At 35.4% G+C, this 60,948-nt stretch overlaps 1 protein-coding gene across 2 annotated transcripts; it reads left to right on the top strand.

Moving 5' to 3' along the window:
• The first annotated feature begins 397 nt into the window (after nucleotides 1–397).
• LOC149845746 (ubiquitin-like protein 5) lies at nucleotides 398–20,394 on the top strand. Of its 2 annotated transcripts, XM_089995965.1 has the most exons (3): nucleotides 398–497; nucleotides 575–893; nucleotides 20,285–20,394. In XM_089995965.1, the coding sequence occupies exons 1-2, from the start codon at nucleotides 421–423 to the stop codon at nucleotides 885–887; spliced, it is 390 nt and encodes a 129-aa protein (XP_089852091.1). In that variant the 5' UTR covers nucleotides 398–420; the 3' UTR covers nucleotides 888–893; nucleotides 20,285–20,394. The 2 variants fall into 2 exon arrangements, with proteins under 2 accessions (XP_089852091.1, XP_089852090.1); XM_089995964.1 differs by lacking the exons at nucleotides 398–497; nucleotides 20,285–20,394 and adding an exon at nucleotides 13,890–14,132.
• Nucleotides 20,395–60,948: the final 40,554 nt, after the last annotated feature.

Genomic DNA, 60,948 nt, shown 5'->3' with positions numbered 1-60,948 from the left:
TTGGAGAAGCTCATGTCTTAAGGATCTTAATCTCCCTAGCAACTGCTAAGCAATTTGATAATACAAATTCATTAAAGGATTTGGAACAACACAAGCAATTTATTTTATTTAATAGGTTTTTTCTTAAAAAAGGAATTCTTCAGTAGGTTTGATCATTGATGTGGTAACTGGTAAGGATGATCTTCATCTATATATCTTGTTTGTACGTAGATTATCTTAATTTTTGTATTGTTTTTTAAAAATATTTAATTGATGTTTTGCTGCTGATAGAAATGATTTAATTACTTAAATTTATTGATTTACGGTTATATTTTAATAGTAGTAGGTTTCAGATAAATGAACGATATAAAAGCTATAAATAGCCAAATACATACAGTAAAAGTAGCAAACGATAAGTTGTCGATATATTAACTTGTGACCATGACTATAAATAAGCAGCCGCCTCCCTTGGTCAGGGATGTTGTACGGCACCACCAACTCGAGTCGGCTTGTGTGAGGTGCGTCTCTCTCTCTCCTGTGGGATTAGGGATTACGTTTCAAAGAAAAATTTCTTAGGATTTTTTTTCCTTCTTAGGGTTTCGGAATCGGTTGGGCATCTGTTTCAGGTCTCCTCTGCTTTCTCCTTCCCGAGTGGTGCTTGGAGGTTTCGGTTGTGGGGGGCGAAGATGATCGAGGTGGTGCTGAACGATCGGTTGGGAAAGAAGATCAGGGTGAAGTGCAACGTGGACGACACCATCGGCGACCTGAAGAAGCTCGTCGCCGCGCAGACCGGCACCCGCGCCGAGAAGATCCGCATCCAGAAGTGGTACACCATCTACAAGGACCACATCACCCTCGGCGACTACGAGATCCACGATGGCATGGGCCTCGAGCTCTACTACAATTGAACCACGGTACGCGATTTCCGGTTGAAATTCTGATATCAATGATAATGATCTATCCGTTTCTCTCGACTCTTTGTTCACGGTTTTTGTTTGAATCGTTTTTGGAGTTTGGGGACTATTGGTTTTATGGTTTTGTGTGGTTGATCAAGTTTGATTGGCCAATTCTTGATGGATTGTGGGGTTTTCTTAGTGCTTAATTTGTTCTTTTTGAAAGTTCTGGCATTTGGCTATTATTGATGTCATTGATTTTGTTTGCTTTATGATTGTACATAATCTCTCTTTAAAAAAATTTTTTGCGGCAATTCATTTTAGCAAAAAAGAAAAAAATGTTTTGGGTTTCATTTGTTATGTTGAGATCTTTGGTCTGAGTGAATACCATCATGGCATCATCTTTGTGGGTGATTAAGACGTGTGTTGGAGTTCTGTGGCTGAGTTTGTAAAGCAAGCGTAATGGTGAGACAGCTTATGTGCTAAGCACTAAACTGTTGCATGGTTGAAATTCTTACAAGCAACATCAAAACCCAAGAAAATATTTTTATGATTGGATAGTGCATAATTGGGTGGTTCTTTGTTGAATTTGGGTAAACATTAGTGGTAAAGAGGCCCAAATAAGCTTTGCCATCTTTATTTTCGTTTTTTTGGTTAATCTTGAAAGCTGGCAGTAGTGCCATCGTAGCTATGGTCTTTTGGTTCTGTCTTCAACTAGTGTAGAAGCTTTTGAGAAGAAACAATTGATATGAGGAATCTTTGAATGGAACTCAACATTAAAGAGCCAGTTCAGAATGATGATCAAAGAGATCCAACTTTTGATGCTTGGGAGCCTTTAGTAATTGTGGTTCTTGTTTGAGCATCAACTCTTGACTCTTATGGGTTGTGAGTTATAATAATTGCTAAGTATGAAAAAAATAGTGGCTTGCAGGTAGGGCTGCACACGAGCCGGGTTCAAGCTGAGCCTGGCATGTCCTAACTCAGCTCACCCAGAAAACTTGTGCTCAGACTCAGCTCCAGCTTGACTTGAGCCTGAACAGCCTTGCTCAAACCCGACACGTGTCGGGCACCAAGCTTGGCCCGGACCGGCTTATTAGCTCGACACGCGCTGAGTTTGAGCGTAGCTCATCTCATCCGAGAGAGAGAGAGAGAGAGAGAGAGCTTACCAAGTGGGGTTGCATAAGCACAACCAAAGTCGATGGCTGCCAAGTTAAACTCTGATTGGGCCAAGTGACTCGCCGGATGGCTGGAGACGATGGTCGATTTCCGAAAACGATGGTTGAGTACCTTTAAGGTTGAAATGATGGTGATCTTAGTTAGGTAAGGCTGCACAACTACTGAACCAAGGTGGCAAGATCAATTGCTGCCAAGTGACACCAGCCGGTGTGATCGATTCGCTAGAAGCCTGAAGACGATGGTTGATTGCTAGAAACAATGGCTGAGTATCGCAAAGGCAAACACAATGGTTTGTGGGCTATGTCACATGGGTGCGGGTGCGGGAGCGGGTGCGGGTGCGGGTGCGGGTGCGGGGATTCGGCACTTCCAAAAAACCCGGGTGCGGGGGTGCGGCAGGGGCAAAAATGTAAAAAAAAAAAATATATATATATATATATATATATATATATATATATATAATTTTGAAGTTTTAACAGTTTTAACATTTAACAGTAAACATTGTCATAAACTCATAATATGATTTATCATGCATGTAGTATATCAACCTAAATATCAAATTACCTAAATATCAAATTATCAATCAAATAAGTAAAGCAATTACATAAATCGACCTAAATATCAATCAAATAAGTATGCATAAAAGAACTAAATTACATACCAAAGTATATCCTGATGAAGTAATGGATGCTAATAATTTTCTTCTTCATCATCAAATGCATCATTAGAAGGAATACTGGGCTCAGCTAAATCCATGTTTGTTACGTTGAATTCATGTTCTCCCTCGAAGTCACACTCTTCTGGGTTTACATCCCAAAATTTGGATGTTTCTTGTCTGCATTATAAACCCAATTTGAAAATGATAAATACAATACAAGTATATTTAAATGAAAACTAAGAAATAATCAAATAACCAAGAGAGCAAATTAGTACCTGTATTCATCATTGCTTCGCGAAAGTAATCGAAGATTTGAATGAACATATACTAAATCCTCTGCACGCTTGCTGGTGAGTTTATTTCTCTTCATGTTGTGGATTTGAGAATATGTGCTCCAATTTCTTTCACAACAAGATGAACTAGCAGGCTGCGATAGCAATCTTAATGCAAGACGTTGCAGAAGAGGTGTTTCCGATCCAAATGTTGACCACCATGTGATAGGATCTATATTATCTTCTTCTCTCGCGAATAATGCCGGTGCATATAATCTCGAAGATGAAAATTTTCCAAACTCTTGTGTGACTTGATGTAGAAGATGTGCTTCTGGAAAAAGTCTTGTCATACACATATTTCTATGTCTTGATAGCTCTGGGTCTAAATTTGGAGGGACACGACCAATACCACCAGCCCGCCACTTATTTGCATAATATTTTGGATTAAGAGAATGTGCCATGCAATGCAAAGGAGTGTTGCTCTTATCCCATCTTCTGACTAAAATTGAATGAATATGATTAAAAAAATCTGAATCATTCAATGCAGGATTTTTTTCTTCATGCATGAAAACTATAGCTTGTATTTTTTCAATCATATTATCCCACATTTCATAAACTCTGTGAAGCATGGGCTCATCCTTATCAACTTCTCTTAACATTTCCCAAATAGGTTGCGTAAATTGAAGGAAGTATACCACTCTGTCCCAAAACTCATCATCAAGAATGAATTTCTTAATTTCTTGAGCCTTCATATCATCATCAACACGATAGAATGTCCAATTTTCATCAGTCACCATGTTAATCAAAGCATTCTTCACTCTTTTAATCCTCTTCATCATCACAATGATGGACGCAAAACGTGTTTCAGCGACCTTCAACAATTTCAAATCAGAATGCCTATTAAATATAGCATTAGCACGATGGTGGTTAACAACAAAATTCCTAATGCTTTTGACATTTCTTTCTAAATCTTCAATCCATGAACATAAAGCATATGCTTGTGAATTTTCTTCTTCTTTGGGGTTGCATATGCTCTTTAGGGCTAGATTTAAGCTGTGTGCTACACAGGGAGTCCAAAAAATATGAGGGTACTCACTCTCCAAACTCAACGCTGCACTTTTACAAACCGGAGCGTTGTCTGTAATGATTTGTACCACTTTCTGATCACCCACTTCTTTTATCACTTCTATAAACAATCCCTTCAAATACTCTGCATTTTTATATTCCCCAGATGCATCAACTGCTTTCAAGAATATTGGGCCACTAAGCGAACAAGCAATGAAATTGATTAATGGACGCCTTTGAATATCTGTCCATCCATCAGACACAATGGAAACTCCATTTTGCTCCCATGAATATTTTTTAATTTCTAGCAATCTCTCCACGTTTGCCCTCTCTTCTGCAAGAAGTGTGGTTCGTATTTTTTCTGAACTTGGAGGCACATAACCACTCAAATTACAATTTGCCAAGGATGTTACTAAATCCTTCCAATAAGGATTTCTAGCCGCATTAAATGGGAGTGAACCAGAATAAAAATACCTCCCAACTTTTCTATCCAATTCTTCTCTTCCATATGTATTGAATGTTGCTTGTATCGTTCCTCTACCTCCTAGATTGACTTTTCTTTTTTTTTCAGCATCTTCTTGATGGCTTGCAAATGGCACACTGACTGCAGAAGAATCGGCCATTGCCTTTCTCTTCTCATATTCTTCTTGTATTTTCTTGTATTGCCTTCGCATTGACTCATCAACTTTTCTGCAAGCTGAAATGCCATGTCCTGGTATCTTCAACAAATGAGCCTTCACTCTTGTGTAAGACCCAACAAAATCTTTTTCGCAGAGCTTGCATCAAAATCTTTTGTTCCCACCACCTCCTTCTCCAGTTTTTGCAAGTTTATCTACATGTATCCATAGTGGCCCCACATCATCAATCCCACTGCAACTATCAGCAAAACTAGCAGCAGAACTCACATGTTGGGATGAGGATGACGCAAGTCCTTTCCCTTTATCCGTCATTTTTATCCTGAAAACAAAAAAAAAAAATACATTACAATTTTCAATTCAATTCAAAAAAAAAAACAGATGGGGGAGGGGCTCAGCCCCTCCCCTATCGACCCAAAAAAAAAAAAAGATGGGGGAGGGGCTCGGCCCCTCCCCTGTCGACCCAAAAAAAAAAACAGATGGGGGAGGGGCTCGGCCCCTCCCCTGTCAACCCAAAAAAAAAAAGCTGATGGGGGAGGGGCTCGGCCCCTCCCCTGTCAACCCAAAAAAAAAAAGCTGATGGGGGAGGGGCTCGGCCCCTCCCCTGTCGACCCAAAAAAAAAAGATGGGGGAGGGGCTCGGCCCCTCCCCTGTCGACCCAAAAAAAAAAGATGGGGGAGGGGCTCGGCCCCTCCCCAGTCGACCCAAAAAAAAAAACTGATGGGGGAGGGGCTCGGCCCCTCCCCAGTCGACCCAAAAAAAAAAAAGATGGGGGAGGGGCTCGGCCCTTCCCCTGTCGACCCAAAAAAAAAAAAAACTGATGGGGGAGGGGCTCGGCCCCTCCCCTGTCGACCCCAAAAAAAAAAGATGGGGGAGGGGCTCGGCCCCTCCCCTGTCGACCCAAAAAAAAAAACTGATGGGGGAGGGGCTCGGCCCCTCCCCTGTCGACCCAAAAAAAAAACTGATGGGGGAGGGGCTCGACCCCTCCCCTGTCGACCCAAAAAAAAAAAAAATGGGGGAGGGGCTCGGCCCCTCCCCTGTCGACCCAAAAAAAAAAATGATGGGGGAGGGGCTCGGCCCCTCCCCTGTCGACCCAAAAAAAAAAAAGATGGGGGAGGGGCTCGGCCCCTCCCCTGTCGACCCAAAAAAAAAGAAAGATGGGGGAGGGGCTCGGCCCCTCCCCTGTCGACCCAAAAAAAAAAAGGATGGGGGAGGGGCTCGGCCCCTCCTGTGCCGAAAAATGAGGGAGCAGGGGAGGCTCAGCCCCTCCCCTGCCGACCCAACAAGAGACCGAGAGAGGGGGGGGGGGGGGGGGTGCTCGGCCCCTCCCCAGCCGACCCAAGAAGACGAGAGACATACCTGCGAGCCGAGAGGAGGAGTCTGGGAGGCGGAGCTGGGGCGGCGATGGGAGAGCTCGAGCTTAGGGGGAGAGAGAGGAGAGATTAGGGCAAAAAATTTTTTTTGCCCTAATCCTCCTCCTTTTCATCGGGGGGGGGGGGGAATTTCGCCCAAAAATTTGGACAAAAATGACCCTGGGTGCGTTGACCGCACCCAGGGTCATGTTGACCGCACCCGGTGCCGCACCCGCACGCGATCCCGCGTCGCGTCGCGTCGACGCGGGTGCGGCACCTGTTTTGCCGAGTCCCTGTGACATAGTTTGTGGGCTAGATGGGGCTGCACATCCAAGATCAATGGTTCGATGGCAGCTAGGTGATGCCAACCGGTGTCAACAACTCATTGAAAAGTTGGAAACGATGGCCAAATAGACAATAGTTGATGGCCGAGCAGTGAGGGCTGCACAAACTTGTCTAGTCATCACCTCCACAGAGAAAGTCAATAGGAGAAAGGAGAAAGTTGAGACTAAAAAAAACTTGTTTAACCCTATTCCCCCTTTTTAATATATAACTTTTATTTGAACCGTTGATCTATTTTTTATCAACAGTTTAGGTTAAAAACAATATATAATATATTATATATAAACTTTATTACTTATTTTACGTACTGAGCCTAATCGAGCATACTCAAGCTAACCGAGCTCACTAGGTGGACTGAGCCTAGGCTCATTTGCTCGATCAAGCTTGAAAACGTCGCCGAACCTGGCTCATTTAAATTCTCGGATGATTTTTCTAGCCAGGTTTAGACCAGAGTTACCGGAAGCGCCTAGCCTAGTGGGGAAGCATGCTTTCCCGAAGCATGTTTCGGAAGCACGAAACATCGTTCTTCCAAAATGCGTTGGGAAGCGTTGGATTTTTTTGGGAAGCGTGCTTCCCATTTATGGGAAGCACATTTTCCTTTTATGAGAAACACATTTCCCATTTATAGGAAACACACTTCCCATTTATGGGAAGCTCGCTTCCCCCTCGCTTTCCCCGTGCTTCCCCCCTTTTTCATTTTTTTGTATTTTTATTTTTATTTTTTCGCTTTTCCCTCGCTTCCTAGGTCGCGTCCGGTTCGCTTCCTAGATCGCTTCTGGTTCGCTTCCGAGACGATTCTTGATTCGCTTTTAAATCATCCCACGCTTCCTGCTTCCTAAAATTTTGAAAGTGCCACGCTTCTCGCTTCCGCTTCCGCTTCCCGTATCGCTTCCCGCTCCCGCTTCTTCGACTGGTAACCATGGTTTAGACAAGCCAAAAACAAGCTAGCTGGGTTCGTTGTGCAGCCCCTACTTTCAGGTGAAGATAGCCTTGGAAGTTGTGTTGGATTTCTTAATTTCCCAATGCTTCATGGCGATAATATAGTTTTTCAGTACAAGCACAGCAGAAAAATCTTGGGGAGTTTCTGACTGACATATCTTTCTCAAGCATATCTATGACAATGAAACATGTGTTGGATTTCTTAATTTCCCAATGCTTCATGGCGATAATCTAGTTTTTCAGTACAAGCACAGCAGAAAAATCTTGGGGAGTTTCTGACTGACATATCTTTCTCAAGCATATCTATGACAATGAAACATAAATGGGAATCTTGAAAAATGTCCATCCATATCTTTATCAAATGCAGTTTGATAAATATAGACAAAACATATTAGCATGTGGATGTATTTCATATTGATGATTTCCATCAACTTTATAGTTTATGTGAGGGTTAAAGTGGTTAGATATGTGAACTTTTGTTTTTGGAATATTTTGTTTGTTTGTGTGCAATGGAAGATGGATGAACTTTTCTGTCTTCAAGGTGGCTGGAAAGTGTACAATTTAATTTAGTTCTTTTGTTACGTTAATGTCATATAATTATTTTAATTTTTATTGTCTGTAAACACTTTAGGTCTTTTGTATATAACAAGAATGAAATGGATTTAATGCTATAAGTAGGAAATGCTTATTCTTGCAAAGGGCTCATGTATGGACTGCATTGTGGTGGATCTGGATGGCCTTGCTTCGGTGGTGGATATGTTTCTGAACCTTCTTTTGATTGTCTATGACTACTATTTGAAAACTGAAGACACCTGATCCTCGGTTCTGTATTTGATGCTGATGTTTGACATTCCTGACTATAGAATACATGTGCCAAGAAGCTGAAGTCTGAGAAAGATTATTAGCTATGATCTTTGAACATAATATTTTTTGTTATATTTTGATTTTTGTTTTAAATAATTAATACTGGTAAAGTCACCTAAACTGAAATGATCTCCATCATGCTTGCTACAGAAGGCCCTAAAACTTGATGCTCAATGCACCAGAATTAACTTCAGTTATGCTTGCTATAGAAAGTCCTAAACTTGGGGCTTACTGGTCATAAAAATGATATCCTACGTGTGTATTCATGGGAAGAACCTTTTTCACGATCATGTGGTTGTTGAAAAAGTGGTGTAAACATAGTTAAAAATCTTTATTATTATCTTTTTGATATTGTGATTGAGAGTGATTATATTAGATGACATATAATGGCATGGCTCACTTCATCTGCTTTGCTGATAAACTTGCAAAATTTCAGACTTCTATCCTTGTTTAAGGATAAAAAATTTGATAGTTTATTTGAAGCATTTCCAGATTTTCTTTATCTTTTAGTTTCTTCTTGAGGAAGGCCAATTTTGGACAAGTTTTAGAAAGTAGAAAAAGTGAATTCACAAAAAGACCTGAAAGGACGACAAGAATATTTACTGTAAGTTAAGTATACAGTTCAGAAGTTCCCAACCCACATCTCGAGAACATTGCTTCGGGACTATGTACAGTAGTACCAACATCAAAATTGATCCGTCATGAGAAGGCAAAAATGTGACCATGGAAAACCAAATTAGAAACAATAAGATAAGGAAGTTACTTGGCATTTGGATCGTTTCTAACCATTTGTGAAAGGGTAAAGGTCTACATAATATCACTAAAAGAACTAGGTTAGGAGTAACCTATTCCATTGAATTCATATCCCTTTTAATGAATGTTAGGAAGAGAAAAATCCCAGAAGGACTAACCAACTCAATGGTGGGTTATCAACACCTCTACCTAGATCTAGGGTTGCACAATGAACCGGGCTAGCTGGGGCTCGACTTGTCTAAGCCTGACTCACAAGTCGTTCGAGAATTTAAATGAGCCAGGTTCAAACACGTTTTCAAGCTCCATCGGGTAATCGGGTAAACGAGCTTGGGCTCTATCCACTTAGTGAGCTCGGTTAGATCGAGTAGGCTCGATTAGGCTCAATAAGTAAAATAAGTAATAAAGTTTATATATAATATATTATATATTGTTTTAACCAGAATTGTTGATAAAAAATAGATCAGTAGTTCAGATGAAGGTTATATATTAAAAGGGGGCATTAGGGTTAAATGAGTTTCTTTTCGAGTCTCGACTTTTCCCTTTCTCTTTTCAACTTTCATTGTGGCGATCAATGTTGTCTGTATCATACCATATCGTATCGTATCGATGCATGAGATCGATACGATACACACCCGTACCTCGATACGAGTGTGTATCGTAGGTGTATCACATGTATAGTACGATACAATGCCATATCGTACCATAGACTTAAAATTGGGCAAAACCATGCTTTTATGTTTTGGGGTTTTAAAGAGCTTTTGAGAGCCAAAACTGTCACTCGTATAAAACATACTGAAGAGCTTCCCATGCACCTTAGGAGTCGTGAGACCGTTTTGGGGGCCGATCTTTGCGTCGGGGAGAGGGATTTCGTCAAGAGTGCATTTTCATCTTTATTTCACCCAAAGAAGTGAGTTAAGGTAAAAACAAGTGTATTTCCATCATTTTTTCACTCAAGAAAATGGGTTAAGGTAAAAAAATTATTATGAGTAAAATTACAAAGTTACTCTCTCAAAATTTTTTGCCTCGAGGGGCGCTGCTCCCTACAAAAATTAAAGATTTATATCAAGGTAGAAATTAGGCTTCACACTCCTCTAACAAAAATGTCATCAGATGATCCGACATGGCATGGGGCACTCAAGTAATGAGTGAAAACCGATTGAAAATTGAGTGCAGCTATTGCCATAATATTTTTGTTTATATCATATGAAAGTACGAGTCTTGTGGCATGTTCTTAATTGCAAAATATTTAATATTTTGCATTGTTCTTGTGAAATAGTTGATGTTTGATGATGTTTTATGCAACTCCTAGAGACATAAATGCTTCATATGTGATTTTATGGTTGCATTTTGTGCATTTCATCATTGTTTCTAGTGTTATGATTTTTTAGAATTTTTGCTATTTTTTTATTTTTTTAGAATTTTTTTTTTCAAAATTTACATTTTTTACAATACGATACAATACATATCTTATTTTGGGCCCGACCGATACGGGTTACAATACGATACTTACAACCTTGGTGGAGATGGATGACTCGACAAGTTTGTACCGCCCTCGCCCCTTGGCCATCAACCATCGTCTCTCCGTCCATTGTTTCTGACCTTCCGCGAGTTGTCAACACTGGCCAACATCACTTGACAGCCATTAAATCGTTGATCTTGGTTGAACAACCCCACCTAGCATGCAAACCATTGTTTTCGCCTTTCTGGTACTCGACCATCATTTTTGGTAATCGACCTTCGTCTCCAGCCTTTCGGCAAGTTGCCGACACCGACCGATGTTGGTTGGCACCTATACCTTGCCACATTGGTTCAATAGTTATGAATCCCTATTTAGTCACAATAACCATTGGTTCAGCCTTTTCGATACTCGACCATCATTTTTGGCAATCAACCATTATCTCCGGCCATCCGGCAAGTTGGCCTAATCAGAGTTTCACTTGGCTGCCATCGACTTTGGTTGCATTTGTGCAACTCTACTTGGTAATCTCTCTCTCTCAAACTTGCTGAGCTTCTCGTGCTCGGTCGAGACGAGCCACCTCAAACTGGGCTCGTGTCGAGCTAATGGGTCAAACAAGCTTGCTGCCCGACATGAGTCAGAGAAGGCTGTCCAGGCTCGAGTTGAGAGCACAAGTTTTTTTGGGCGAGCTGAGTTTGGACATGTCAGGCTCGGCTCAAACCCGGCTTGTGTGCAGCCCTACCTAGATCCTTAAACTTTGAAAAAAGAAACCCCTCTACCAAGATGTACTCAATAGAAGAGAGATTGAAATGGAAGAATTACAAACTACAAAAGAGGAATAAAAAGAATATGAAATGGAGCAGATTCGAAGAAGGAACAATCATCATTATAGAAGTCCACTCTCCTACTCTAGCAAAATGATAGATGAAATGATGGCAGAAAGAGGAATTATGAATTCTTTCGAAAAAAGAAGCATCACAAAGCAAATTAGAAAATTTGCAAGACATGGTGTGGGGATTAAAGTCATAAGGTTGATGAATATCAGCAATGGGGTAAATAAAAAAAATTACATTATAGATGGTTTTTTGCCTGATGAATATGATGATGAGAAGGTTGATGAAATAACCCATAGTTCATTAAGATCAATGCGATTGGGTTCCATGAGTACTCAAGATATAAGAGAAATGATGGGATCTGACATGGTTTCCAAGGAGATTGAAGGGAAAATCTTTGACTTGGTTCTTTATTCTGACAAGAGGAAAATACTAGCTAAATGACATTATACACGTTACAACTTGGAGTTCACATTGTTGCACGACTTGTTATTTATGTTGTTTTCTGATGTATTTTATAGTTTCGTGTATGCACGTTATGGAACACCACTTTGGAGTGGCATACTTGTGGTAATATTTTGTTACATGGAGTTCTTTGTTCTTGTCCCTTTTTAAGGCTTCTTTATCCTTAATCTTATGAAAGTAAAAGCAAGGATAGTGGAGGTAAACAATTTAATTCCTTATTTTTTTAAATGACATCTTTGTCATGTGATTTTTTGAAATAGAATTATAGATTTGTTTGGACCATATTTACCGGAATAGATCCTACTATCTAGGAGTCTTGATTCCTTGGAAGCAGGAACCAGAATCAGTGTTGATTTTTTATTCCCGTACATAGGAGTAGTGGTTGTACTAGTGGACATAGAGATGGTGGGGTTGATTAATGGTTTTGGTGTTGAAGAAATAGGTGGTAATGGTAGTGGTTTTGGGTTGAAGAAAGGGGTGAGGTTAGGGTTGCAAACAGTTCGGATTCAGGTTGAGGGTTTTGCAAATTTTGGTTGTTCTGGATGTGACTCCCCAATGTATTTTCTGATCCAAAATCCAAAACGTTTGCATGCCTAGGTGAGGTGGCCATGGTGTTGAAGAAGTGGTGGTAGTGGTAGCGGTGATGATAGTAGTGGCACCAGAAATTTTTCTGTTGAATAGGGTAGCTGGGTGACCAGGGAGAGATATATAAATTGAAAAAAATAGTTCTCCTTTATTTTTAGAAAAATGGGATCATTTCTATTTTCTATTTGTAAAAACTTATTTTAAAAAATACAAAAAATTGCCAAAGATCAAAGTAACTATCTACAATAAATATAAATAGAATCTGTTTATAAATACATCCAAACGAGGGTTTGTATGTATTAGTCTTCTTATATTAATAGTGGCATGTAGCTCTACGCATGAGGGACAATTTGGGGGCCATGTGGGATCTCTCACCATGGTTACTTCACTTCTTCCTTATAAATTATGAGAAAAAGGAACATTTGGTGTTTCAAATATGTAAAATGAACTCGATGAAGATGTGGTTTTTGTTGAGTAAAAGAGTATGCCCGAATGCGATAACTGACCATTGCAAACCAACTTCAAGACATGAGTATGGTTTGTGCCCTTTAACCATGAGGGTCTCCAAAATCTTGGATATAGTAATAGACGTCATATTATATGCGGAGTTGCTGCATGTTGGCCGTGCGGCGACCTGCCTGACAGCCATCCATCTTGATGTTTTTGGAGATGTGTTGGGTGTCCATCTCGAAAAATGTTGAGAAGGGTCAGCAAATGTGAAGCCTCATGCTGGGCATGCCAGGCACTGCTTAAAAGATGGCCTCTAGGCTCTAGTTATATTGCAATGTGGTACGTTTATTTCTCTATTGACTTTTGTTGCAGGTTTAATGTTTCACTGATTGATTCCTGTAATGTAGCTAATCTTCTATCATATTAAACCAAAAATCGTAGCGAACAAAAGATAGAATGTATTGTTATATACAGGAAAATGCTAGTATTTGTGCGAGCATAAAAATCTTTGTTTACATAGAGGAACTTGTGTTATGTCGGTTTTTGACTACTTTGTTTAACTTATATATGTAACATCGTTGTATCATGGTTAAAGCCATCATAGCCTTTATTTTACATTAGTTTGGTATATTTTCTTTTGAATGTGACTAATACAGGTTTTTAAATGCCAATTAGGTGTATATCTAAACGTGGTCTTCGGAAGAATGATGATTCTAGTGTGTGTGGTGTTGTGCTGGGAAATGAGATGAGCTTGCTCATTGCTCAGCTCGTTCTTGGCTTGTTAAATAGTAATCAATATATTTTAATAAAATTTACATCACAGGGTTACTGTGGAAAAAATGGTTAAGTCATTGGTTTGCAAGCAATAGATTGGGAGTTCAAATTCTATTGTTTCTAGTTCTGTAGCAATGTAATATTTTGTAAATGAGTCAACTCAAGCTTGGCTTAAACGGTCTAGATTTGAAATCCTGTTACTTCCAGCTTTGAACCAATTTGTTTTTTCTTAAGTGAGCAACCTTGTGCTTGGTGCGTTTAGCTCAGGCTTGTCATGAGCTCTTACTCCTTGACTTGCCACAAATACGAGCCCTGCATATTGGGCTGGTTTACGGGGCTTGTATGTAATATATAAATTCTTGTTTGTCTCGGACTTTGACTGTCATGTCCTTTTTTTACAGGTCAAACTATGGGCTTCCATTCTGTTGGGCTGCTGTAGATTAAGTTGATAATGGTTCGAAGTATTGTAATATGTAAATCACTTTACTCATAATACTGCCGAATATGCTTAAGGCTTGTAGACAATCGTAGAGGTGTAATAATCATGCGAATGTCATTCTGGCTGCTTTGCGAAGACTGAAACTACAAAAACAATATGTTTGTTGGGCGGCTTGCTCTTTAAGTTGTGGATGTTTCTGGCATTATTATTTTTTGCTTTGTGATCTTTAACCATCTAGATGCCAAAAGCGGGTCTGGTTTTCTCTGAACACTTGGACATGTCCAACTTGACATGCGATATTCAAGGCTAGGGAAGTCCATGTTCTTAGAAATTGGAGAAATTTTGAATGTCTATAAGGAATACCTTAGTGGGACAAAGATTTTCTCAATCTGGAATAGAACAAAAGTTTCTGATATCCATGTCTATTACCTCAGGAAATCTGAAGTGACTAGATGGACTGAATGAATGTGATCTTATATGCTTGTGCATTTAACACTATTGGTTTGGAGACTGATGAGGGACTAGAGCTGCTTGTCAGCTAGGTGATCAGTTTGTTGTTTCATTTCAGTGATGATGAAAGGTAAGGGGGATGGGCAAAGGCTTTATGGGTGCTGTCATTTATTTTCCTCTTTCAGAGGAAAACGACTCATTCATTTACAATTTAACTTTGGATTATTAAGTTGCTTATAGTTTTCCTATTCAACCACAATTTTCATGAGTTTCAACAAAACGTATTGAGGTTAGATTTGCTGCCACGAAATTTAGCGGATGAGGATGTAAGACATACATAGGGTACTGCAGATTTTACTATAGCTTCACCATAGTTTATCTGTTGCATTTAGTTCAACTTTTTTGTTTCATAGGCAATCTGGAGTTAGTCTGACGTGCACGAACTGCTCCTACCAGACAAGTGGACTTCTCAACAAGAAATTCAAGTCACAAACCATTTTATAATTCAACCTCCAAGGACATGTTTATCGAACGTTCTCGAACCGTGAGCTTTTATTGCATCCTTGTGTAAAGAAAATATAAACAAAAGGGAGCAACAGAAAAAAATTATTAAGGAAAAAAGGAAAATCATGACACAGGCTACTTTTTGTCATATTAAACTTCAAGTGGTCCACCAACCGAGTAATTTATAAAAAAAGCTGCCAAACTTATCTATTTACAAAAAATCTGCCTCAAACTTTGGTTTATTACATTTAACTACCAACTCTATACAACTGCATTTCAGATAGATACTTTATATAAAATGACATCTTCGTCCATTTTTTTGTAGAAAAACTCATCTTATGTCACTTACCAAATTTTTTATTAAACAAAACAACGGTGAGGGTGTTTACAATTTTTTTTTTTTAACCAATGGGGGCTTTGTCTGATTGGTAGCAGGGGTGGTGGGCTTCAGGCTGGCCCACTAATGGACCGGGTTTTGGCCTCGTTCTTACCCGGCCGGGTTTGAAGAGAAGTCCATGGCCCGGCCCATTGGCCCAACAGGCCATTGTGAAGCGGGCCGGGTCCGGCCTCGCCCAAACCCATTTATTTTCTTTTATTTTTATGATATGACACAAAAACCTAATTCTTAATTAGTGTAACTAATTAGGTAAATAGTAATAATTAACAAATAGCAAGTTCTCATGCAACTAATTAGGTAAATAATAAAAATTATTCAATTTACTAAGTAATAGTTATTTTTTTAAAAAAATTGTATTATTAAAAAAGTTAATAAATAACTCAGGCCTATCAGGCCAGCCTGATAGCCCGCTGGTTGGCTCGGTACATGACAGGCTTGGGACTAAAATCATGGCCCAAACCTTGCCCATGGCGGGCCGGGTCGGCTTGGCTCGTTGCCCACCTTTAAGTGGTAGGAGTAGTTTTTGCAAGTCATCATGTGATGGGAGGTTGCAAGTTTGAACCCCACTGGAATGGGTGGTTGAATAGCTGCCTAGTTGTATTGCCACCGGTAGGGCTTGTCTACGGGAAAGGTGGGGGAAGCTTGATCATAAAAAAAAAATGAGTGATGTTAAGAATAAGCATGGTTTAGGCAACAATTTTCTAAATTACTCTTCACAAACTGCAACTAACATAAAATAAACAAAAAATTATCATAATCTGATTGATGACCAAAACTGCAAATGTTGAGCATTAAAATGACTATTTGAACTTTTACATGTGCCGACTTTATGAAGATATACAACTTTTCTCTGTGACATATTTTACTATTGATTTTTTATAATATCGCGTATTTTTACACTTAGCTATTTTGAGATGTTTTTCGAAAATTTAGCTAGGTTTGAGAGAAAAATTGTTTGAGGCTTAATTTTTAGACTGATGCCTTTGATTCTGGGCTTGACCCAGGTCTCATTGACAAGGTCGAGGTGAGCCAATCGAACCAGGTCTCATCGACAAGGTTGAGGCAAGCCAATCGAAACATGAGAAAAAACTTTATTTTTTATCTTTAAATTCAAGCAAAATTCAAGCGAAATGCAGGTTATTTTTAGGCAAAATTTAGAATTTGATATTAGTATTGTATGTCGTTGGATGCATCTCGGAATTTTGAGCGCAACAGTATTTTACTTTCCTCAATTTGGGTTCCGGTTGGCCCGAAAATCTATTTTTCTAAAAATTTAGTAGTTTATCGAAATGGATCCGAAGTTGGATCAGGTTGAATCCAAGGCCTACGATGCGAACTAATATAGATTTTGGTATTATTTAAGTCCTACTTAAATCTGGATTTAATCCATATCTTGATCCATTTTCGTTTTAGGTATGAGTTTAGATCCTGGACCTGGATCCAGATCCAAATTCAAATCCAAGCCCAACGTGTTTCCATCTTTAAATTCAATATAAAGCTTTAATTTGGAGTTTAATGAGGTTGATAAGTCTTTTGGGTTAATTTGGTAAATTTTGAAAGTTTTTAGATAATTTTAATTAATTAATTCATACTAATTCTGAATTTTATTTTTAGAGCTGAATATGACTCTTTAAAAGAGTCCTTATTCCAGCTTAAGAGAGGTTAAGAAAGAGTTTTAAAAAGGATTGAAAGTTTTTTAGAAAAGTCAACATTTGGAAGAGTTTCAAAAAAATAGTAAACAAAGGGAGAGAGAGAGAGAGTTCCATCTTTTGGAAACTCTCTTAGAGAGGGCGGGAGAAAAAGGGAGGGGCGACCTCCCTTATGAGGCCTATAAAACGACCACAAAAAAGCAAGAAAAAAGAGAAAGAGAAGGAAAAAAAAGAGGAGGAGAGATAAAGTGAGGAAAAAGATGAGGAGTTTGGTTCATCTCCAACCATTTACCCACATTTTTCAATATCTATCATCATTTTCTTCATCTTGGATTCATGGTATGGGTCTTTCTCTTGTCTCGAATGAGAAAAAAGCCTAAATAAGCTTTAGGCATTATTTTTATGAGAAACCATGGATTCTATCTTGATTTTCCATAGTTTAATCCATAGGAATCAATGTAGGAAGGCTTAAAATATGTGATATTCATTTTTCTATGATTTTCTGCATGTTTTTACATTTTCTCCTATTCATATATATATAAATATACATGTATAAGCATGTATGTTTATATATATATATATATATATATATATATATTCTTGTCTTGTATGGACACTTTGGACAGATCTGGATAGTTTTGTCCCATGCCTTTAACGGGTAGATCTGGACAAATCTGGCAACCATGATGATGGGCAGATCTGGCCAGATTTGAGCCCCTGTTAATGTTGTCTGTTCTCTCCATTCTGGATAGATTTGTCCCCTGGACATGTGTATATTTACGAATAGGTGGACATGGCATTGTGGTTCTTAAAATGGAACCAGATCTATGAAAATAAAAATATGTGTATATTCAGTTAATGTAAAATTTTTGAATTTATGGAGGTTTTTGGTTTGAGATAGGACTGACAGTTGTTGAGTCCCAGCCTGGACAGTTGGTTGGGACAGGACAGTCTGTTCTCCAGTCCCAAACATCTATCCAGATTGGTGTTGGACCGATGTTGATGTAGAAAATATTATAGCACACACACACACACACACACACACACACACACACACACACACACACACACACACACATATATATATATATATATATATATATATATTTGGCTCTAGCCGATTCAATCAACTGGATTGAATCTGAAATAGTCCAGTCCCAGCCCACTGCTCGATTGGGGCTTTCACGCTCTCATAATGAAAAAAAAAATGTATATACATGTATAAGATTTTTTTTGTATAAAATCTTGATCTACTAAACCCCCAGCCAACCTACTGTTGGCTGGGCAACTGGCCCTAACAAGGCCTAGTCAATTGAGTTGGCTGGGCAAGGAGACTGACCTAGCCAACTAAGTCGGCTAAGTAGATTCAACAGGCCCAGACCCAACCGACTGGGTTGGTTGGGCCAGTTAGCTGAAAAAGAAATAGGGGGGAACAATATAAACATGTATTGTTAAATTAAAATTTTTATTATATTGGGTCTTTTGTTCTAGAAAAAAAAGGAAATTATATATATATGTTAGTCCAGTTTCATATGGATATCCTAATTTTTTTTTGGTGTATATATATACTTGTGTTTAATCACCCACTCGATTCATTTTTAGCAGCATATTTGATTAATGGCATGCATCCTGTCATACCTGTACCAGGTAATAAAATACATATGATCATGCAAAGCTTATTAGGTATACATCTATGTAATTAGTGGAACAAAAATGTGTATGGGTGCTGCCATGACTCAGTTAGCTATGTAACTATTTTTTGTTGTCATCATATAAGTTGTTTTCAATACTTTAACCGAATGTTTTATGCTAAGTTAAAGTTTTAATATAAGCTTGGCTTCTTATGCATGAGTCTGGATGGAATTGATATGCGTTTATATGTAAATCACTGCATGAGTGTGCAAATAATCGATTAAAGTGTGTATTGCATGAAAGTATGCCTAGGACATGAACTTGTGAGTTAAAACATGCATTTGACATGAGTCCACGCATTAAATGAAATCATGCATTTGATATGAATACATGTATTGAGTAAAAGCATGAAATGAATATAAAGTCGTGAACTCATGCACACACACATGTATATTGTGGGTTTGTGCGTGTCTCTAAAATGGCATAAATGCATATGTTTATGAAATTTATTGTTTCGTGTACATCTAAAAAATTGTCTGTATGAGTGTGCGTTGGAAAGCATTTGGAAGGAATGCATATTGACATGTTATTCATGATTTTTGCATATAAATGCATTGATGGTCGAATGGATCATCCTGGGCTATGTAAGCTATGATCATGTGTTGCTTTTTGTTTTAGTAGTTAAATGCATTGCAAAAATCAAATATAATATTATTGTTCTTGTTGCACTATTCTATGTTGCCACGGGCTATGGTCCCTCAAAGAGCTTGGCATGTTGATTTGCAAGCTTGTGTTATTAATTCTGCATGCTGATTTACAAATGTAAAAGAGATGAATTAATAACAAGATAAAAGAAAGTAAAGAATAATGTAATTTATATTTCCTTGATGACCCTTCTTTAGTGTGAGAATCTTGGATATTGCGATTTTTAGAAAACTGTGAGGATACTAAAACTTCGTGTTCTTTGTTGTTGCCCTTGAACTCGATAATAAGGTTCTTCTCCTGGTCACGGTTTTAGGGAGAGTCCGCCGCTTTCCTTGGGGGTGATGTGTAGATACAACTCTTGTTTTGGTATACCAAGAAAGTGGCGCTAGTGGATGCTGATTTCTATGGTGTCTCCACCATTAGATGTTGATTTCTAATATTTTCATTGATGGTGTTGTTTTCTGGTATCGATCGAGGGCTAAGTTTGGAACCCAGTAATAAAATACAACTTGTGTACTAAGTTACCTTGAGAACCTAACTTGACCTTGAGGATTTTACCCGTTTTGAGTATCTGCGGGCAATGATAATTAAAAAGAGGAATTTAAATGTGTGTGCATCCTAATAGGGACATGCATATCAAAGAGAACTTGATTAAAGCCAATAATTTATGCATGCATTGCATTGAAATCATGCATATTTCCTTTATGCATTAGATCATGCATATTTACTTGTTCCTTTAATTATGATATATTGATGAATCCATGATGTTGTTCTTTAATGCATGCTAAATATCTTTAATCCTTATATTGTGATTTATGTTGTTATTAAATATTTTCTCATGCTTAATAAATGTTCTCTATTGCATGAACGATTATTTGAATTATGAATGTGTTATATTTTTTACGCTCTAAAATATTGCATGAATCTTATTTATGTTTTTTTTACTTATTTGATTCATTAGAGAGACCTGTCTGCATGATTCTTTGAATTCTGACATCCTACTTTTTGTGTTTTCTGCAGCTTCAGATGCCTAGTAGGAAGGACTTGCTTTTGAGAAGAGTCACGAGGGAACCACACGACTACATGGCAGATTCTTTGGACAACGTGGCTCTTTTCTTTTATCTTTCTTTTTGCTTTCTTTACTTTTATTTACTTATGCCTCAAACTCTTTACATTTAAATAAATAAAGTTTGGTTTGATCATGGTTTGGTATGAAAGATGAGTATAAGATCTCGTGTGGTGGTGGTTGTTCTCAACTGTAAGGCCTCGGGTCTCTGGGATTGTTTTCGCACTTGTTTTTTAAAAAAAAAAATTGCACTTTTAAGAAGTATAAGTTGGGGTTGTTACAGGTTTGGTATCAGAGCCCACCACAAAATCTTATATTCTATTATCTTTTTGAACCAACATTTTTCTTTTGGTAAGTGAACCATGTCCAAGAATGCCAACAAGTTATGTCTCATGCTCCAGAGCAGTCTCCCTTTCTCGTAAGATTGTTTAATACTTTTATTTAAGCATGTGAATTTTGTGTGCTTAATTGTATTCATAGTTTAATTCTCTTTTGGTGTGAATTAAAAAACTTATTTGATAATATGAATGAAATTGTTCAGGATCAATCCCAAGGGGTAGGATCGATAAGGGTCTAAATTTTTGTGAAAAACTTGCCTATATAGATGTACGAACGCAGGGGTGCTTCGTCTTCCTTTGGTGCTCCCGCAAACTAGCAGGAGTAGAGGGATTTCATGATGGACGTCATCCATAACCTGACTGAAACCATGACAACACAAGCGACACAGACAACACAGGCAGTGCAAGCCATGCAGGCGACACAGGCTGCACAAGCAACTGTGTGTGACCCTTCTGTTGAGGTTGTTTTGAACACAGGTGGCATTTCCTTCAAGAGGTTTCTGAAGTTGGATCCGCCAACTTTTTCAAAAAAGGCCGACCCAGAGGTAGCCGAGAGCTAGGTCAAGAAGACTGAGTTGGTGTTTGACGTCCTACCAGTCCCCAAGGATAGGAAGACTGCATTTGGTACGTATCGTCTGAAGGATGATGCCAAGAAGTGGTGGGATACCCTACGAAGGGTGAAGTTTACTGACATAGACGTGATTACCTGGGAGATGTTCAGGGAGGAGTTTTTGGATGCATATTTTCCCTCTTATGTCGAGGAGCAGATACAGCAGAGGTTCCTCAACTTTACCCAGGGGAACATGAGTCTGGTGGACTACACCACTAGATTTTGGAGTCTCAAGAAGTACTGTCTGAACCTCTTCAAGAATGAGAAGGCGAGGGCGATGGAGTATGTATACGGGCTGAAGGATGAACTTCGAGTACGGGTGTTGGGAGGCCGACACACTACATTGGCTGAGGCGATTGAGACTACAACGATCCTGAACGAGGAATGAGAAAGGTTCAGGGGAGACTCACAGAAGAAGGGCAACAATGGAGCTAGTTCGTTTGGTAGTGCGAGGAAGAACCCACCCATAGGTGGGAAGGAGTAGGGAGGCAAGAGCCAGCGGACCCAGGGAGAAGGTCTGCAGGGCGCGCAATAAGGATGACCTCAGCAGAGGCAACAACAAGGGAAGGCCCAATCGATATGTCGCAGGGGTAACAAAAGTCATCCTCAGGGTTTTTGTCCGATGTTCAAGGGGTTTGCTACCGGTGCCAACAGCCTGACCACATCGCCCTCTACTGTCCAAACTAGCCAATGGCTCAAGGAGGACAACAACAACAACCATAGAGGCCTCAACCGCAGTAAGGTCTGTGAAGGACCAATGAGAGAGTTTATATCGTTACGGCTACCAAGCAGGGTGATCAGACTGACCTGATCGAAGGTGTCGTCTTAGTTGTCGATTATTTGGCTTGTATGATATTTGATTCTGGTGCTACCTACACCTGTTTAGTACATTCTAATTTCAAGGACGAAATTCTTTTAAGGGGGTAGGGATGTAATATCGCGTATTTTTACACTTAGCCATTTTTAAGATATTTTTCAAAAATTTTGCTAAGTCTAAGAAAAAAATCATTTGAGACACAATTTTTAGACTGATGCCTTTGAGTCTGGGCTTGACCCAGGTCTCATCGACAAGGTCGAGGTGAGCCAATCGAAACGTAAGAAAAAGCTTGTTTTTTATCTTTAAATTAAAGCAAAATTCAGGTTATTTTTGGGTAAAATTTAGAATTTGATATTAATGTTGTATGTCGTTGGATGCATTTCAAAATTTTGAGCACAACGGTGTTTTGATTTCCACAATTTGAGTTATGGTTGGCCCAAAAATCACATTTTTTGAAAATTTAGCAGTTTATCGAAACATATCCAGAGTGGGATTGAGTTAGATTCAAGGCCTACGATCTGAACTAATATGGATTTGGGTCTTATTTAAGTCTTACTTAAATCTGGATTTAATCGAGATCTTGATCCATTTTCGTTTTGGGTATGAGTTTGGATCTTGGACCCAAATCTAGATCTAAATCCAAATCCAAGCCCAACGTTTGTCTAGCTTTAAATTCAGTATAAAGCCTTAATTTGGAGTTAAATAAGGTTGATAAGCCTTTTGGGTTAATTTGGTAAATTTTGAAAGTTTTTAGATAATTTTAATTAATTAATATTAATAATTAATTAATTAATATTATTTCTAAATTTTATTTTTGGGGCTGAGTAGGACTCTTTAAAAGAGTCCTTATTCCAGCTTAAGAGAGGTTAGGAAAGAGTTTTGAAACGGATTAAAAGTTTTTTTTAAGAAAAGTCAACATTTGGAAGAGTTTCAAAAAAATTAGGAAAAAAAGGGAGGGAGAGAGAGAGTTTCATCTTTTTAAAACTCTCTTAGAGAGGGATGGAGAAAAAGGAAGGGGCAACCTCCCCAATGGGGCCTATAAAAAAATCACAAAAAAGAGAGAGAAAAGAGAAAGAGAAGGAAAAAAGAGAGGAGGAGAGATAAAGTGTGGAAAAGAGAGGAAGAATAGGAGGAGTTTGGGTCATCTCCAACCATTTACCCATGTTTTTCAATATCTACCATCATTTTCTTCATCTCGGATTCATGGTACGGGTCTTTCTCCTATCTCGAATGAGAAAAAGAGCTTAAATAAGCTTTAGGCATTATTTTTATGAGGAACCATGGATTCTATCTTGATTTTTCATGGTTTAATCCATGGAAATCAATGTAGAAAGGCTTAGAATATGTGATATTCATTTTTCTATAATTTTTTTGCATGTTTTTACGTTTTTCCCCTATTCAAATATATAAATATACATGTAGAAGCATGTATATATATATATATATATATATTCTTGCCTTGTATAGACACTTTAGACAGATCTGGACAGTTTTGTCTCATGCTTTTAGCAGGTAGATCTAGACAGATCTGGCCACCGTGATAATGGGCAGATCTGGCCAGATTTGAGCCCCTGTTCAAGCTGTCTATTCTGGACACATTTGTCCCCTAGATATGTGTATATTTATGGACAGGTCGACATGGGGTTGTGGTTCTTAAAACAGAACCCGATATATAAAAATAAAAATATGTGTATATTCAATTAATGTGAAAATTTTATATTTATTGAGGTTTTTGCTCTAGAGCAGGACAGACAGTTGTCCAGTCCTAGCCTGGACAGTTGGCTGGGACAAGACAGTCTGCTGTCCAATCCCAGACAACTGTCCAGATTGGTGCTGGACCGTTGTTGATGTTGAAAATATTATAACACACATGCACAAATAAATATATATATATATATATTGGCTCCAACTGATTCAGTCGGCTGGACTGAATCTGGAATAGTCCAGTCCCAACCCACTCGTCGGCTCGGGGTGCCACACTGTCATAACGAAAAAAAAAATGTATATACATGTAAAAGTTTTTTTTGTATAAATTCTTGATATGCTAAAGCCCCAACCAACCTACTTTTGGCTGGGCAACTGGAGACTGACCCAGTTAATTGAGTTGGCTAGGCAGGGAGACTGGCCCAGCCAATTGAGTCTGCTTAGTGGATTCAGCAGGCCCAGACCCAACCGACTGGGTTGGTTGGGCCAGTTACCTAAAAAAGAAATGGCGGGAAACAATATAAACATGTATTGTTAAATTAAAAATTTTATGATAATGGGTCTTTTGTTCTCGAAAAAAAAGCAAGAAAATTATATATATATATATATATATATATATATATATATATATTAGTTCAGTTTCATATGGATCTACTATTTTTTTTTGGTGTATATATATACTCATGTTTAATCACCCACTCGATTCCTTTTTAGCAGCATATTTGATTAATGGTATGAATCTTGTCATACCTGTTTACCAGGAAATAAAATACATATGATCATCCAAAGCTTATTAGGTATACACCTATGTAATTAGTGGAACAAAATCATTTATGGGTGCTGCCATGACTTAGTTAGCTATGTAACTTTGTTATTGTATAAGTTGTTTTCAATGTTTTAACTGAATGTTTTATGCTAAATTAAAGTTTTAATATAAGGTTGGCTTCTTATGCATGAGTCGGCATAGAATTGATATGTGTTTATATATAAATCATTGTATGTGTGTTTACATAATCGATTAAAGTGTGCATTGCATGAAACTATGCATAGGACGTGAACCTGTGAGTTAAAGCATACATTTGATATGAATACATGTATTGAGTAAAAGCATGAAATGAATATAAAGTCGTGAACTCATGCACACACACATGTGTATTGTGGGTTTGTGCATGTCTCTGAAATGGCATAAATGCATATGTTTATGAAATTTATTGTTTCGTGTACATCTAAAAAATTGCTTGTATGAGTGTGTATTGGAAAACATGTGGAAGAAATGCATATTGGCATGTTATTCATGATTTTTGCATATGAATGCATTGATGGTCAAATGGATCATCCTGGGCTATGTAAGCTATGATCATGTGTTGCTTTTTGTTTTAGTGGTTAAATGCATTGCAAAAATCAAATATAATATTATTGTTCTTATTGCACTATTTTATATTGTCACGGGCTGTGGTCTCGTGAAGAGCTTGGCATGTTGATTTGCAAGCTTATGTTATTAATTCTCCATGTTGATTTGTGAATATAAAAGAGATGAATTAATAACAAGATAAAAGAAAGTAAAGAACAACGTAATTTATGTTTCCTTGATGACCCTTCTTTAGTGTGAGAATCTTGGATATTGCGGTTTTGGCGAAACCGTGAGGATACTAAAACTTCATGTGCGTTGTTGCCTCTAAACTCGATATTGAAGTTCTTCTCTTGGTCATGGTTTTAGGGAGAATCTGTCACTTTGCCTAGAGGTGGTGTGTAGACACAGCTGTTATTTTGGTATACCAAGAAAGTGGCACCAGTGGATGCTGATTTCTATGGTGCCCCCAACATTAGATGTTGATTTTTAATGTTTCGATGGATGGTGTCGTTTCCTGGTATCGGTCGAGGGCTAAGTTTGGAACCCAGTAATAAAATTTAACTTGTGTGCTAAGTTACCCAGGGAACCTAACTTGACCTCGAGGATTTTACACATTTTGAGTATCCACAGACAATAATAATTAAAAAAAGGAATTTAAATATTTGTGCATCCTAATAAAGACATTCATATCAAAGAGAACTTGATTAAAGACAATAAATTATGCATGCATTGCATTGAAATCATGCATATTTCTGTTATGCATTAGAACATGCATATTTATTTGTTCCCTTATTTGTGATATATTGATGAATGCATGATGTTATTCTTTAATGCATGTTAAATGTCTTTAATGCTTAGATTATGATTTCTGTTGTTATTAAATGTTTTCTAATGCTCAATAAATGTTTCCTATTGCATGACCAATTATTTGAATTATGAATGTGTTATATTTTTGCCCCTCTAAAGTATTGCATGAATCATATTTATATTCTTTTTACTTATTTGATTCATTAGAGGGACCTGTATGTAAGATTCTTTGGATTTAGACACCCTATTTTTTGTTTTTTTCGTAGCCTCAGATGCCTAGTAGAGAGGACTTGCTTTTGAGAAGAGTCACAAGGGGACCACACGACTACATGACAGATTCTTTGGACCTCGTGGCTCTTTTTTTTGTCTTTCTTTTTGCTTTATTTACTTTAATTTACTTATGTCGCAGACTCTTTACATTTGAATCTTATGGTGGTAGTTGTTTTCAACTATAAGGCTCTGGGTCTCTGGGATTGTTTTTGCACTTATTTTAAAAAAAATATGCACTTTTAAGGGGTATGAGTTAGGGTTGTTACATGTTTGGTATCAGAGCCCACCATAAAATCTTATATTCTATCATCTTTTTGTACCAACATTTCTCTTTTGGTAAGTGAGTCATGTCCAAGAATGCCAACAAGTTGTGCCTCGTGCTCCAAAGCAGTCTCCTTCACTGGTAAGGTTGTTTAATACTTTTATTTAAGCATGTGAATTTCGTGTGCTTAATTGCATTCATAGTTTAATTCACTTTTGGTGTGAATTAAAAATCTTGATTTGATAATATGAATAAAATTGTTCGGGATCAATCCCAAAGGGGTAGGATCGATAAGGGTCTAAATTTTTGTAAAAAACTTACACGTATAGATGTACGAATGCAGGGGTGCTTCATCTTCCTCTGGTGCTCCTGCGAACTAGTAGGAGAAGAGAAATTTCATGATGGACGTCATCCACACCTTGACCGAGACCATGACGACATAATCGATGCAAACAACACAGGTGGTGCAAGCCATGCAGACGACACAGACTGCGCAGGCATCTGCACGTGACCCTTCTGTTGAGGTTGTTCCGAACACAGACGGTGTTTCCTTTGAGAGGTTCCTGAAGTTGGATCCACCAACTTTTTCAGGAAAAGCCGACCTAGAGGCATATGAGAGCTGGGTCGAGGAGACTAAGCAGACATTTGACGTCCTACCAGTCTCCGAGGATAGGAAGACCTCATTCGACACATACCGTCTGAAGGGCAATGCCAAGAAGTGGTGGTATACCCTACGAAGGGTGAAGTTCGCCGACATGGACGTGATTCTCTGAGAGGTGTTCAGGGAGGAGTTTTTGGATGCTTATTTTTCCTCTTACGATGAGAAACAAATGCAACAGAGGTTCCTCGACTTGATTCAGGGGAACATGAGTCTGATGAACTACACCACTAGATTTTGGAGTCTTGAGAGGTATTGCCTAAACCTCTTCAAGAATAAGAAGGCGACGACGATGAAGTATGTATGCGAGCTGAAGGATGGATTCTGAGTACGGGTGTTGGGAGGCCAACCCACTGCACTGGCGAAGGCGATTGAGACTGTGGCGATCCTAAACGAGGAATGGGAAAGGTTCAAGGGGGACTCACAAAAGAAGGGCAACAATGGAGCTAGTTCGTCTGGTATTGTGAGGAAGAACCCACCCCCAGATGGAAAGGAGCAAGGAGGCAAGAGGCAGCAGACCCAGGGAGAAGGTCAGCAGGGCGCGCATCAAGGACAACCTCAGCAGAGGCAGCAACAGGAGAAGGCCCAATCGATGTGTCGCAGGTGTAACGAAAACCATCCTCAGGGTTTTTGTCTGATGTTCAAGGGGGTTTATTACCGATGCCAACAGCCTGGGCACATCGCCCCCTACTGTCTGAACCAACCAATGGCTCAAGGAGGATAACAACAACAACCATAGAGGACTAAACCACAGTAAGGTTGCTAAGGACCAACGAGAGAGTTTATGTCGTTACGACTACCAAGCTAGGTGATATGACTGACCTGATCGAAGGTATCGTCTTAGTTGTCGATTATTTGGCTCATGTGATATTTGATTCTGGTGCTACCTACACCTGTTCAGTACGTTCTAATTTTGAAGACAAAATTCTTTTAAAGGAGTAGGGATGTAATATCACGTATTTTTATACTTAGCCATTTTGAGATGTTTTTAAAAAATTTGGTTGTCTGAGAGTAAAATTATTTGAGGCTCAATTTTTAGACTGATGCCTTTGAGTTTGGGCTTGACCCAGGCCGAGGCGAGCCAATCAAAATGTGAGAAAAAGCTTTATTTTTTACCTTTAAATTCAAGCAAAATTCGATCAAAATTCAGGTTATTTTGGGCAAAATTTAGAATTTGATATTAGTGTTGTATGTCGTAGGATGAGTCTCAGAATTTTGAGTGCAACAATGTTTTACTTTCCTCAATTTGGGTTTCGGTTGGCCCAAAAATTTTGTTTTTCTGATAATTTAGCAGTTTGATGAAATGGATCCGGTTGGATCCAAGGCCTATGATCTGAACTAATATGGATTTGGGTCTTATTGAAGTTCTACTTAAATCTAGATTTAATCCAGATCTTGATCCATTTTTGTTTTGGGTATGGGTTTGGATCTTGGGCCCAGATCTGGATCCAAATCCAAACCCAATATTTTCCAGCTTTAAATTCAATATAAAGCCTTAATTTAAAGTTTAATAAAGTTGAGAAGCCTTTTAGGTTAATTTGGTAACTTTTGGAAGTTTTTAGATAAATTTACTTAATTAATATTTAATGATTAATTAATTAATACTAATTCCAAAATTTATTTTTGGGGCTGAGTAGGACTCTTTAAAAGAGTCCTTATTCCAGCTTAAGAGAGGTTAGGAAAGAGTTTTAAAAAGGATTGAAAGTTTTTTTTAGAAAAGTCAACATTTGGAAGAGTTTCAAAAAAATTAAGAAACAAAGGGAGAGAGAGAGAGTTCCATCTTTTGGAAACTCTCTTAGAGAGGGTTGGAGAAAAAGGGAGGGACAACCTCCCCTATGGGGCCTATAAAAAGACCACAAAAAAGAAAGAAAAAAAAGGAGATATAAAGTGGGGAAAAGAGAGGAAGAAGAGGAGTTTGGATCATCTTCAACCATTTACCCATGTTTTTCAATATCTACCATCATTTTTTTTATCTCAGATTCATGGTACGGGTCTTTCTCTTGTCTCGAATGAGAAAAAGAGCCTAAATAAGCTTTAGGCATTATTTTTATGAGGAAGCATGAATTCTATCTTGATTTTTCATGGTTTAATCCATGAGAATCGATGTAGGAAGGCTTAAAATATATGGTATTCGTTTTCCTATGATTTTTGCATGTTTTTACTTTTTTCCTCTATATATATTCTTGCCTTGTATGGACACTTTGGACATATGTGGACAGTTTTGTCCCATGCTTTTAGCGGGTAGATTTGGCCACCGTGATGATGGACATATCTGACCAAATTTGAGCCCTTGTTCATGTTGTCCGTTCTGTCCATTCTGGACAGATCTATCTCCTAGACATGTGTATATTTATGGACAGGTAGACATGGGGATGTGGTTCTTAAAATAGAACCAGATCTATGAAAATAAAAATATGTGTATATTCAGTTAATGTGAACATTTTAAATTTATAGAGGTTTTTGGTCTGGGACAGAGCAGACAACTGTCCAGTCCCAGCCTGAACAATTGGCTGAGATAGGACAGTCTGTTGTCTAGTCCCAGACAACTATCCAGATTGGTGCTGGACCACTGTTGATGTGGAAAATATTAAAACACACACACACACACACACACACACACACACACACACACACACACACACACACACACACACACACACACACACACATATATATATATATATATATATATATATATATATATATATATATATATATATATGGCTCCAGCCGATTCAGTCAGCTGGACTGAATCTGGAATAGTCCAGTCTCTGCCCATTGGTCGGCTGGGGCTGACACAGTGTCATAAAAAAAAATGTATATACATGTAAAAGATTTTTTTTGTATAAAATCTTGATCTGCTAAAGCCCCAGCCAACCTACGGTTGGCTGGGCAACCGGCCCTAACGGGGCCTAGTCAATTGAGTTGGTTGGGCAAGGGGGCTGACCCAACCAATTGAGTCGGCTGAGTGGATTCAATAGGTCTAGACCCAGCCGACTGGGTTGGTTGGGCCAGTTACCTAAAAAAGAAATAGGGGGAAACAAAATAAACATGTATTGTTAAATTAGCATTTTTATGATATTGGGTCTTTTGTTCTCGAAAAAAAGAGAAAAAAAATTATACATATATATATATATATACATATATATATATATATATATATATATATATATATATATATATATATATATATATATATATATATATATGTGTGTGTGTGTGTGTGTTAGTTCAGTTTCATATGGATATCCTAATTTTTTTGTGTGTATATATACTTGTGTTTAATCACCCACTCGATTCCTTTTTAGCAGCATATTTGATTAATGGTGTGTATCATGTCATGCCTGTTTACCCGGTAATAAAATACATATGATCATGCAAAGCTTATTAGGTATACACCTATGCAATTAGTGGAACAAAAACGTTTTTGGGTGCTGCCATGACTCAGTTAGCTATGTAACTATTTTTTGTTGTCATCATATAAGCTGTTTTCAATGCTTTAACTGAATGTTTTATGCTAAGTTAAAGTTCTAATATAAGGTTGGCTTCTTATGCATAAGTCTCCATGGAATTGTTATGTGTTTATATGTAAATCACTGCATGAGTGTGCAAATAATCGATTAAAGTGTGCATTGCATGAAAGTATGCATAAGACGTGAACTTGTGAGTTAAAGCATGCATTTGACATGAGTACACACATTAAATAAAATCATGCGTTTGATATGAATACATGTATTGAGTAAAAGCATGAAATGAATATGAAGTCATGAATTCATGCACACGCACATGTATATTATGGGTTCATGCTTATCTCTAAAATGGTATAAATGCATATGTTTATGAAATTTATTGTTTTGTGTACATCTAAAAAATTGTTTGTGTGAGTGTGCGTTAGAAATCATGTGAAAGGAATGCATATTAGCACGTTATTCATGATTTTGCATATGAATGCATTGATGGTCAAATGGATCATCCTGGGCCGTGTAAGCCGAGAGCATATGTTGCTCTTTGTTTTAGTAGTTAAATGCATTGCAAAAATCAAATATAATATTATTGTTCTTATTGTATTATTTTATGTTGCCATGGGTTGTGGTCCCGTAAAGGGCTTGCATGTTGATTTGCAAACTTATGTTATTAATTTTGCATGTTGATTTGCAAATGTAAAAGAGATGAATTAATAACAAAATAAAATAAAGTAAAGAATAATGTAATTTATGTTTCATTGATGACCCTTCTTTAGTGTGAGAATCTTGAATATTGCGATTTTCGAGAAATTGTGAGAATACTAAAACTCCGTGTGTGTTGTTGTTGCCCCTGAAATAGATATTAAGGTTCTTCTCCTGGTCACGATTTTAGGAAGAGTTTGCCACTTTGTCTGAGGGTGGTGTGTAGACACAACTGTTGTTTTTGTATACGAAGAAAGTGGTGCCAGTGGATGCTGATTTTTATGGTGTCTCCGATATTAGATGTTGATTTTTAATGTTCTGATAGATGATGTTGTTTCCTGGTATCGATCGAGGGCTAAGTTTGGAACTCATTAATAAAATATTTGTGTGCTAAGTTACCCTAGAAACCTAACTTGACCTCGAGGATTTTACCCGTTTTGAGTATCTGCGGGCAATGATAATTAAAAAGAGAAATTTAAATGTGTGTGCATCTTAATAGGGACATGCATATCAAAGAGAACTTGATTAAAGACAATAAATTATGCATGCATTGCATTAAAATCATGCATATTTCTTTTATGCATTAGATCATGCATACTTACTTGTTCCCTTAATTATAATATATTGATGAATGCATGATGTTGTTTCTTAATGCATGTTAAATATCTTTAATGCTTAGATTGTGATTTCTGTTGTTATTAAATATTTTCTCATGCTTAATAAATGTTCTATATTGCATGAACGATTATTTAAATTATGAATGTTGTATATTTTTGCTCTTCTAAAATATTGCATGAATATTATTTATCTTCTTTTTACTTATTTGATTCATTAGAGGGACCTGTACGTTGGATTCTTTGGATTCTGACATCCTACTTTTTATGTTTTCCACAGCCTCATATGCCTAGTAGGGAGGACTTGTTTTTTAAAAGAGTCACGAGGGGACCACATGACTACATGGTTGATTCTTTGAACGACATGACTCTTTCCTTTTGTCTTTCTTTTTGCTTTCTTTACTTTCATTTATTTATGTCTCAGATTCTTTATATTTGAATAAATAAAGTTTGGTTTGGTATTGGTTTGGTATAAAGTATGAGTATAAAATCTCTTGTGGTGGTGGTTGTTCTCAACTGTAAGGCCCCGAGTCTCTGGGATTGTTTCCGCACTTGTTTAAAAAAAAAATCTGCACTTTTAAGGGGTATGAGTTGGGGTCATTACATTTTCGACCTAAAAATTGAAGGGTTTTGAATAAACACAAAAAAGAATAAAGAAACTAGATGAAAGTACCTTTTCAACAATATCTGATTTGCTAAAAACAATGAATGAATGTTGAGATACATCTCCGACAATATTTCAAAAAAAGGATGAACATACGCGGTTGTGTCAAGCCTAATTATTCTATGAAAAGTGCAGACAATTCAACATGTTAGCTTTTCAACGCCCCCAAGATCGCCTTGATTTGATGAACAATTTGGAAGAAATATCCTCTGAAAGTTAGACTTTTTGACTGTATTACACAATTTTTTGTGAAGACCTCACGAAGTTCACATAAAATATAAGTAAAAATTAACCAATATTTACGAGGATGAGGAAGTTCACATATATTTTATGCGAAGATGAGAAAATTTGCATATATTTTAAATGTGAATGAAGAAAGCTGCATTTATTTTTTGTGAAGATGAAAAAAATTGCATATATTTTATGAGGAAGATCTCACGAAGTCTGCATAAAATATATGAAAACTTTCTCATCCTCGTATAAAATATATGCAGAGTTCTTCATTTTTGCAAATATTGGTTATTTTTTGTTTATATTTTAAAAAAATCGTGTGAATCTACTTTTTAGTAAGAAGGTGCAATACAGTCGAAAAGTCTATCTTTCAGAAGACGTTTATCCCAAACCGCTCATCAGATCAAGGCGATCTTTGTGGCGTTTGAAAGCTAACACGTTTATCCATTTGCCCTTTTTATTATTTTTTTAGATTTTCACTGCAAGTGATTGGAAAATACGTTTTAGATGTAGTTGAAAAGTTATTTTTGTTTAGTTTCTTTGTTCTTTCTTGTGTTTCTCCGAAATCCTTCAACTTTTTGATAAAAAAAAATCGTATATCCTCAAAAAGTCCACACACACATGCGAAGGTTAAAATAGTTATTTTAATGCTCAACATTTACAATTTTGGTCATCAAACTGATTTTGACAAATTATGGGGTTTTTTAAAAAATACATCATTTTTTTGTGGTACAATCATTTTCCATAAAACAAACCCACACTCACTTTTCTTTATGTGGCTTATGTTTCTTACCAAATGATCCCAAGACAACTTGTACTGTGAAATGAGTTAACTTAGTGTAGGCGCATATACGGGCTAAGCTCACTCAGGGACCAACCTGTCTTACTCTGAAAAGATTTTGGCTTGGTTATGATGAGATCAACATCAAAATATGAACCCAGGCACAACCCAACCCAATCTAAGCAACCAAAACCTATTACCTAGTCCGAGGTTTATACCTATCAAATTTAGAGTAAGAAATTTGGAGGAACTCTTCCACAGTATTTTTTCCCAATACCAATTACCCACTCTTTCAAAGAACAAGATGGACAGAATTATGATTGCCAATCCGACAGCAAATCCGATCCCTGCTGCTCCATACTCCCATTCTCTTTCTTGGCAATAACACCACCATCTCCATCTCCTCTAGCAGAGCATTGCCTTTTCACCTGGGGCCCACAAAGCAAGGGGTCATCAAAAGTATTGAACTTGTTTCCCTGAGGTAAGCTTCCTTGCAGATCATTTTATGACAGGTTTCACACAGCAAGAAACGTGAGCCTTGTAGCTCCTCTGGTATGCCTCCTGTTAGTGTTGAGTTGTGTGACTTGAACGAGTTATTTAGTGAGACACGATTGTCAGATGCGAAGACTCCTTCTTAGGGTAAACTTTTGGTATCGCATAGAGATGAGTTTAAAAGAGAAAATAAGAAAGTTCCATAGGTGTTAGAAAAGTAAAAGGAAAGAAAGTCTCTTTTGGAGGAGATGAGTGTCTTGGAGTTACGTAAGCTCTCTCTTTGGTGTTGAGTGAGAGAGGTGTTTCTTTTGGGTTTTGGAGTTCTCTCTTGGGGAATGTGAGGTATCTCTTGGTCTTGAGAGAGAGAGAGAGAGAGAGAGAGAGAGAGAGAGAGAGAGAGAGTTGTGCTCGATTGGGTGGCTCTTTAGTGTTTGGATTTATCTTGGTTTGAGTGGGGTTGAGAGAGAAGGTGCGTCTTCTTCTTGGTGATTAAGAAAGAAGGCATTCGCTGGACGCGTCGATCCTTTTGGAGGACTGAAGGTTTGGTGAATTTGTTTCAGTTTGCGGTTTTTCTTATTCCATCTTGTATTGGCATGTGGCTTGATAATTAATAATAAGACTCTTGATGCTTTCCTTGTAGATGTATAAAATATGTGCTCTTGTGGATGATTTATTTTTTTGCTTAGTTTTATTGTCTTTGTATGTGTTTCCTAATTGCATCAATATCGGATTCTACGTATTGTGATCTTGTGCATGGGCTCCCAAAGCCTCAACAAATAGGTGGTTACGGGAAAGATCTAATGACTCCATTTGTTGCACATTCCCTAGCGACTTTGGAATGGCTCCTCTTAGATTGCGGCTAGAAATGTTCAATAAGCGTAAGCCCTTCAATGTCTCGATCTCTTCTGGAATTTCACCGGTGAACAAATTATTGGACAAGTTGATTTTCAATGTCCTCCATATCTTTGGTATGGACAAATTTTCTCCTTTGATTGTTTGGGCAACTTCTGCTATTACCTTATAATATGAGTCCCCATGATGTATTCTTGCAGAAAAGGAAGATACTACATATATGGAGTTACCCTTTGGTCCATTCACCATCATGGCCTTCAAATTTTCAAACAATTTAGGTGGAAGATAATCTGAAAGCTGATTACCAGAAATGTCAATGATCTGCAATGAAGGAAATGTTTGTTCATGATCGCTGGATGTAACGAGTCCATAGAGATGGTTGTTCCTCAAAACTAGTACTTGTAATAGACTCAATTGGCCTAACCAAGAAGGAAATGCATCATTCAACTCATTGTTGCCCAAATCAAGAGTCTGCGACCAGCTGCAGTTAGAGAGGGATTTCGAAATCTTGCCAGTCAAAAAGTTGTTCAAATTGAGTTGTAATGCATCGGTGAATCTTTCCTGAATTTGATCCTGTAATTGGTTATTGCCCAGATTCAACACTTGCAAACGCTTGAAACATAGAAAATCTGGTATGGCACCTGTGAGATCATTATTTGACATGTCCAGGACAAAGCATGCACTGCAGTTGCAAATAAAAGTTGGGATTGCTCCAGTGATGTGATTGTCAGACCAATATGTAGTGGAGTTTGGAATCCATCAAGCTAGTGACATTGAATAGTTTCTTGAAATCCATCAAGATTGTTATGAGAGACAGACAAGAACTTGAGACCTTGCCACCATGATGGTATCTTCCCTTGTATATCATTATTGGAAAGGTCCAAAGTCTTAAGTTACGCTTGGTTGTAGAGGAACGTACAGGGGACAACTTTGATGTTGCAGGAGCTCAAGTTTCACTACAAGAATTTTGATATTTATCGATGGTCAGAACTGTCACTAAAACCCACAAAATCCCTAGAGCTGTTGTCACTAAAACATCTAGTGATAGTAACTGGCTGTCACTATTGTATAGCTTTAGTGACTGTAATTCTGTTGCTATTAGCTGTCACCTTTATTGACAGCTTTAACTGTCACAAGATCTTTTTATTCAATAGGGATGGCTTAGACTGTCACTAAAGATGTTGCATTAATAAAAAAAGATCATTAGTGACAGCTTAAGCCGTCACTAATAGACATATGCTAATAAATATATAAAATATTAGCTTATATATATATATATGTATATACTCTGTGTGTGTTTAATTATAAACATAAATATGAATCTATTAATATAAATGCTTAAAATCAAAGCTAAGATAGAAAAAACACGAGCAATGGGTTTTTCTAACTGGTAAACAGTGTGTACAATCTCATATAATTCTTTAACATGAAATTCATCATCCGTGAAGAATGAAGCTAAACAAGTCCTTGATACCCATCCGCATGAAAACTAAACATAAAGTTGACCAAATCTTCACAATGTCATGAAGTTGTATTCTTGATATCCAATGCTGAAATGCCACCTTTGAAGCAACCGCCCTATTTTGCCCTCCTACACTACAAATCACCAAAGAAATCAGTATCAATTATTAATACACAATTTACCAACAACTTCTGGTTGAAAAACATTTCCATGTTAGGAAATCTAAACAGTAAGGGGAATCAATCCCATTTTCCATAATTTTTACACCCCAATCCACAACTTTCAATTCTCAAATCCAAATGCAACCTTCACACAATATTCATAACCTTCAGAAAATGTCATTGATAGCAATTAAAAGTGTAGATTGTGCAAGCATAAAACTGTCCACTCTTTTAAGAAGTAGGACATTGAAATAACTCAACCCAACATCAAGTAGATAAAAAAAAGTAGTTGGTATTGTATCCAAAATTTGGTGCTTACATACAAGAAATCAGTATAGCACACGATCCAACTTTGAGCATTTACCACTGAAGAAGATTACTATCCAAAGACAACATTTTTATCCAAGATATGGATATACCATGTGAAAATGAAAAATGGATATGAATTCACACACATCATCAGACAGAAAGGGTAAATTATGAGCTCTAAGAATAGGAGAAGAAACAAACAATTTTGACATACAGGGAAGTGCTCCATAACTTACACCTTTCAAACCCTATTCTAAACTTACTCTAGTTTAATACAAGGGAATTTACAAATATTTCAAAAGCTTTTAATCACGTAAAACAAATATCATTCAAGTATTTTGTGAAGCTCATTCCACAAAACACTTGCATTTATTATGAACATTGAATACACAAATCATTGCTTCACGTAAGAACTGATCAACTTAACCAGTTAACAAATAAGAAATACAGACAATTAGTATAACCTGATCAAATTCACATAAGAACAATAACCCACATATATGGTGCATCAATCCGCATACTATTCAATTTCTAAGTATCAAATTAAGCTTATCAAAACTTTTCATGATATACATATAATCTGTTGGTATAAGACCAAACCAGAGGTTACCCCAATGTAGATTTGGCACAGTATCAGTTCCCCTGATTACGTGCAAGTAATCAAGTAAGACATGGTATAACCTACTTGCTTATTGGAATAAAACATAAGCACCCATCAATGTAAATAGAACGTACATTTTATCTAATTTTTATTCAAGCAAACCGTGCTGCACAAAATCATTCTAGAAAACTACAAGCAAGCCTTAGAGATGTATCACTACTACATTCTAGAGAAAAAAAACTACATGAATAAAAAGTTCAATTCAATGAAAAGTTTTTAAAGCCCAACTTAACGACTTTGGTGGTTCAAGCCTCAGTAAATTCAAAGATAAACCCAACTTTTGAACCATCATATTTCATCCATGCAACATATAGATCAAAGAACACGTGTGATGCACAAAACCAAGAATTTGAATTTTTTATATTTTACCATCAGGCAAAACAAGCACTAGGGTTGATACAACAAGAAGAGCATAAAACTGAGAAACTTGTGTGAAATAATGGTGAGACTAACTTCAAAGGCTAGATATACAAGTTAGAAAAAAATCTAAAGAGCAAAGAAACTGGCATATTTACACTAACTAGAGGTTCTCCCTTTTTACACTTCCAAAATGAATTGGTCACGAATTCACAATGAGAACAGAGAGCAGTGCTCTTAAAGAAACACTCTTAAGGATGCATTAATTAATGTAAAAGCTGGATATGATGGTCCATACAAGCAAAGTTACTTGAACTTGCATAAGATCAAGTTGCTACAGTACCTGATCATATGCCTGGAGATTCTTTGGAATTCCAAGAGCACAAACATCACAAGTATTCCCATCACTCTTCTGAAAAAAATAAAACAAAAAGCGAGAGGAAGTATTTTAAGAATTAACAATGCACATGATTTTACAGTTTCAAAAAATGAAGAAAAAATAATAAAATTTCCCCCTAAAAAGATATAGCACAAATGAAACAGGAAGCAACCTCTCTATTGCATCATATAAGGAGCATGTTCTCCTGATTAATTAAAAGTGAACATGCAAAAACATAGTACAATATATCAAAATAATTGCTTGAATTCATGTACTTAGGAAACAAACATGATATAGCAGTCATGTATAGTGAATATGTGGTTCTATGTTAATAGAACCGGCAGTTTCATGCTAGTAAAAGTTACTCTCTAATGGCTTTCACCAAAGAAACTCTATCAAATGCTCAAGTAGATATTATGCATGACCAGAATTTCAAGATTCCATTCACGTTTATAGCTAAGATAAATGATTGGATTTCAGTGACAGCATATTTAGGTAATTATATCACCCTATTGCCTATTCATGCCTTGAGGTTTGGCATTCTTATTTACAAAGATTATAGGTTTAGAACACTAATTTAATTAAATAATTTTTTGAGACTTGTATTTAGGTTGTATGTTAAGAGCAGTATACGTATGTAAGATTGTAGTTAAACCATGAGCACTAACCTAGGATTCTGAAATTATTCATAGATCCATTTGTGATTGCATGATTGAAAACATATAATATGATTGTTTATATAAATGTTGTATAATTTGTGATGATTATTAGTGTTTAACTAATTTTAAACACATACGTGAATGCGTGATAAAGTGAATGTATACTCCTTTATACCTTATTTGATTTCTAGTTCATATAATCCAAAATAGGCAAATGCTACCAAATTTTCAAATGATTTATTTCAGACAAAACTACGAGAGCTTTGATTTCCATTTGGATACATAGGCAAGAATTGGTTTGATTCTGAAACCTCTGTAATAACTTTATAATATATGTTTTAAATGATTTTGAAATGCATATTACGACAAATAAATGTTTAATGAAGTGAGATTATGTTTTAAATATCAATCTATGCTATTTAAATTGTGAGCATGTTGATTTAAAAAAAATTATTGATAATGTTATAGATATTGACCCAAAAGTACTACTCATTGTGAGTTTTCAGCATGCTGCACTTATTATGATAATGATATGTATTAAGAAATGTTTTCCTAAAATCAGAAAATATATCCTTGTGAAATGCTATGAGGGTGAAAACCTAAGATCATGAATTCTATCCCTATGAAGCGTTGTGAAGGTAAAAACCCAAAATAACAATTATTTATTATTATTTCTCTTATTTCCTTTCTTGTTCGCTTCTCTTTTCTCTTCCTTCTCTCCCTCTCCTTCTTTCACTGGTTTCTCTTTCACCAGCTACTCTCTTTTCTGTTCTCCTGGTATTCAAATCATAAAGAATGTGAGATGTAAGCACTATTTATGGTTTATAATTATGATTTGCGAGATTTAAACAAATCATAACGATTCAAATTAGATTAAATTTGATTCTTTGGAATGATTGGTGATCTGCAAATTCCCATGAATACATACTGGAGTTACATGAATAAATTGAAATATGAATATGCATTAAAGAATTCTTAGTTCAATTGTGATTGTGGAATAACACTTAATTAAGATGTGTCTTATTGATGTGTATTGTATGATATTTTTATAAATAATTTTGCACACTAGAGACCTGACAGAGGTCTACTAGTACATACGATGACATTAAGTTCTCACTTGTTTTTATTAATTTTTTTTGGTTCATAGAGATAAACGAGTGGATGCTACAATACACGAGGACTCAATTGAGATTTTGATGTAGATTAAGTTAATTTGTACTCTCTGAGTTTTTATGCTTTTGGCCAGTATGAACTCAGATATTCATTTAATGGAATGAAATATTTTTGAAATAATTGTTTTTTTTTCACCTGTGACAAACCCAAAGATCAGAGCAGGTTTATGTTTTAAAACAATCTTCACTGCGTTTCAAAAGAGAAAAATTTTTATGCAAAATTTGAAGTCTTTAAATTTTTAGGGCATTACAAATGGTATCATAATAAGTCAGATTCAGTTCAAATTTTATTCATGTAGTAAAATAGTCCAAGAAATCATGTTTTTTTAGGCATAGCATATAATATGATTGCCAATACATGATTATACTATATGAAAAATTATTTGGGATGTGGAGTCACCCGTTTGAAATTATTTGGGATGTAGAGTCGTAACCATTTGAAATTATTTGGGATACGAAGTCGCACCCATTTGAAATTATTTAAGATGAAGAGTCGCACCTGTTCAAAAATAGTTGAGATGTTGAGGAGCACCCATTTGGTAAAAATTGGGTTGCAGAGTTAGCACCCGATTCATACTTAATACGAGTTGCTGAGGTAGCACCCATTTTGATAATGATTTTAGATATGAGATTAACACCCGATTGGTAATTATTTTGGAATAACACCCATAGCATGGTCCCTTGCATAGTCATAGGGATGCTACATGTTTTGAATGAGTCTAGTGATTTGCAGATGCACTGTATATGCTGAAGAGAGGTGTTGCATGGATTCCTAAAATTGTTGAAAAGAAATTTCAAGTAAGCGGAGAAGGAAATATCTTAGCAAAGACATTGCTTGAGAAAATGAAAACATTATTTATTAAAAAAGACAGGTTTATCTTCTTGTAAGTATTGATCTTTGAGGTTGAATTATTTGATCAGAGTGCATAGTGGAAACATGTTGAACTATATTTTGGCAGTTCTTTGTTTTGATTATTTGGTATGATCAAATTTCGAGGATGAAATTTTTTTAAGAGCGTAAGAATATAATATATGGGGTTTTTCTGATATTATGAATCAAAGATATTATCCTGTGAATTTCGAACTGGATTTGGATATGATCCAAAGTTCATAAGCTCTATAAGAATAAAATTTGAATTTGGATCTCTTAGCTTATCTGGATACTAATTCGAACCCATATCCAAAGATAAAATAGATCTTTTAACGAATCTGAGTATTATCCAAATGGATATTTTTTGTGAATCTGAATATTTATCTGAATCCATATTTCAAGACCATGCTTATAAATAGTTAAATTGTCTAGGGGCAAAATGATATTTTTTAAAGAAATATTTAAATTGATCAAGGGCAAAATAGTAATTTCATGACCTAGGGACATATTTTGAGAAATAATTAAATTATAAGAGGGTAAAATAGTAAATTTACCAAGGACATTAAAATATTAATTAAAATGGTAATTTATGAAACTGACTAGTGATAAAAGGGTAACAAAATTTGTTGTTTTTATGAAAAACTGAATAATACCAGGATTAATTTTGAAAAGAAATTATAAAAAATTAAAAAAAAAACTTTTTTTTAAAACCATCTAATGCTAATGGTTTTTGTTAATGGTTTTACAAAACCAAATCCTAGAAAAGTGGGGGTAGAGAATATGTTTTTGAGGGGGCTCTCAAGAAGCTGACACCCAACGGGGGGCACCCCCTTCAGCCTATAAATACCAATTTTGTAATGCCACTAAAATTTAGAATTCATAATAAGGTGAATGTATACTCATGTATACCTTATTTGATTTCTAGTTAGTATAATTTGAAACAAGAAGATGCTGCCAAATTTTCAGATGATTTATTTCAAATGAAACAATGGGAGGTTTGATTTTCATTTGGATATGTAGTCAAGAATCAGTTTGATTCTGCAACCTCTATAATAACTTTATAATATATGTTTTAAATGATCTTAAAATGCATATTATAATACATAAATGTTTGATGAAGTGAAATTATGAATCTATGCTATTTAAATTATAAGCATGTTGATCTTGAAAATATATATTATTATGAGTATTGACCCAAAAGTACTACTCGTTGTGAGCTTTGAGCATGTTGCACTTATTATTATGATAATGACATGTATTAAGAAATGTTTTCCCATGATCAAAAAATTTATCCTTGTGAAGGGTTGTGACGGTGAAACTCCAAAATAGCAATTATTTATGATTATTTCTATTATTTTCTTCCTGGTTCGCTCCTCTTTTCTCTTCTCTCCTTCTCCTTCCTTCTCTAGTTTCTCTTTCACCAACTACTCTCTTTTCTGTTCTGCGGTATTCCAATCATAAAGAATGTGAGATGAAAGCAGTCTTTATGATTTACGAGATATTTTCAAAACCTCTGATGGTGAGCAGAGATTTTAACAATGCTTCTGTTGTGCTATCTCAAAACTACTATCAAATTGGGCAAAACTTCTGCTAGCTGAGCTCCAAAAGTTGATTCTGGACTACCAGCACTCCTCCAAGAAATCAAAGACCGTAGATAGATAGAGGTTGAGGTTACAATGGTTTCTAACTGATTAAATCAATAAAATAACAAAGCCTGAGATCAAAATCTAGATAGAGAGGGTCTGGGGAAGAAGGAGAAGAGAGAGAGAGAAGGAGAGGGGTATGTGAGGAGAGAGAAGAAAAATGGGTTAGAGAGAGAAGGGGTATTTATTGGATTTTTCTGTGAGATGGTTTTTGGAAAAACCATTATCTCCCACATTTTTTTTGGAAAATGGTTATGGAAAAACCATTGCCTCCTACATTTTTCTAGAAAATGGTTTTAGAAAAAACCATTGCCTCCCACCTTTTTTGGGGAAATGGTTTTGGAAAAACCATTGTCTGGTTCTTTGAAAAACCCTAAACTTTTTAAAATCCAAAAGACCCCTTTAAAAATGTACCAAAATACCCTTAGAGTAATTTCAAGTAATCAAGTTGTCACTTGGGTATGAAATTACTTTTTACCCTTAAACATCTTAATTATTTACTATAATACACCCTTAGGATATGAAATTACCTTTTTGCCCCTAGTTAATTTATATATTTATAGGTATATCCCTGAAATATGGAACCGAATAAATATCCAGATACACTAAAAATATTCATTTGGATAAATTCAAATCCTTTAAAAGATAAGATATGGGTTCAGATCAGTATCCAGATTTGGTAAAGGATTTAGATCCAAATATCATTTGTAACAAGCTTCTGGACTTTGGATCATATTCAAAGCTGGTTTAAAATCCATAGGATTTAATTTTATATAATGAATTTATTTAACATTTAAAAATTATAGTGATTACATTTCTACCTTCTAAAAAAAATTTGTCCTCGAAATTAACTATACACTTAATCAAATAGATAGGTATATTTTTTTCGCATCTCTATTTTTGGTTTTCAGGTGCACTCTTCGATGTTGTGCTACTGCCATCACTGTTTTATTTTTCACTATTTGCTCATTGTGATCTATTATTTGTACTGGTTGTTTTTCCATTGTGAGGTCCTCATGCACATTTAAGTCCTCATGTTGGATGACATAAAAGGGATCTCTGATATATTTTTTGAGTATCGATATATGAAATACATTATGTACCTATGTATATTGTGGCCTAGGATGCATGATTCAAGAATACAAAAGCCATCACACGCACACTCATGGTGCCATAACATAGTACCGCCTCTTAGGTACATGGGGTCAATAGCCAACCACAAATAGGCCAATGTTCGTAAATCACTCATAGGGCAATGCCCAAAGATGCACTATTTTGTCTATGGATCATGCATCACAACCCATTACTGTACTTGTCAGACCTTTATCTACTGCACTCTATTAGTTCCTTGAACCATTCGAGCCTCTCCAATAAAGGCATATCAAGCATTAGGTGTATAAAAAGGTAAAAATAAATAGGATTTATGAAATTAACAAAATAAATAATAAAAAATTAAGATATTCTCTCCTTTTTTATAAAATAATCAGATTTGATGGTTTTTGTAAATGGTTTTACAGAACCACATTATAAAAAAAAGAGTTTCAGAACATGGTTTTTGAGGGGGGGGGGGGCTTTAGAAGAGGCCGCCCAGCAGGGGGGACCCCATCCCTGGGTCTATAAATACCCCTTGGGTTCTCTCTCTTAAAAAAGTTGCCCCTTATCTCTCTCTCCTCTCCAGCCTCTCTCTTGTTTAAGTATCCTAGGCCTTGTTATTTTTCCAGTTTGTTTTGACAGTCTTTATTTGTTTGGGTGAGTGCTACAAAAAAAATTCGGCCTTTTGAGTTTGGTCAGTTGAGGTTCTGCCTAATTTGGTGGCAATTTTAAGATATTGTTGTGGAAGCACTGTCAAAATCTTTGCTCACCGTTGGAGATTTTGAGATAGCACAATGGAAGCACTGTCAAAATCGCCTCGTCCAAAAGTGAACTTGAAAAAATACAACAGAAGCGCTACCCAAATTTTCACTCATAAATAGCCAAGGTACGTACATGCAGAACGTATCTGGTCTCTCGTATGGATCTATATGACCTCCTAGCTCTCTCTCATAGACTAAAATACAGTGATTATGCCAAAATTTTAGTTCATTCACACTCTCGCATGCGGGAGGTTATGTCAAAAATTTCAGAATGATCTTTGGATTTTTTGAGCTAATGTAGGGTAGGTACTGCCCAAATCTTAGTAGATTCGAAAACATTATCACTCTAAAATAGAGTAGATACTGTCTAATTTTTTAAATAATTTTGGGATACTACGATCTGAAATATAGTAAGAAATGCCCAAGTTTTCAAATACCTCATTGTTATGGCCTTCTTAAATGGGGTGGGTGTTATTTAATATTTCAAAAAATCTCAAAATGGGGAAAAGAAACCTCAAAATGATTTGTATGTATTTATTTGAATTATTTTAGAATTTAATTTGATATACTGTGGAGGATATGAAATAAATAAGTAGGCCCTGAGGTTTGACATTCTTATTTACAAGGATTATGGGTTAAGAACCCTGATTTAATTAAATAATTTTATGAAAGTTGTATGTAATTTGTATGCTAAGATCAACATACGAATGTAAGATTGTGGTTAAGCCATGAGCGTTAACTTAGGATTTTGAAATTATCCAGAGATCCATTTGTGATTGAAAACATATAATATGATTGTTGATATAAATGTTGTATCATTTATTATGATTATTAGTGTTTAAGTAATTTTAAACTATACTTGAATGCTTGATAAAGTGAATGTATACTTAAAATTTTGAGTAAATTTTTAAGTCTCTGAATTTTCAGGGCATTCTGACATCTACCAAAAGGAAAGTTTAGCATTCCTAACACAGAAATAACCTTATGTAAGATCTATATTGCATACTCTATATGTGTATGTAAACATAAAAAAATTCTTAGATTATGTAATATACATAATATTATATCATACAGTATGCCTATAAAAAACATGATTCTTGAACTCATTTGTAATCAAGATATAATTTGAACTAAATCTCACTTGCTCTAATACCAATTTTGTAATGCCCTGAAAATTCAGACTTAAAATTTCACTAAATTTTTTTGCATTTTGAAATACAACAAAAGTTATTTTTAAATCATAATTCTACTCTGATCTTCATGCCCATTACAGGTAAAAGAAAAACCACAATAACTATTTCAAAAATATTTCATTCTATAGAATGATTATTAGAGTATATACAAGCCAAAAACATGAAAACTCATATACAATTCAAATTAATCTAGTCAATATCTAGAGCATAGTTGAGTCCTTGTGTACTGTAGTATCCACTTGTTCATTTTTGTGAACCTAAATTTTTTTAATAAAAACAAGTGAGATAACTTAATGTCATAGATTATACTAGTAAACCTCTCTCAAGTCTCTATTGTGTATGGAATTATGTACAAAAAAATATGTCACAACTTTCATACGTAACATTTCAAAATTCATTTATAAGACAAATTTGTTTCAAGCATTATTCCACAGTCATAATCTAACAATACATATTCACATGATAATCTCTTTAATTGAATTGAATCAAACTATTTATAATTAATTAAACAATCATAAGGAATTACATGCATCTCACAATTTCTTATAACTTACATATATAATTAAAATAATTTAATCTAAATAATTATAAAAACTGCTTGCATCTCACATTTTTTATAAATATAAAAAAATAATTTATGTAATTAATAAAATAGATAATTATATTTTTAGAAGAGGCCGCCCAGCAGGGGCAACCCCACCCCTGGGTCTATAAATACCCCATTGGGTTCTCTCTCTTAAAAAAATTGCCCCTTATCTCTCTCTCCTCTCCAGCCTCTCTCTTGTTTAAGTATCCTAGGCCTTGTTATTTTTCCAGTTTGTTTTGACAATCTTTATTTGTTTGGGTGAGTGCTACAAAAAAAATCCAGTCTTTTGAGTTTGGTCAGTTGAGGTTCTGCCTAATTTGGTGGCAATTTTAAGATATTGTTGTGGAAGCACTGTCAAAATCTTTGCTCACCGTTGGAGATTTTGAGATAGCACAATGGAAGCACTGTCAAAATCGCCTCGTCCAAAAGTGAACTTGAAAAAATACAACAGAAGCGCTACCCAAATTTTCACTCATAAATAGCCAAGGTACGTACACGCAAAACTTATCTGGTCTCTCGTATGGATCTATATGACCTCCTAGCTCTCTCTCATAGACTAAAATACAGTGATTATGCCAAAATTTTAGTTCATTCACACTCTCGCATGCGGGAGGTTATGTCAAAAATTTCAGAATGATCTTTGGATCTTTTGAGCTAATGTAGGGTAGGTACTGCCCAAATCTTAGTAGATTCAAAAACATTATCACTCTAAAATAGAGTAGATACTGTCTAATTTTTTTAAATAATTTTGGGATACTACGATCTGAAATATGGTAAGAAATGCCCAAGTTTTCAAATACCTCGTTGTTATGGCCTTCTTAAATGGGGTGGGTGTTATTTAATATTTCAAAAAATCTCAAAATGGGGAAAAGAAACCTCAAAATGATTTGTATGTATTTATTTGAATTATTTTATAATTTAATTTGATATACTGTGGAGGATATGAAATAAATAAGTAGGCTCTGAGGTTTGACATTCTTATTTACAAGGATTATGGGTTAAGAACCCTGATTTAATTAAATAATTTTATGAAAGTTGTATGTAATTTGTATGCTAAGATCAACATACGAATGTAAGATTGTGGTTAAGCCATGAGCGTTAACTTAGGATTTTGAAATTATCCAGAGATCCATTTGTGATTGAAAACATATAATATGATTGTTGATATAAATGTTGTATCATTTATTATGATTATTAGTGTTTAAGTAATTTTAAACTATACTTGAATGCTTGATAAAGTGAATGTATACTTAAAATTTTGAGTAAAATTTTAAGTCTCTGAATTTTCAGGGCATTCTGACATCTACCAAAAGGAAAGTTTAGCATTCCTAACACAGAAATAACCTTAAGTAAGATCTATATTGCATACTCTATATGTGTATGTAAACATAAAAAAATTCTTAGATTATGTAATATACATAATATTATATCATACAGTATGCCTATAAAAAACACGATTCTTGAACTCATTTGTAATCAAGATATAATTTGAACTAAATCTCACTTGCTCTAATACCAATTTTGTAATGCCCTGAAAATTCAGACTTAAAATTTCACTAAATTTTTTTGCATTTTGAAATACAACAAAAGTTATTTTTAAATCATAATTCTACTCTGATCTTCATGCCCATTACAGGTAAAAGAAAAACCACAATAACTATTTCAAAAATATTTCATTCTATAGAATGATTATTAGAGTATATACAAGCCAAAAACATGAAAACTCATATACAATTCAAATTAATCTAGTCAATATCTAGAGCATAGTTGAGTCCTTGTGTACTGTAGTATCCACTTGTTCATTTTTGTGAACCTAAATTTTTTTAATAAAAACAAGTGAGATAACTTAATGTCATAGATTATACTAGTAAACCTCTCTCAAGTCTCTATTGTGTATGGAATTATGTACAAAAAAATATGTCACAACTTTCATACGTAACATTTCAAAATTCATTTATAAGACAAATTTGTTTCAAGCATTATTCCACAGTCATAATCTAACAATACATATTCACATGATAATCTCTTTAATTGAATTGAATCAAACTATTTATAATTAATTAAACAATCATAAGGAATTACATGTATCTCACAATTTCTTATAACTTACATATATAATTAAAATAATTTAATCTAAATAATTATAAGAACTGCTTGCATCTCACATTTTTTTATAAATATAAAAAATTAATTTATGTAATTAATAAAATAGATAATTATATTTTTACATGCCTATCCTATATGCATGAATCATAGTATTATCTTTCAAATTAAATTACTTTTGCATTAAATGTTATGCTAGCAAACAATTCATAGAATTATGTGACTATCCTTATTTAACATCCTAAGGCACCGTTCACTATGAGCATTCATACTTTCAGGAGGTGTTCATTCACAAATTTTATTTTACATTTTACCCAGGGCAGTGGAGAGGCTGACACCAGAATAAAGAAACCTTCGTCAAAGCTTCTCGCGACTAGCTATGATCGGAGTCAATTGCTAAATACATGTATATGGTTAGAATGCCAACTTTGTCAGCTGAGTTCGTCCCACTTTACATCAACCATGGATCAAGGACAAGATCACTCAGCTTTTAGATTTCTTGATCTTGAGTTTTCACCCTCACAACCCTTCACAAGGGTTCCATATGATTAAATTAATGTGTGCTTATATTTCATTTAATGTGTAATTAAGTCTCAATATAATAAGTAAAGTATTCGGGTCCAATATAGATCTTGGATTAATTAATGAGTTTGGACCTATATCTAATTAAGGTTAAATGGATCCAGCCCAATTGGGTTGGACACCACATAATATTTTTTTTTATCCAATCTCATTGAATCAGACTATAGAGTCAGACGCCACCTATGTGGGCCCACTTGAGTACAATTGCCTATGTGGCAATTTAGTTAAATTAATTAACTTAATTAATTAGAAGAGACTAAGAGGGTGGGACCTCCCCGCCTCTCCCTACTAATTAATGGAAACCAAAATTTAAGAGGTAAACTAACTCACATATACATATATATAGTGAAATATATGTAACATACAATATGATATATAGTATAATGAATACAAACTTAGTATGTAGAAAATTAGAGGTTAAGTAAAGAGGAATAAGAAGGAAACAAAATTGTTGGAGTTAGAATAGGATTAGAAAAGTTGAACAATTGAGACTTGGTGGTTTTTGAACCATATAAAAAGAAGGGTTCACGCCCCCCCCTCTTTCTCTTATTCCTTTCTTTTCTATCTCTCTCTCTCCTTTCTCTCTCTTTCTTCTTCTCTAAAACTGGTCCAGACCTCCTCTCCTAAAAGGTGAGCTCCATAGCCTTGGAGGTTCACCTGCGAAGGAGTAAGCCAAAGGTGATCCGATCAGTCCATTTGAGGCCAACAACCTGCACATCCGAAGTTCTCCCGATTACACATGTGATTTTCAAGTAGAGAGTTCTATCCAATACTCGTAGATCAGGGCTCGTATGCATGAGCATACTCCGATGATGAATAGGGATGAACCTATACATCGCTTATGAGATACATGGAAATTGATGTTGGTTCAAACCTATTTGAGCATCTATCAGTTTAAAAAAATTTTGTTGATTGTAGAGACTGATCCATACTTGGATAGGTCATGCATACGTGAAATACATGTATTTGGATCAGTCCTTGGACGAGCCGAGACTGATCGATGTGTGTTGTTTTAAAAAATAAATAAATAAATAAATATATATATATATATATATATATATATATATATATGATTCAATGTGTAAGGGCATATAACTCTATGTGTATGCATGTTGCCAAGAGGCACATGCATACTGATATGATTTTAATATCTGTAAAAGAATACATATACACATCTTCTAACCTTGATCATGACTATATATGGACTTAAAATTTTAGAGATGCACCACAATGTGTTTTTTTTTTTTGAGAAAACATTTTTGGGGGACACATTGTCTTCTATTTGGTTTGATGTTAGGATCGATCTTAGTAGAACCTTCAAATTTTTTTTTGAAAGTAATACAATATATATTCAGTTTGGCATATGTCGAGTATGGCTGGTTTCTCGAAAACGGCCTTGCGAAGAGATCAAAGGATTGATCCACTTGTGGATCAGTTTCGATCAAACCTAGGAACGAACATGACTACTCTATAGTGGGTTGGGTCGGTTCGTTTCCTAAAAGAAAAGAAAAGAAATATAATATATTCATATTTCATATGTATAGTACCAGTGTTGAAATACAAAAGAAAACGCTTGAAATTTTTTTATAAGGTGATGGTTAGGGTATGGTTTGTGGAACTGTCCCACTCATGGATCAATTCCAAACCGCCTTGGAAGTGGGTTAGGTCAGTCCTTTAGTGGACTGGGCTTGCATCAGTTTCAATAAAATCTTTGAGAAAACCACCTGTTCGGTATGCATATAAGCACACATATGTGTGTGCATACATGTGCGCGTGCACATGTGCATATTTGTGTATGTGTGTGTGTGTGTGTGTGTGTGTGTGTGCATGCATGTACATGCTTAGGTGTGCAAACAAATACATGTATGTGTGCTCTTTCTTTTATTCTTGCCGAGAAAAGTCTCTTACGATATGGTAATCTCTTATGTTTTTATTTTTATGGTCATTATAAATATTAATGTTGCTTTATTGTTTGGATTTTTGCATAAAAAGAAAAGATATATGTTCATTAGTTTTTACACGTTTATGCAATTCTCGTCTATGTATATGAAATCTTACCTTTACTCGATAAAACGTTCGTATCACCCTCATCCGAAGGAGTTTTTATGAATGGTTTACAATGTCTGAAAGCTGACAAAATCTTTCACATTTTTTAAAAGTTTCAGTTCTGTTCTCAGCCTATGCACAAAGAAGTGTCTGCTGTAACAACAAAGCAAAAGTTGAACTAAACGAGTCCCAAACTGATTATGAACCCATTAATCAATGCATAGAATGACTGTTTGAAATGAATCTATGATTTTAAATGTTAAAGTAGCATGCATATGTGACATGTGATGCTGTGTATATGTAGGTTCTAAGTTCCTAATGAGCATTGACATCGAAAAATGATTATTATTGTATGCTTATGATTGAATGCACACTACTATCGAATTTTGTATTGTGCATTATATTGATTCATGTGATTAGCCATGCACAATGCCTATGAACGAATGCATAAATGAATTTAATATGCTTTAAATTGCATGTGGCATGATAATATCATTGATATTGAATCATGCATCTATGAGCCCAAATAGAAGGCCTAAATCTTAGACTAGATTCATTGTTTATGTGTATGTAATAGAATTAATGTATTAAAAGAATAATTATGTGAATATTAATTCTATTGGACTTACAATAGGGTAAGCGGTACTCCAGACTTTGTGGAATAAGTTTTTTAGCACGAAAGGTTGCTCCTCCCTAAGTACGAAGATAGAAGAAACCTCCACATTAACCACGGGGTAGTAGGTTATGAAACTCATAATGGTGGTATTGGGAGTTCTTTCTTGACTAGGTCGTCCCTCACGTGGCCAGGGTTAAGCAACAAATTGTTTGGAATTACCCACCTGAGTCATAGTTCTAATCCAGATTAAGCATGTGTAGTACCCATAGGGCTAAGAAGTAAAAACCATAATTTGTTTGTGCATTTACTTAAGCATAACATGCATCACATTAAAGGAAAAGTAAATAAAAGAAATCACAAGTCATTCATGCGTGAAAAGGTTATCTGTTTCACGTCGGTAAGTACATATATTATTTGCATGTTCATGTATAAAATTATGATTATTTATAAATAAAATTTTTGTTATGCCTTGCAATGTTATGCATGCTTAAAATGGATAATTTCTTGAATAATTATGTGAAATTATCATAATATGTTCATGTATATTGGTTTTGATTTACCTATATTGAATAGTATCTCCTACTAGAGACTTGATGAGTGTGACCTCAATATATCATAAAGGCATTAAAAAGAGGATTTTTGTGATGGTGGGATGTTGCGGCAGGACCAGAGCCAAGTCTTTTCATTCCTGTGGAATTTTGGATTTGCACATTTATTTGTCATTTGAATATTTATGACTCTGATGTTATTTTCAAACTATGAGACTGAATTAAATTAATTATGTGATTGTTAAATTTAATTTAATATGGTGAATGGTTTGATAAATCTATAACTTACCCAATCTCTTTATCCAATTTTTTTCGTAAATGATTTTCGCTGTGATTTTGAAACTATTAAAAAAAATTCTCTTGATTTTCAGAGTAAAATTTTGGGGCTTTACATAGATGAGTGCAAAGCACCAATACTACTTGACTGACTCGCTGATCGACAAGTTCCCACTGTCAAATAGCTCCATAAATCATAGTGCAACTTTTATTATCCTTTTGTGATTATCTTTTCAATGCATGCTATTAAAAATAAAACCAACATGCTCAGAATTCACAATAGCTGCACTTTTAGGTCAATACCCATAAACTATTTCATGCGATCAAAATGCATCAACATGCAATTATAGAATTTGCCACAATTGAAATTAAACATACATAGCATGAGTTATCAACATGAAGCATCTATTCAATATAAATAAATCTCTGAACAATTTCACAATCCTTGGTTAGTACTCATAGCTCAACCATAATTTTGTATGCAATTCTTAGCATATGTATCTTATACAAGTCTTATAAAATAATTTAATTAGATTTAAGGTTTTCAACCCATAATCTCTGTAAATAAAAGTGCTAAGTATTTTTTATTAATTTAGAAAAAATAGTGCCACCTTAGGGCCTATGATTTCATTTCACATCCGCTTTAGTATATCAAATTAAATCTTTAACAAATAATATATAATTTAAATTTCTTAAAAATAGTATTAATTCTCTTTTAATTAAATTGAGCATTTCAAATTCAAATCAGACAGAATTGCTCATTCAGTAATATACTTGTAATATTATTTACTCTATATCAGATCAGTATTTAAAATTTTTATAAAAAATTAGATAGTATCTGCCTTATTTTAGTATAAAAAATCTAAAAATTATTTTAAAAAATTTAGAAGAACTTGGCCTATTTTAGTATAAAAAACTCAAAATTTATTTAAAATTTTTGACAGGACCTCCTCTATACATGGGTGTAAATGGACTAAAATTTTGACATAACAGTTGTATTTTAATTCATAAAAGAAATCCTAAGGGTTTAGGAGAGAGAGCTTAATAAGTCCTATAGATTCGTATAAGGGACCATATGAGTCCTACAAGTACACACCTTGATTATTAAAAATTAAGCAGTGCTTCCATAGTACTATCAGAAAATGTTTGACAATAAGCAAAGATTTCGGCGGCGCTTCCGCAGTAGGGTCTCAAGACTACCTCCAAATTTGGTAGAATCTTTGCTGACCAAGCTCCAAAAGCCAATTTTGAATTGTCAGCCTTCAAAGAATTCAAAGACCATTGATAGGTAGCAGCAATGGGCATGAGGGTTTCTAACAAAATGAATCAAGAAAAGTTTAGCGTATGGGATACAAAAACTAGAGAGCGAGAGCTAGGTTTTGCGAGAAAGAGGGAAGATGAGAGAGAAGGGAAAGAGGAGCGTGTAAAAAGAGAGAGTGGGGGTGGGGGGGGGGGGGTATTTATATGTGAGGGGGGTGGGTCGACCCCCTCAACGTCATAAATTTAGAAGGGGGAGAGAGTGACACCCTCTCCTTGCTAGGTGTCAGCATCCCCCCCCCTTTCTTTTTGTGTGTCAACACTAGACAGAAAGAGAGAGCCCATAGTTTTTGGGAAATGTTTTTAGAAAACCATGATCAGGACATTTGAAAAACCCCAAAACTTTCAAAAAATCATAAGACCTAGAAAATATACCGAAATGTCCTTGATCTGATTCCAAGTAACCTAACTGCCACTTGAGTATGAAAATTATCTTTTTGTTCTTTAATATTTTAAATATGTACTTGAATATACCCCTAAAATAGTAATTTACTATTTTGCCCCTAGATAATTTAATTATTTTCCTGAAATACACTTGGGTTATAAAATTATCATTTTATCCTTAGAAAATTTAATTATTTCCTAGAATATACCCCTAAGTTATGAAATTACTATTTTGTCCATAAATAATTTAAATATTTCCCCGCATATATCCCTGAAATATGGATTAAGATTAATGTTTGGATCTATTAAAAATATTCATTTGGTTAATATCCAGATCCATTAAAAAGATCCATTTTATTTTTTGATAAGGAACCAGATCAGTATCCAAATTTTAAAGTTATTTGGATTGCACTTCATGTCCAGTTTTAGTTCAAGATCCATAAATAATGAATTTATTTAAAATTTAAAAATTACAGTTATTACATTCCTACCCTCTTAAAAAAATTGTCATCAAAATTAACTATACATTTAATCGAATAGATGGGGATATTTTTTTTGTATTTTTGTTTCTGATTCCCAGGTAGACACTTCGATGTTATGGTGTTGCCATCAGACTTTGACTAGTGAGATCATCTTATTTCTCAATATCTTCTCACTATGATCTATAATTTATACTGATAGTTCTTTCATTGTCAAGTCCTCATGCACCTCTAGATCATCATGTTGAAGTATATGAGAGAAATCTCTGATATATTTTCTAAGCATCGATACATGAAATATGTTATGTATCTGAGTTAACTGTAGTGGTAAAGCTATTCAATATGTGGTTTCTCCTACTCTTTCAAGTATTTTGAAAGGACCAATATATCTAGGGCTAAGCTTGCCTTTCTTACCAAACCTAAAAGTACTTTGGGTTGGTGATATTTTAACAAAAATGTGATCTCCAATGTAAAATTCTAGCTCACGGCGCCTTTGATCTACATAGCTCTTCTATTTACTTTGAGTTGTAAATAGACATTGTCGAATCATCTGCACATGATCTGAAATGTGTTGAATGACAATTGGGGATTCAAGAGTTCTATCTTCAACATATTGACAATCGACAAGGCCTACCATATAATACTTCATAGGGTGTCATTATAATGCTGACATGATAATTATTGTTGTAGGCAAATTCTACCAATTTTATATGTCGGTCCCATTCATCAGACTAGTCTAAGGCACAAGTCCTTAGCATATCTTTTAAGGTTTGGATGGTCCTTTCATATTGTCCACCAGTTTGTAGAGGAAGGCTATACTAAATTGTAACTTTATTCCCAAAGCCGTCTGCAATTATTGCCAGAATTGTGATGTGAATTGTAGGTCACGATCAAATATGATGGATAGTGGCACTCCATGTAGTTGGACTCTTTTTGACATACAAATCGGCCAATCTTTTTAGAGATTGATTAATCCTTATAGATAGGAAGTGTGCAGACTTTGTGAGACAATCCACAATAACTCAAATTTCATCATGTTGTTTACGAGTTCGAGGTAACCCGATTATAAAATTATAGTAATATCGTCACACGTTCACTCTAGAATTTTTAAAGATTGTAATAAACCACCCAGTTTTTTTATGTCTATTTTTACTTTTTGGCAGGTAAGACATTTTGATATGAATTCTGTGATGTTTCACTTTATTCCATTCCACCCAAAGGTTTATTGTAAATCCTTAAATATTTTAGTACTCTCTGGATGAATAGAGTACTTGAATTTGTATGCCTCTGTCAGTAGCTCTTCTCGCAAGGCTTGGTCATTCGGAATCCACCACCTACCATAAATTTAATAACTCCATTGTCATCACAAGTAAATTAGGTTTTAGGTTGTCGGGTGGTGGTCATAAATTTTTCAAACTCTGGATATGATTTGATCATGCATATATTTCTGAATGTATTTCATACTAAAATATGCATGATTTTATGAGAAAATATTTTAAAAACCCAAATTTATGCTAGTTTCGAGTAAATATGCTTAAATGATAAAAATTAAGAAAATGCTTGAAAATTAGTTTTATTATGCATTTTAGTGTATATTTTAATGTTTGTCATTAACATAGTATTGTTAGTTTGAAAAAAAAATAGAGTTAAAATAGAGTTAGTTAGATATATTTTTTAAAACATAGTTAAAAAAAAGAGGTGTTTTGTAAATATTTGTTTTAGGAAAGCTTTAATGAAATTTCTAATAAATAGTAGAACTTTGAAAGAAAAAAATGAAAAACCGTGTAACTTACCCGATTGTTTTTAAATCCACGAAAGGGGAAAACAGAAATTGTCTTCCCTCTTTTTGCCAAAACCCTCTCTTCTAACCCTTCCTCTCCATCTCTTCTTACCTCCTCTTCTCCTTCTCCCTCTTTCTCTCATCTAATCTTTCCGGTGGAGATCTTCAATCCGGCGACGGCATAGAGGTGGAAGTCCAACTTCTCTTCTAACCCCTCCAGTTTACGGTAAGTTCTCATCTTCTTCTCTTTCTCTTTTTCATCTTCTTCTTTCCCATTCTCTAATTCATCCTCTTCTCCTCTGTATTCTGTATCCTAGGAATAGTTGATTTAATCCAAAAAGAAAATAAAAAAAGAAAGAAAAAAAAACAAAATAATTATGCATCAGATTATGATTCCTGCACTTCTATTAGTTAATTCTGATCTTGTCTTCTGCATTTTATGTTTCTGCAATTTAATTTTTCTGTCGATCTTGCATTTCTCTCATTGTTCTACTTTGCATCATAGCTACACATCGTTTTAATTCAGCATTCATTTTCATCTTGCATCATTCTCATCTGTTCATCGTCATCCTCAATCTTCAATGCATTCATCGTGTTTGATTTCACTATCTGCAACTGCATGCATCAATTTCATCATTTGTATCAATCTTCAATGTTGCACATAATCACTTCATCCTGCATAGTAGTTCATTAAATTCCTATTTTGCATTTTTAATTTCTTGTTTTTTTTTTGTTCATTCTGATTTCCTGATTGTTTAGAATTCTTGTTTTGCTTGTTCTGATTTTTAATTTGTTTTTATCTTGTTTTCCTGTTTTTTTGAATTTCCTGTTTGATTAATTCTTGAATTTCTTGTAATTTTTTCTCTGTAATTTCTTGTTTTTACATATTGCAGTTTTAAATTTCCTGTTTGTTCATCTCAATTTTTCAAGCTTTTAACATTCATTTCCTGTTTTCATTTCCTATTTTTCTGTTATTTCATTTTTCCAGTTTTTAAAATCGATTTCCTGTTTTTCACACTTTTCATTTCATGTTTTGTTAATTAAGTATTAGTTGTTAGTTAAGTAAATTGTTAGTTAATTGCTTTGTAATTAGTTAGTTAGTAGTTAGATTTAATTAGAAGTCAATTTCAATTAAAATTGTCATTTAGATTTCTTTCATGTTTTTAGCATTTAATTAGTATAATCTGCTTAATATAGTTTTTATTTCTATCTCTTGTACTGCTTGTGTTTGTTTGACTTGTGCAGGATGGCACAAGAGTGGAGCAATAGTGATCAAGTGACACAGAAGCACAAGAGTAGAAGATTTTTGCTTTTATTTTAGAATTTAGAAATTTAATTATGAGTTTGTAAATAATGTCTTTTAAGCCCTCTGCATAGGGTATTCATTCAGTGTAATAGCCAAGTAGTTTACTTTTCTTCGTACTTTTTTCATTTCGGCAATAAAGAATAGTTTAGTTGTTTGTTTGAATACAAAGTATTCCCGTTTCCTGAGTTCGACCCGGTCTCATCCACTAGTGAGAACCGTTTTTTATTATTTGATGTCTGGTTTTCACAAGTTCTTCATTTAAAAATATTTCAAAACTACAACAGATTTCAAAAAGACATCATGATTTCTGTAGTTAGGCGATTTTATAAAAATTTTGGGTGGCGCACTTATGTTTGCGCATTGAATTCACCTTCGTTTCTCTTAGAATAGTTGTCATGCTATAGAATCCTCTGATAATTTTAAGTGTTGACCAATTAAATAGGAGGCTGAATTTTTTTTACTCAAAGCATATGCAACAACGTTCGCTTTTCCTAGATGATAATTAATGGAGAAATCATAATCCTTCAAAAATTCCAACCATCTTCTTTGCCTCAAATTTAACTCTTTCTAATAAAACACATACTTGAGGCTCTTATGATCGAAAAATACCTCAAATTTCTCACCATAAAGATATCGCCAAATGTTCAGAGCGAATACAACAACTTCTAGCTCCAGGTCGTGGGTAAGATAATTTTGTTCAACCAGATTTTTGTTTCGTCGAAACCGCAACAATATTTCCTAAAACCTTCATGTAATGAACTTTGGCAGATTCCTTGAGGAACACTGTTGTTTCAGACTGTCCCAGGTGGGGTATTCTAGAAGTGACAAGTTTTAAAACCAGTCATTGATCTTCTTGTCTGAGTTATTTCTCGACCGCCCTTGATCAGAAGATTGCAAACTTAGGTTCGTTCGAAAGGCAAACGTGTGACCTTCATTTTTTGTGCTGCCATCCTTGGCAGATTAAGCGTGTAACTGAGTCTAAATGACTTCAAACTGAACTATGTGAGAATTTAGTCTACTTGTTTATAGCTTCTGCATATTTGGATATTAGATCATGGACCAACCCGCAATAAGTACCACATCATTTTGGTATTAGAGTCTCATTGTAGGATCCATTCTAATCCTACGGTGTTCTTGGGTATTTTGCCATGTCAAGGTGAATGAGTAGCCATGGTACCTTGTGTATGAGAATCGCGATATGCGGCGACAAGTCAATGGATTAAATAGAAGGATGAAAGAGTTAACCAGGGAGAGATAACTGCAATCCGAGCATAGTATGCACAGATCCTAAGAAAGTCATGAGACTAGTTTGTATAATTCAGATAGTGAGTTTGACACTCATAGTTAAGTGCATTTGTATGTGAACTCAAATCTGCCTAAGAGATCTAATTGAAAATCAGGACTTAAGTTCAAAATTCTAGAGTTTAAGGGATCTAGCACCTTTGAAAAATTCTTAGACGGGATAAGTGAGGTTAGAGAGATCCTTGAATTCAAGAAAGTCCCTGAAGAAAAGAGTGTTGGTTTAATCACCCTTAGGTTAAAGGGTAGAGCTGCTAACACTGAATTCAAGAGACTTTCAGCTCGTGTGCTATGCAAACTTCTATAAAGATAAAGGGCGACTTCAGTTGGGCAAAAAGCTACTCACATGAACTACTGAAATATAGATTGGTTTGTTATTATGCTTATGATTAGGGGTGTCAACGGGTCTGGTTTATCCGGACCTGACCCAGACCAAACCTTATAGGGTCCAGGTATGGTGACAAATAAGAAGACCCGATTAAGATTTGAGTCCAGACTCAAAAGTCCAATTAATACATGGACCCGAGTATAGTTTGTGAAATTTTATACCAGATCTGGACCAGACCCAAGTTTCCATTAAGACCTGCAATTTTTCAATGTAAAAATGATAAAATATATATTACTTTATCGGGTATGGTCTTAGTCTGGTTCATGTAGTTTTATCGGGTCCGGGTATGGTTTCTTATATAGTAGACCCAATTATACTTGGGTCCAAACCCGATACCATATCCAAAAATCTGGATCAAGTCTGATTCCACCTAAGTCCGAACCAAACCCAACCCGTTGATACCCACCGATGATGATGATGTTGCCGACTTAATTGACAGTTGCCAACCTTTGGATAAGATCACGTGTTTCTCATTTGAACCTTCGAGTCATACACGTGCAAGTTAAACTTGTATAGGGTGGTCTGATTTTTTTTTGGCTAATGATTTGTTTTGGCCACCAACGGGGGCTCCGCTTGTTTGGTACGTGCTCTTAGTGCAGGTCACCATGTATTGGGACGTTGCAAGTTCAAAACCCAACGGTAGGTTGTGTAACTGGTGGGGGTATGCCTAACCCCAGATTGCCTTAAAAATATGATTTGTTTTGGCCAACGTTGTCAGTATCGGAATCAGACCTTGTATTGTTTAGCTAACTATTCAGGTGAATCGGCTGATACCGATTCTCAAGTGAATCTTTCTGAATCAGCGAAAAAATAATTAAAAAATATTACATGTCAATCAGAACGTGACACATGTTAAAAGTCATTAAAATAGTATTAAAATAATATTTAAAATTTAATTTAAAGCTATTTTTATATTTATTAAAAAATAGCCGATTCAGGTCAGTATCGTATCAATTTTCTGTCGATATGATATGAAATCTGTCTATTTCACAAAAAATATTTTGAATGATTATTTCACATAAAATATTATATGGGGTTGATGGATCAATGAGATTCACGGACATGAAGACTCAAATGAGATATCTTAGATCTGGGAATCTAAAATCCTCCTTTTAGTCCATTCCTCACACCTCCCTCCCCTCCCCCATCCTCCCAAATCTACCTATCTTTAGACTGACGTATGCGTGTGTTTGGGGAGGGGTGTCAGATTAGAGAGTTGATTTCAAAGCCAAAGATCTTTAGTTCCATATCATCTATGTTATCTTTGCATGCATCAACATGCTCTCTTGTAGGTGAGATCACCACCGATTCACCATGATAATGCCACCGTGTGTAGTTTTGAACAATATTGAAACATACAATGTGATCAATGACACTTTTGACTGATTGTAACAAGCAATTGTTGCATCTTACGCACTGGCACCTTGTCTTTCCCTCAATAATTGCATTGTTCTCTTGAGGTGATAGAACTATGAACTCCATTCAAATAGTTAGTACTCCTATCAAATGCAAAACATAATTCATAATCTAAATTATCTACATGTATAATAATGTAAACAATTTTTTAATTT

The sequence above is a fragment of the Nuphar pumila genome, chromosome 2 (assembly GCF_984573655.1).
Source record: "Nuphar pumila chromosome 2, dmNupPumi1.hap1.1, whole genome shotgun sequence".
Taxonomy (NCBI): domain Eukaryota; kingdom Viridiplantae; phylum Streptophyta; class Magnoliopsida; order Nymphaeales; family Nymphaeaceae; genus Nuphar; species Nuphar pumila.
This window is presented reverse-complemented; position numbering and strand designations above follow the sequence as displayed.

What these genes read in the sequence shown, in the direction of transcription:
- LOC149845746 (XM_089995965.1), top strand. Translation starts at nt 421, where the DNA reads ATGACTATAAATAAGCAGCCGCCTCCCTTGGTCAGGGATGTTGTACGG. An exon ending in CTCGAGTCGGCTTGTGTGAG is followed by an intron (nt 498 to 574) that starts GTGCGTCTCTCT and finishes TTTCCTTCTTAG; the next exon opens with GGTTTCGGAATCGGTTGGGC.